The sequence below is a fragment of the Pinus tabuliformis genome, chromosome X (genome assembly GCF_031772625.1).
Source record: "Pinus tabuliformis cultivar Carrire ecotype Pingquan chromosome X, CPIR1, whole genome shotgun sequence".
NCBI classification, from domain to species: Eukaryota; Viridiplantae; Streptophyta; class Pinopsida; order Pinales; family Pinaceae; genus Pinus; species Pinus tabuliformis.
The window spans coordinates 508,037,883-508,109,971 of NC_142308.1; the positions used below are offsets into that span (position 1 = coordinate 508,037,883).

General features: G+C 37.8%; 2 protein-coding genes and 1 long non-coding RNA gene across 3 annotated transcripts; all 3 read left to right on the forward strand.

Moving 5' to 3' along the window:
- The first annotated feature begins 23,850 nt into the window (after positions 1-23,850).
- LOC149140902 (uncharacterized) lies at positions 23,851-26,682 on the forward strand. The gene is made up of 3 exons (XM_089451097.1): positions 23,851-24,365; positions 24,702-25,308; positions 26,383-26,682. The coding sequence occupies exons 1-3, from the start codon at positions 23,851-23,853 to the stop codon at positions 26,680-26,682; spliced, it is 1,422 nt and encodes a 473-aa protein (XP_089307223.1).
- Positions 26,683-31,999: 5,317 nt separating this feature from the next.
- LOC149140903 (uncharacterized) lies at positions 32,000-32,557 on the forward strand. The gene is made up of 2 exons (XR_016265306.1): positions 32,000-32,295; positions 32,450-32,557. It is a non-coding gene; the product is annotated as an uncharacterized LOC149140903 (long non-coding RNA).
- A 7,774-nt stretch (positions 32,558-40,331) lies between these two features.
- On the forward strand, positions 40,332-44,332 carry LOC149140904 (uncharacterized). Its single transcript, XM_089451098.1, has 4 exons — positions 40,332-40,468; positions 40,867-41,180; positions 41,364-43,694; positions 43,866-44,332. Exons 1-3 carry the CDS (start codon positions 40,332-40,334, stop codon positions 43,655-43,657), a joined length of 2,745 nt encoding a protein of 914 aa, XP_089307224.1. The 3' UTR covers positions 43,658-43,694; positions 43,866-44,332.
- The last annotated feature ends 27,757 nt before the right edge of the window (positions 44,333-72,089 follow it).

Below are 72,089 nucleotides of genomic sequence, written 5' to 3' on the forward strand. Positions count from 1 at the left end.
ATTAAAGTGTTTGGAATCTGTATGTTGTTAATGATTGTAGCAACTCTGGGGATACCAGGATCAACATACTTTTCCATCGAGATGGTATTTGTCATAAGGCCAGCTAAATGTCCTATAACATGAATGGTTTGTGGATCAATCCTTTTCCTAGTGGGATTCTTAAGACACATTTATTTAATTGCTTTAGTGTATATGGGAATGTCTTTTATGGCTTGCAGTAGCGGAATTTTTATATAGAAATTCTTGAGCTCATCTAAAACATCAAACTGTGGTATAGACATTGGAAGTTTCATTTGGACCAATCGGTCTGGAAAAGGTGGATGCAATGGTTGCATCTGCTTATCTTTGGTATCATCGTTTGGTTTTCTTTGATTTGTCATTTCATTTTCATTTTTTGTGTTTTCTTCTTGTTTATCTGTTATTGGAGAATCTTTGTGGAGTACCCTACCAGACCTCAAGTTGATATTTTGCAAGGGTAGTGTGGGATATGAGGTTCCCTCTTCTACATTGTAGGCTGGCCTCTCTGCTCTGTTATTTGGATTTGGAACAGTTTGAGCAGGAATTTGAGTAGGTCTGGGAGGTTGTGAGTTAGATGGAAATTGCAGTTATGGTGGATTTATTGGTGGAGGAGCAGGCAGTGCTTGTTGAGTAGGTTGAGGTTGGTAAACAACTTGCTGCTGAGGATACTGCTGATATGGTTGAGGATGTGATGAGTATGGCTGATGATATTGTTGATATGGCTGTGAATATGGTTGGTATGATTGAGGATATGTATGATAGGATTGAGAGTATTGTTGAGATGGTCTCCATTGTTGCTGTGGGTGATTTTGGTGTTGCCATGGCATGGGTACATTCCATGAATTCTGAGCATACATTTGATCATTTACAGGAAATTGCAAATTTTGATTTGGAAACATACCTTGAGGTGCTGGCCTTGGCTGCCATGGTCTCTTTGTGCCCATGTAATACACGTTTTCCATCTCTGCATTAGCTGCCATATTACAGTTCTGCAAAACCTTAAATTTAGGACAATTAAATATATCATGATGTTCAGTACAGAAGGCACAAACTTGGATGTTTTCTAATGGGCAGTCTTTTAAGGCATGTTTCTTCCGGCATTTTGGGCAAAAGATAGCCATTATCTGATCTTCATCTTCTTGTTTCTTCTTAGCTTTTAGAGTGTCAATTTGATTCCCTAAGGTGCTTAACAGATCTGTTTTAAATTCTTCTAACAGATTCCCTATTTTAGCCCTTGTGACACTTGCTGAAGCAGATTTTGTGACTTTGGATGATAGGGTTCTTTTTCCAATTTTAGCTTTGCTCCTTGAATACTTTTCGCATAATTCAGTGATTTCTTCAAAAGGTAAGGTAGAAATGTCACCTTTTCCCATCAAATTAAGATCATCCATGTATTCCTCTCGGATGCCTTTCAAGAATATTGTGCGGATCAAATCAAGAGGCATAGTTCGGTGTTTGGATTTTTGTAAGTTGTAGACAAACCGTTCTAAGTATTCCTCCAAGGTTTCATCCTCTTGTTGGCTCATTCTAAAGATATCGTCTTTGGAATCTTTGGATCTACAATAAGGTTGATATTTCCTTAGAAATATTCTTCTCATGCCATCCCAATCAATTATCGCATGCTCACCAAGCCTCATGAACCATCTTAAGGCTGATGCCTTTAATGTCGCTGGGAAGAGTCTAAGCCTATGGGCATCATCTGTGTAACCATATGTTCGACATACAATGTCAAACTCGAACAAGAATGAGTCTGGGTCTTCTGAAGCCATACCATAAAAGTTTGGTAGCACGGATGGAGGTATGTTTTTCATTTTGATCTCATCATCTTCTTGTGGTTCATGTATAGGAAACTTAAAGGTTGACTCTTCTTCATCTCTTCATCCTTGATTTGGTGCTGATCCATCTCCTTCCTCAGCCATTTTAATAGGTTCCTCTGTGTCAATGTCACTTGTTTTAAAGAGGAGATTAAAGAAAGATTGTTCGGTCACTGTGCTACTTTCTCCTTGTGTGGAGGATCTAGGAAAGTGCTTCTTCTGTGATTTATGTGCTAATAAAGTTTGCCTTTCGATGAGAGTAAGCCTTTGTCCTGACTTTTGTTTATCCTCTAATGCTTGTATGGTGACTTCCTCAGCTGGTGTTGTATTTCCTAAAGAGTCTACTCCTGATGATAGGTTAGTTTTTGGATGGGGGGTTTTTATGAATCTACCTTGATTGTCTCTAAATCTAGGCATAAATGAACATGGTTTCTAAGTCTATGTTTTTGCTCGTTTTTGTTTATTGAATTTTTTCTTTTTAAATCCTTTAAGTACGCCTCCCCAGCAACGGTGCCAAAATGTAGTGTCCTATCTAGGGTGCTAGATTAGGCTATATTTATTATCGACCAGGATTAGTAAACTTCGAGGCATGCGTCTACAATCTATAGACATAAAGGATTCCTAACTAAGTGTTCGTGATGGTAGGTTACATAACTTCTTTACGGAAGGTTGAGGTATGCTCCCTATCACCTGGACACTCAGGTCACTCAATTCATCTACCTATTCTAAAAACACTGTGTATTACTTAAACCAAGATTTCAATCCCCTTACGAGGATGCTGTGCATAAAACCCCTGTTCAGTGAACACTCAACATTCAATGTTTATCATTCATGAAAGATTGAAATATACTAAAATCATAAGCACACTTAAAATTCAAATATATGAGAAACAGGGTTCATGAAGATGCTCTTAAAAATAACGAAAGATCAGATCCCTTACAGGATACAATTCAACGATCTCAGCGATGAATCCTTCAAGCTACCATCATAAACATTACTCATACGAATTTCTAATTAAATCAACGAAAGCATAAACTGAACTCTAATCACTGTGCATACTATTGAATATTCAGAAGTTGCAAATGAAATAAAATGACAGTATACCCGTTCCACGCAGGGCCCGTCCGTGTTTCAAAGGTATACTGGACTGTGCTCAAGCAACTATAGAATCAACGCAACGATGAAATCGTGACTGCAACCGTGTTTTTGGTATTAAGTTCAAAAGCTCTGTTTTCAAAACGATACAATGATAACCACTAACTGACAACACATAACTGTGTTTACATATGTTTTTACAACGTTTACATTTCGAAATGAATGTACATTCGTGATGCGGATGTTGCCGCTTTTGCTATGGCATAGTTTTTAAGTTGTTTCCATTCTGAACCGATTTCAAAAAGGAACAAAACTAAATCGGTTTAGAACCCTATGCTGTTGCTGCTTTTGTCGCCAACATGCTGTGCTTTGACCGTCATTGACTGTGCCTTCAGGAGCGTTGGTTCTGCTGTAGGATAGGTGTTCGTCCATGCTTGTACATTCTATTTTTCATCCCTACCCTTTGCTTTAGCTTAGCTGTCATGCCATATGTCAAACAATAAACCAATTACAGGATGTTGCAACTTCCTGTAGTCTTTTTATCAAAAATCCCTAATTCTTTAACATAAAACTCATAAATCAATTCTAATGTATTTAACAACTATAATACTGTTAACTAATCAATTTCAAGGGGTCTAAGAGATGTATGAAGGAAAAAGGTAGGCAAACGATGTGTTTGAAGAGGAAAAAGGAGGTCAAGGAATGGTACCAACAATAACCCCAAGGGAATGATGGGAAAAGATCCAAACACAATGTCATGTTAACTACTTTGACATTACCAGGTACAATGCTAAGTTCACCAATTCTCAATTACCAGTTTTAGCTGCCTTTACCTTTGCCAAACAAGCCAAACAAGGCAGAAAAAGCCATAAGAGACATAAATCCAGACAAGGAAACTAGTTACTACCTCACCTAGCCACTGTGATTTCCATTCTAAATTATCCAGACCAACCATTGGTTCACCGTGACATCAATGACCATTTTGATTTGATTGAACTTCACTTTCTATTGATGTGTGAATCCAACCCTTATGGGGCATTCATAAACAAGAAGGGAGGCACGAAAACTTCAAGGGTGTCCTTTGGAGACAAAACCATTTATGTTCTCTTGCTTGTATTTGTGTTTCTAAGGCAGTCTTGTTGTTAATGAAGCGCCAGCGTAGCGTACAAAACTTGTCTTGTCTTTCTGGCTATGGCAATTGTGTGTTGCGGAGTGGCACTAGACCATCTCTTTAATATATGCAAATATGCATTCAATGTTATCCAACCAAAGGGAGGTAAATATGTGTGCAAGAAGCCCTTTGATTATAACAGTAATTATGCTGGTGGATAAGCATCTTTGTGAAGGAGCATGCTCATTCATCATTTAGTCATTCTTTATATATGTAATTATGCTTTAGCATTCTCATTCTTTATATATGTAATTACGTTTTAGCATTCTCATTATTTATATATGTAATTATGCTTTAGCATTATTTAGTTCTGTAAGGAAAGTGGCGCAAGTGTTATGGGCATAGGAGGTTGTGGAATGACGTACATGGGCTTTGCCTGTAAGGTGCAGTTTGTAGGTAACATAATAGTTTCATTGATTAACAATTACATCAATCTTACGCATTGAGATGTTGTCTTCCCATTGCAAGCACATAGACTTCAAGAAATTATATCCTTTAAAACATGAAATATGTATTATCTTGAATTTTAGGTGCAACAAAAAGTGGCAAGTGGAACAGTGGAGTGTAAAAAACTTGAAATCCTATGAACACGTGAATAACACCCGCAATCATGCAAGAAACTAAATATAGTGTCGAATAACAGTGTAGGTTGGTTTATTCAATATTGAATTTGAATGTTTAACATTTTATATCAAGGAAGGGAACTTTGTAGTACCCATTACCTCCGGCCACTGTACTCCCAAACCGTTACTGATTCCCATATTTTGTTCTTTATTTTCTATAATATTCGACTAGGCAACATGGAATCCAAATCTGAGGCTAAATTTAAAATCGATGAGAATGGGTGGGTTATTCGAATAAATGATTTCTCGTTGGGAACCATTTCTTGTTGTTGTAGGAACCATTACTGCTCTTCCTATCCAAATCCATAACTTTCTGACATCGAAACCTCTGAAGAGAAGAGCGTCATGTTGTGTGAGTTGATCGTGTTCTAGGATAGCAACGCTGAATATATTTGGCATAGAATAACCCTAGCGCTAACCAAGTTAGCTCACAAGCTTTTCAAAGGATGGGTGAGATCATTCAAGAACGAATGGTAACTGATTAATACTGATGGCAAAAACTATTTATATCGTCTAACATCAAAATTAATAACTCACAACAGTACAAGTGGTACGAGAGGGGAGTTCTTCTTAGAGAAAAACACCTTACGATTTAAACCATGTACATTATAACATTGGTTTTTCATTACAAACCATGAAATCTATACCTCAACATAAATGATGAATATTGGAAAGTATTAAAAAATTAATCAGCTGCATTACAAGCCATGAAATCCAAGCCTCAACATAAATGATGAAGATTCGAAAGTATTAAAAAATTAATCAGTGGCACAAGTAGTGCACATGTCCAATTTTTAGCGAAATCATTGATTTTCGCATTGTGCCAAGTTTTAATGCTTCCCCATTAAAAAAAAATATTTTCCTATTAATTAAAAAAAGAGTACAATAACAAATTATTCACGTTTACAGCAGACAACCAGATTTCATCACGATGATACTAAACACTGTCATTGTAAGATTTTCATCCAGTTTCCTAACTGAATACCAAAAAAAAATAGTAATCATATTTAGAATGTCAAAACTATAATAGGAACATGATTTATCTGTGATTTTATATAATAATAAAAAAACAGAATGTAAGGCTATAATTTATTGTATGCTGATTATTGTTGTGTTCCTTGCATCTCAATGAAGTAAAAAAGCATTAGGGCCCATATAAGCCAACTATGATAGTTGGGCATTCGAAAGGCTGATTTTTCCTTGACAAAGAACACGTTTTCCCAGTCTATATTCCAGATAGATATGCCCCATAGCCACTAAGAGTGCCTTCTTGGAGAGATGATTAATCTATTGGTTCCAACCATTATATATGTGCTGAAAATTGAGAAGTTGGAATCTATGCTTAAGATGGATAATGTGCTCTAACCAGTACTGCAAATTGAGAACCTAAATTCCTTTTCTCCCATTAAGCCACTCAATGACACACATGGATTCACTAAAAACCTGTAGTGACATAATTTTAAACGCAGTAGCAAGATGCAATAGAGCCCAACAAGCGCGAAGTTATGCCTTTGTATTTATTCCTTGTCCAACATTGAGCCATATTCTGAAAGTAACATTCCCCAAAAGTAGGAGAAGTTCCCCCCTCCACAAAGGCCTACCTCTGAGGCTCCATCAAAAAAGGCCACAATGTTAGAGAGAGGGTCCAAAGGAAATCGAAAGGGGTGAGTCTTCTTGAGATGAGAGGACCTTGAGTAGTCCATTAAAAAACCAATGATCTGGGCCAAAATGCTAGAAAGGATGATGGACCGACCCTCAAAAATGGTTTGATTACGAACCTTCCAAATACCCCTTGCAACAAACATAGGGAGGGTTTGGAAGAGGCCCATTTTATTGTCCCACCACTGCAATCACACTTCCAGGGAGGAGAGGGGACCAGACTCCTGGATACTGAACAGTACCAACAAAGCATCCCAAAGAGATCTCGAATAGGAACACTGAAAAACAAGTCACTGTTTTTGCACTATTTTTACATAAACAACAAATATTGGGCCCATAAAAACCCCTTTTAAGTAGGTTGTGTCATATCCCAAAATTATTGTAAATATTTTTTTTATCACAGTAAAAGAACAAGAACATTATCTGTGTATAAACTTATATTTTCTTTTTAATATAAATTTAAATGACAAGTATATCATGTCACATAGTGGCAGAGTCGGTTAAGACTTGGATTAACAAACAAAAAAAACAATTGCAACCCTAACCGCATTTTTTCCTACCTCCGCAACTGTGGAGGGGGGAGGGAAGGAAAAGAGAAGGAGGCGGGAGTTGCGCTGTAGAGGCAGACATCGGGAGATGGATAAGGGTCTTACCAAGTCTGGTGAGGATCAGATGGTAAGGGCGCAGTGCGCTTGCAGCTAACAAAGACGGTAGTCTTTGAGCCAGCTAGGGGGGAGACTGGTCACGAATGACAGTCTCAAGGACGGGTGGTGGACTAGCTGTTGAAAAGCAGTGGTGAATAGGATCCTTAACAGAAAGAAAAAGAGCTCTACGAACAACCACACAGGTACGCTACCCTCATCCAAAACTAAGGAAAGGCTTTATTTATTACCTGTAGTTTTATAGCTAATTTAAACAATAGGAAAGGAATCATCAGTAGGGTGGTTGGACTGACTGCCATTAGGATTGTAATCGGGTGGAGGCAGTTAAATATTTCACTGTTGAATATGACATTTTGGAGATTTCTTAGTTCTTTTATTCTTGATAGGTAGATAAATTCTTTACTTAGAATCTGCCTTTAAATAAAAAGTGGCATGAGTCGGCTTGCTCTAGGACGGAGCCGAGGGAGTATTATAATTCAAGAATTATAACAAAAAAAAAATGTTAACCTAAAGATTGGGTGCTTAGGTTAATTAAACCAAGAAATAAAGAAACCGTGGCTTTGCCAGAGAATGTGTTGAGAATTGAATAATAAAGAACTATGTAGACAAACTCAATTTAGGAAAACAATGAGTTACTGTAATCCGTAATAATATTGTGTAAATGAAAACATAAACCTCTAGGAAAGGGTTTAGGGTTGCTACAGAATCGACATACCTGGAAGGACAATTATGTTATTATGAAGCTACTGCTATCTCCGGTCTAGCTTAACCGGGAAACTTCCCTATAACAGCGTGACGGGAGTAGTGGCCTAGCTGTTGGACTGTTCCTAGTCAGGCCGAGACCTGTGAAACCGCTAACTAAAAAAAAAAAAAGATTCTGTGGATGCATGAATTCAGTTATCAAGCGGAGGAAACTGGGTCATGTAGACACAGACGGCAACACTGGTGGGTAAGGCAGGCTTAGGGTAAGGGTTCGAAACTCGTAAGGAAAAGGGGTGGTGGTTTCAATAGGTGAACCCTACAGCCCATTATCAACCACGCAAGAGGAACAACCCTCCTGGTGTTGAGACCCTGTAGCTGGGGCTATAGTATCAGCACTCAACTGGGGTATGTGTAGAGCCTCTACTTTACACCTTATCATCCATCATTACCTACTGTTTTCATCACTTTCCTCTCTCTTTTGCCTCATTTTCCACCCAGATCATTACATTAGTTGTCATTAAACATGATCAAGTGAGCTTTGCTAATGGGTGATTGTTTTGTTTAGTTTTTGACATATTTGCAGAGATTCCGCAGCTGACTGGCAATTCCGCAGCCATTCAGCGATTCCACAGCCATCTGATGATTCCGCAGCCATTTTGTTGATCTCAAGGTTCCACGTGCTATTTTGCAGAACGAGCCACATGGGCATGTTGGAATATATGTGCTCGAGGTTCCTGTGCCATCAGTTCAGCCAGCCACGTCATCTCTACCTCCAGTCAAAGGGGGTCAAGTTACGGTCAAATAAAGGCAGCTTAACGTTGATGCGTAAGCTGTTTGGTCACGTCGGTGGAAAAGATGACTTGTCCGTGTTTTGTAAGCCGTGGGGAACATGATCTAATGCTGGATTCATTGCCCATAACGACCAGGACCTCCAGCTCGACCATGAAGCATATGACGTGTTCACTGCACCTTTAATACGCATGATATTCAGTTTATTTTCTGTTTTATGCTTTACGCATTAGGCCATCTTGCAGATGCCTATAAATACTTGTGTCTGCGTACGCTTATGTTAACTTTTTAGCTGTTGTAGTTTATGAACTTGTGAGAATTTTAGCGTATTTCTGAACTCTGTTTTTATAGAGCTGTTCCAGCACTTTTGACTATGTATTTCTGCATATGAAGTAATGGAAACAGTGCTGTTTTGAAGTTTTAAAGCATCTGAGTTTTCTGTGGGTTGTATGGATGGAGGCCCCCCGTTCATAACTGCCCTTGTATAAGTATTTCATGTTTATACTCCTGCAATTTCTTTATTTCACATACAGCATTTCCTTTTCTTGAGTTATGTACAGCTTGATTTCTTTTCATTGCTGCAGCCTTTATTTTCACTGATCAGATTTGCTTCTTTGCAGGTTTTAACCCGGGATTGAGTGTGTTGTATTTGCTTTAATATCTAATGGTAGTTGCAGTTGTCTTATTCGTAATGCTGCCCTTTTTACTCTGTTTTCTAGATTAGTTTTTAGCTTAGTTTTACAAGTTGGATGCTAACTAATTTATGCTCTCTTTATCATGAATGGTTTATCTTTCAGAGAACAGAACACTAATTAATTGCAGCTTGTTTTTAAGTAGTCTTGGCTTGTGGCACTAATACTTTTTCCACTTGTTACACATAATCACATATGTAGGAAGCAGTATGATGGAAAAGGCTTAGTAGTGTTATAATTTGTCATTTAGAGTTTTTATCAATTCTTGGATTTGTCTTCAGCTACTTCCTAATCGTGTTTTACACAGTACTATGTGGTAGAAGCAGGGAGTTAGGAAGAGATAACCATTATCATCAGTCCTTGAAGTGATTTTCTTGTTTCTTTTATTTGCAGCAATATGAGTAGAGACTAATGCCATTAGAACGTGGTCATTTGCTTTCAAGTCATTGCAAGTTATTCATTTCTTTCAAATTCTTTTCCTTTACAAATTCAGCAAGTAATTAGAAATCACCAATCACACACTTTCACTCATCTAGAACTCACTTTTCACACACTTGCACTCATCTGTCTATAATCATCATTCCATTTTAGGAAGATAAATCAACCACAAACAACACCCCCAAACGACAAAAACTCTAAGAGGTTGCTTAAGTACATATAGTACACCTTCACTTCATCAGCTTACGAGCCCCGGGTTGACAATTAATGACATCAATTTAGGAACCCTAAATTGACTAAACATTTTGGCGCCGTTGCCGGGGAAGTGAAATTAAGTAGCCATATTCTTAAAAAAAAAAAAACATAAAAATTTCAAGGAAAGAAGTTGATAACCTATCAAAGTATGCTCTCCTCTTGCACTTCAAAGTGATCTGGAGGATCAGAAAAGAGAAAGTTATTGATTTAGTAGTTTCTTGAGTATGCTCTCTTCTTGCACCTAGAGTGACCTGGAAGATCAGAAAAAGAACTATTAACTTGACTTGAAGAAAAATAAAAAAATGACATGCATAGAGCTAGAGATTCTAGGGGAAGGTTTTTAGCTAGAGCTCGAAGTTCAATTTTTACAAGTCCATCTGCTTCAAGGGATAGACAAGAGACACCTCCCTTATCTCCAACCGAAACTCCTAGTCCTAGAATTCCTGGAATTCAAGAGCCAAGAGTTGACTCTCCTACACCTTCTATTGAGTTTGAACCAGGAAGAGACTCTTCTCTTTCTCCCACAGGAAGACCAATTGTAATTGAGGAAGTAGAATCACCTGAAGAAGAAGGAGAAATCTCTTCTCATTCACCCTTTGTAGAGGAACCAGAAGATTTTGAAATCCCTAGGAGAATCATCATGGCAGAGGAAGAAGGAGGTGGTAGAGGTAGAGGTAGAGGAGGAGGAGGAAATAACAATAATAATGGAGGAGGTAGAGGTCCCATTGGAGGAGGAAATAGAGATGGGGATAATTCATTTGGGTTTCCCATTGTTAATGAGGATTCCCGAGCCACCATGAAAAACATATCACCATCTGTCCTCCCTAACTTCCATGGGTTAAGGACTGAGGACCTTGAAACATTCTTATTTGAGTTTGAAGTTGTGTGTCGAACTTATGACTATCTGGATGATACTCAGAAACTCAAATTGTTCCCCTCAACATTAAAAGATCAAGCTTTAAAATGGTTCATGGGGTTACTCACTCAATCCATTAGGACTTGGGATGAAATGAAACAAACCTTTTTGGATAGGTATTTGGACTATTGTATGCCTACTAATCACAAGGACGAGGTATTTAAAATGATGCAAAGAGAAGATGAGAGCTTAGAAGATTTACTTGAAAGATTTCAATATAACTTGAAGAGAGCAAAAATGAGTACTTTGGATGAAGAGACCTTAAAAGCCCTCTTATTAAAAGCCATTAGGGATGAATGGATAGACATCTTAAACATGATGGGGAAAGGGGATATTTCTCAACTTTCTCTCAATGATATAGCAGAACTTTGTATCCATCTCTCAAGGGGCAAATCAAAAACTCAAAAAGGGCCTAGAGATCCTTCTCTCCTTAGGGCAAATAAATCTGCAACAGGATCAGTGAGTAGGGCTGAAATCGACAGTATGCTTGATGAATTTAAAACTGACATCTTAGGGAGTCTTAGTGAACAACTTGATACCCTTAAGATTCACAATAAACAAAAAGCAGAAGCTGAGGCTTTGGCTATCTTTTGCCCGAAGTGTAGAAAGAAACATGCTTTAAGGGAATGTCCCTTAGATGCACACGTTGTAGAAACATGTGTAATTTGCTCAGAAACTCATGAGACCAAGGATTGTCCTTCAATTCCTGGCCTCAAAGCAGTCTTTCAAGAAGATCCAGATACACTTGAATCTCTCTGTTTTATTGCAAGGAGACCTTGGCAGGGACAACAGAATCAAGGGTTTAACAACTCTATGAATTCTCAATCCCAACCAAATTGGAATCCTTGGCAACAACCTTGGCCTCAACCTCAAAATGCTTTTCAAGCATGGATGCAAAGCATGAAAAATCCTTATGCGAGACTTGCTCAATTCTATCAATATCCTCCATCATTTCAGAATCAGCAAGCTCCACAACTTCCAAATCAAGGTCAACAACTATCATTGCCATACCCTCAACAACAACAACCTCCTCCACAAAATCAAAATTCTCAACTCTCCCAGCAGAAATCAAATCAACTTCCCTCTCAGCCACTACCAAATCCGAATAATAGGAACCCTCAAAATGCTTACATGATGGAAGGTCAACCATTCCCTACCTATATGGTTGTTCCTCTCAATGAAGTACAACTCAGATCAGGTAGAATCTTAGATCAACCTTCTACAAGTGCCCAACAACCAAGCATTTCTGAGGAAGAATCTCTCAAAGTCAATAAAGGTTCTGAAGTATCACTTCAAAACCAAAATATCCAAAAAGAAAAAGAATCAATCTCTACAACTCCCATAGTTGAGCAACCTACATCTTTAGCTACACCTCCTTTTCCTGAAAGATTGCAAATTGACAAAGGGGTGGAAAAGCAAATTTGGTTGCCTGACTATAGCTTTCTAGATGAATTGAAGAATGTCTGTATCAAGATCCCCTTGTTACAAGCCATTAAGGAAATTCCCATTCTAGCAAAGACAATAAAGGAGTTGAGTTTGAAGAAAACAGTAAAAAGAACCAGAGATACCAAAATGATACATCTAGTTGGAAAAATTGCAGACATTATGATGGGTAAGATTACCATGCAAAAGTATGTGGATCCCGGTAGTCCTATTGTCAAAACTCATATTAATGGGGTTGAAATCCCAAATACTTTGATTGACTTAGGAGCCGCGATCAACATCATGAGTAGACAGACCATGGATCAGTTAAAGCTTCCTAACCTTCTCTTTACACCTACTTTGCTGCAACTTGCAGATAGATCAATCATTAAACCTGATGGTGTATTGGAAGACATTCCAGTCTCTCTAGATTCTTGGGAATATCCAGTTGATTTTATGATTTTAACTCCCAAGAACAATCTAGGAGGACATCCTCTTATCTTAGGAAGACCTTGGCTAGCAACAGCTGATGCCTTCATCAGTTGTAGGTCTGGAGACATGTATATATCAGATGGTAATTCTACCAAGAAATTCAACTTGTATCCTCCAGCAAAGGCAATAACAGAAATAGGAGAAGATGAATGGGTAGAGGATGAAGATACTATACAACCAGTTCTAACCATCTCTGAGATCAGTGAGGATAGTCAAATTCTAAATACATTAGAAAATTTTGAAGTATCTTTAGAATATGACTCTGAACATTTTCAGATAGATGCAGACATTGAATATCTCTCCTCTAGACAAATGTATCTCTTCTCAATGGAAGAGTTTGGTAGTTCTACAGTTGAAATCCTCCCAGGAAAAACATTAAACATTAACAAAAACTTGGGAAGACCACAACAAGAAGAATTAACTAAACTGTTGCAAAAACATTCCACTGCCTTTGCATGGGAATACACTGACATGAAAGGAATCGATCCTAAGACTTGTATTCATCACATCTACATTGAAGAGAATAGCAGACCTATTAGGCAACCACAAAGAAGGATGAATCCAAACCTTAGGGAAATCGTGAAAGAAGAACTCCAGAAATTGCTCAAGGTAAACTTCATTTACCCCATTTCAGATAGCCAATGGGTTTCTCCTTTGGTTATAGTGCCCAAAAAGAATGGTAAATGGAGAGTTTGCATTGATTATCGAGAATTGAACAAGGCAACCTTAAAGGATCATTTTCCTCTACCTTTTATTGATCAGGTACTAGACACTTTAGCAGGTAAAAAGTATTTCTCATTCTTGGATGGTTTTAGTGGGTACAATCAAATTCAGGTAGCACCTGAAGATCAAGACAAAACCACATTTACTTGTCCTTGGGGAACTTTTGCCTACCAAGTACTCCCTTTTGGATTATGCAATGCACCCGCTACATTTCAAAGGGCTGTACTAGGAATCTTTTCAGATCTGATTCATGATTGTGTAGAGGTATACATGGACGATTTCACAGTTTATGGTAATACATTTGAAGAAGCTTTGGAAAATTTGGAAAAAGTACTGGTAAGATGTAAGGAAACAAATCTTTCTTTAAGTCATGAAAAGTGTTTTATGATGTTTACTGAAGGGATTGTTTTAGGACATCATATTTCAGGAGATGGGATTAAGGTTGATAGATCCAAAGTTGAAGTCATCTCTAAGTTACCTATTCCGAATTGCCAGAAGGATGTTAGAAGTTTTCTTGGGTTTACTGGGTATTACAGAAGATTTATTGAAAACTTCACTAAGATAGCATCCCCTCTTTTCAAATTGCTTACCAAGGACTGTGAGTTCAAGTGGGATCCTGAGTGTCAATCTGCTTTTGAAGCTTTAAAGACTAGAATATCTGAAGCACCCATCTTAAGGGGGCCAAATTGGAAACTCCCTTTCCACATTTCTACTGATGCTTCAGATACAGCTCTAGGAGTTGTTTTGGGACAAAAGGATTTGATCCCTTATGCCATTTATTACACAAGTAAGAATTTGACTCCCACTGAGTTAAATTATACTGTTACAGAAAAAGAGTTCCTAGCTGTGGTACATGCGATTAATAAGTTTAGACACTACATAACCGGCTATGAAACCTTTGTCCATACTGATCACTCTGCCATAAGATATTTAATGAACAAACCTGTCACTAATGGTAGAGTTACAAGATGGCTTTTACTTTTACAAGAATTCAACATTACTGTGTTAGACAGACCTGGAAAGCAAAACACAGTAGCTGATTTCTTGTCTAGAATCCAAAACACTAATGAAGATTCTCCAGTAGAAGATAAGTTTCCAGATGAATACTTGTTTGCAGTGACTACCAAGACTCCTTGGTATGCAGATATGGCTAATTATCTAGTTACAGGGAAGCTACCTCTACACTTATTTCCTAATGAGAAAAGGAAAATCATTCGGGAGAGTTCACATTATTCTTGGATTTCTAATGAATTGTTCAAAACAGGGCCAGATTGTATAATCAGAAGGTGTGTTCGGGAAGATGAAATGCCTGACATCCTTAAGGCATGTCATGATGAACCATGCGGCGGGCACTTTGCGGACAAGAGGACAGCCTATAAAATCCTTTCTCTAGGATATTATTGGCCTTCTCTCTTTAAAGATGCAAAACAGTATGTTAAAAGGTGTGACAGCTGCCAAAGAGTTGGGAAACCAACTCCTTCAAATGAAATGCCTCTACAGCCTCAGGTATGCATCGAACCCTTTGAGAAATGGGCTCTAGATTTCGTTGGACCAATTAATCCACCATCAAAACAAAAGAAGTATATACTGGTTTGTACTGATTATGTTACTAAGTGGGTAGAAGCAAAAGCATTGCCTTCTGCCACTGAAAATTCAGTTGTGCAATTTCTTTTTGAGGATATTTTCACTCGTTTTGGTGTCCCAAGGGAAATTGTGACAGATCAAGGCAGCCAGTTTACATCTAAATTGATGGAGAAGCTGATGGAGGAATATAAGATCAAGCACAGAACATCTACTCCCTACCATCCGCAATCCAATGGTCAAGTGGAATCTACCAATAAAGTTCTTGAAGGCATTATCACCAAGACTGTTCATCTTCATAGAAGAGATTGGGCGGAAAGGCTCCCTGAAGCCTTATGGGCCTATAAAACCACATGGAAGAACACAACAGGACATTCTCCCAATGAACTTGTTTATGGGAAGGAAGTCTTGCTTCCTATTGAGTTCCAAATCAAGACCTTCAAGATGGCAGTCCAATTGGGAATGAGCCTCTCAGAAGCTCAAAGAAACAGAATGGACCAGCTAAATGAGCTAGATGAAATAAGACAAGATGCAATTTTAAGGACCGATCTAGTTCAGCACCAAAGATCTAAGTGGCATGATCATCATATCAAGGAAAGAAAGTTTCAGAAAGGAGATTGGGCTCTATTGTTTGATTCAAAATTCAAAGACTTCAAAGGAAAGTTTCAAACTCATTGGCTTGGGCCATATGAGATTGATGAAGTCTTTAGCAATGGAGCAGTTCGAGTAAAAACTATTGATGAATTTCATACTCCTCTTATTGTGAATGGCCACCGCTTGAAAATCTACCAGAAGCCATTCTCAAAAGAAGAGTTTGTCAAATTGTTCAAAGAAGATTCTGCAATCAGGTTGGTGGAGAAGGATTCTTCTCCTCCATCAGCCTAATCTTTGGTTTTTGAAAAAAAAAGAAGAAAAAAAAAAGAATAAATGTATGAGCCTGAAAACCAATCTCTGATTGGCAGTCTCATACAGAAAACCTGAGGTGAAAATCAGGGTCACCTGACACCTCATGTTTTCCAAAAAAAAAAAATCTCTTTCTCTCCTTATTTCATCTCATTTCATCATCACCACCATTTCATCCACCATTTCATTCATTTTCACTCCACCTCATTTTTTTCATTCATCCATCCACTCACTACATTCCATTCCATCAATAAAGTCATTTTTAGATAGTTAAAGTTGTTTTTGTGCAGTTGGAGGTTACTACTGCAGATTCCGCAGCTGTTTGACGATTCTGCAGCCGTTCAGCCATTCCGCAGCCCTCTGCACCTGCATAAAAAAAAAACACACAGTCTGTTTGAAATTTCTTTACAGCTCAGTAGTCATCAATAATAAATGGAAAATAGTCATGCAACAGCCATAAATCAGTGAAGGGTTAGTGGCAAGTCATCAAAGGCAAATCTAAGCGGGAATCTGAGGTATGGTTTAAATCCTAAACTTACAGTTATTTCATTATGCAAGTTTTCTAGGTTATGTTTCTTGCCACTAAATGTAATGATTACCAGTCATGCGACCATATACCCACGTATCTCCCAAGTCTATCAGTCCTTAATTACCACGATTTTGAATTTCACTTGCGGCTGCTTCTTCCATTAAGATCTCGTACCTAAGTGACGTAGCCTAATGTACTACGTCTCTAATGACATTAACTCACGCAGCCAAGTGTAACTCCGAAACCGAAACCTAAGGACATAGCCGTTTCCATTCATTATTCCATAACCCTTCTACCCTCTTACGCTCATATCATTTCACTTCTGCTGTTTCATTTCCACTCACACTGTTTCATTCCATTTACGCTGTGCTCACTACGCTGCTACCATTCACCATACTCTGTTTTTCCTCTCCGCTAATTCTAAATCACCAGTGGAGGTCTGTTACGGCCGTATCCAGAGCTAAAACCATAATCCACTGTGTTGAGGCCGTAAATTCACTAAGTCAAGGCCATTTTAAAGCCGTGTTCCAAAACAGAGCCGTGAATTTACTGTGTAAGACCCTTGTTGAAGCCGTGTTCTAGAACAAAGCCGTGAATTGACTGTGTAAGGCCGTTTTGAAGCCGTGTTTTAAATAGAACAGAGTCGTAAAAGCCAATGGGGAAGCTCTTAAGGGCAGAACCGGAGGGTTCAAAGTTTCTGGAGGGTTATCCTCAGGTTAAAGAGGCATTACAAAAGGCAAACTGGTTACAATGCATCCAAAAGTTCAGAGGCTACCATAAGGAGGTTACGAAGGCCTTTGCACGGTCCTTCAGAGAAAAAGATAATCACGTGGAGATAGGGGATTTACAATTCACAGTCACTGAGAGCAGCATAGCACAAGCTACCTCACTTCCACAGACTGGAGAAAGGTGGTTCAAGAACCGGTCAGTTCAAGATCAGCAATGGAAACAAATCTTAAAAAACCCAGGTATGGATACCAGCATCTTTACAAAAGGGATTCCTGTTTCTTATGTTAAGGAGGAATGGACAACTTTACTCTTATTAGTGCAAAAATTTTTCACTTGTGAGGGAAGATTTGGGGTCTTATATGTTTACCATGCAAAGGTTATGATGCATTTTCTAGGAGATGATATTAACCTCCCATACTTTCTACTTTCAAGTCTTAAGAAAATGTGTGCAATTGTCCAAAGGAACCCCAGAAATATTGAAGCACATTTATATCATCACGGTCTTGTGAAACTGCTAGTTGAGGAACAATTGAAATCAAAAAGAGACACATGGGAGAGGTTTCTCATAAGAAATCATTTTCAAGAATTAGGAGAAACTTCTGGAGGGTCCCCTCAAGTACCAAAAAGAAGTAGAAGAAAAAGAGGAGAGGGGGTTAACCAAGAAACTATTGCCCAAACAGAAACTATTGTTCCTGATACCACTATTCCTGAAACAACTGCCTAAGAGGAAACTGTTCAAGAACAGTTTGATGAGGAAACTGATATACAACATCCTGAACAGGAAATTGATCCTGGATTTACTGAAGATGATAACCAAGCAGCCCAAGGAATTATCACTGAAACTCTTTCAGAACTTGCTCAAGAAATTGCTCAGAAAAGAAAAGAAGGGAGAAAGAAACAAAAGCAAGATAAAGGTAAATTTGTAGTCCAAGAAACTTACCTCACTCCTGAGAATTCTAGTGAGGAAGACACTCAGCCCTTAGCTCAAAGAATGGCCAAACTTCATAAAACTGCCCTTTCCAAAAAGGAGGAAAAACAAAAGCAAAAAGTACCAAAAGAAAAACAGAGTACCACCTCTGTAAGAAGGAGCAGCAGACTACAAAACAGAAAAGTAGGGGCCATAAAGGGTAAACAGTGATTCTTCATTGACTTAAGCTCACCTCAAAAAGGTGCTACAAGTCCTGACTTGGAGAAAAGTCCTCCACACGCTGAGCATATTGAGACTAGTCCTCCATGTGAGGAAAGTCCTTTTGAACATGAACTTGAGCATGAACACGGATCTGAATTTGATTATGAACAAAGTTCCAAAAAGTCACCTGAGGTTGACCCGGAGCAGCAGAAAGTGTATAATTATCTGGAGACATTGGAGCAAGCAGCTGCTGGCCCAAGCAATGTTCAACCTTTAGAGCAACAAGTCCACTCCTTAAAACAGGAAATTTTTGAGATTGAGGTTCTAAATCGACATATCATGCAAGAAAATGAAAAGTTGAAAGAGCAAGCCAAATTGGATAAGATGATTCATGATAACACCATGTTACATTTGGGCCTGTGGCAAAGAAGTAACAAAAAGTTAAGGAAGAAATGCAAAAGGCTAAATAGAGCCTTGATCAACCTAAAGTTCAGATGCTTAGTAAAGAAGCCAAGGGTCAATGTGTCTACACAGAGAAAGAAGAGGAGATTGGATGTCTTGGTAGAGGCATCACAGCAGGTTGATTAATCAGTGTTTTTGCATGAGGACATGCAATGCCCTCGTAGTGGGGGTATGTAGAGCCTCTACTTTACACCTTATCATCCATCATTACCTATTGTTTTCATCACTTTCCTCTCTCTTTTGCCTCATTTTCCACCCAGATCATTACATTAGTTGTCATTAAACATGATCAAGTGAGCTTTGCTAATGGGTGACTGTTTTGTTTAGTTTTTGACATATTTGCAGAGATTCCGCAGCTGACTGGCAATTCCGCAGCCATTCAGTGATTCCGCAGCCATCTGATGATTCCGCAGCCATTTTGTTGATCTCAAGGTTCCACGTGCTATTTTGCAGAACGAGCCACATGGGCATGTTGGAATATATGTGCTCGAGGTTCCTGTGCCATCAGTTCAGCCAGCCACATCATCTCTACCTCCGGTCAAAGGGGGTCAAGTTACGGTCAAATAAAGGCAGCTTAACGTTGATGCGTAAGCTGTTTGGTCACGTCGGTGGAAAAGATGACTTGTCCCTGTTTTGTAAGCCGTGGGGAACATGATCTAATGCTGGATTCATTGCCCATAACGACCAGGACCTCCAGCTCGACCATGAAGCATATGACGTGTTCACTGCACCTTTAATACGCATGATATTCAATTTATTTTTTGTTTTATGCTTTACGCATTAGGCCATCTTGCAGATGCCTATAAATACTTGCGTCTGCGTACGCTTATGTTAACTTTTTAGCTGCTGTAGTTTATGAACTTGTGAGAATTTTAGCGTATTTCTGAACTCTGTTTTTATAGAGCTGTTCCAGCACTTTTGACTATGTATTTCTGCATATGAAGTAATGGAAACAGTGCTGTTTTGAAGTTTTAAAGCATCTGAGTTTTCTGTGGGTTGTATGGATGGAGGGCCCCCGTTCATAACTGCCCTTGTATAAGTATTTCATGTTTATACTCCTGCAATTTCTTTATTTCACATACAGCATTTCCTTTTCTTGAGTTATGTACAGCTTGATTTCTTTTCATTGCTGCAGCCTTTATTTTCACTGATCAGATTTGCTTCTTTGCAGGTTTTAACCCGGGATTGAGTGTGTTGTATTTGCTTTAATATCTAATGGTAGTTGCAGTTGTCTTATTCGTAATGCTGCCCTTTTTACTCTGTTTTCTAGATTAGTTTTTAGCTTAGTTTTACAAGTTGGATGCTAACTAATTTATGCTCTCTTTATCATGAATGGTTTATCTTTCAGAGAACAGAACACTAATTAATTGCAGCTTGTTTTTAAGTAGTCTTGGCTTGTGGCACTAATACTTTTTCCACTTGTTACACATAATCACATATGTAGGAAGCAGTATGATGGAAAAGGCTTAGTAGTGTTATAATTTGTCATTTAGAGTTTTTATCAATTCTTGGATTTGTCTTCAGCTACTTCCTAATCGTGTTTTACACAGTACTATGTGGTAGAAGCAGGGAGTTAGGAAGAGATAACCATTATCATCAGTCCTTGAAGTGATTTTCTTGTTTCTTTTATTTGCAGCAATATGAGTAGAGACTAATGCCATTAGAACGTGGTCATTTGCTTTCAAGTCATTGCAAGTTATTCATTTCTTTCAAATTCTTTTCCTTTACAAATTAAGCAAGTAATTAGAAATCACCAATCACACACTTTCACTCATCTAGAACTCACTTTTCACACACTTGCACTCATCTGTCTATAATCATCATTCCATTTTAGGAAGATAAATCAACCACAAACAACACCCCCAAACGACAAAAACTCTAAGAGGTTGCTTAAGTACATATAGTACACCTTCACTTCATCAGCTTACGAGCCCCGGGTTGACAATTAATGACATCAATTTAGGAACCCTAAATTGACTAAACAGTATGAAAACTAGAGAATGTTAGATTAATCAATTCAAGATAATAAACTCGCTTTGGTAGAAGGAATAATTGAGGAAATTCAGGAAGCGTGTTGTAGGGCAGAGGCACACAATGGCATATGAATTGTTTACCCTGGGCAGTGACCGAGTAGGTCGAGACATCAAAACTGACACAGAAATTTAAAAAAATCCCATCATACTACCAGCAATCCTATGAGAAAGGTAATCAAGCAGAGCACGCTGTAGAGACAGGCAGCACGAGAAAAAGACTCAGAAAACCCATCACATTATTATTGACTGCGCGAGCTTAAAACTGGTAAATTCATATAATTAATAAAACTTGAAAAAAAACAAATTCAAGCATGCTACTGTAGATGCTGACCGCAAGTTCCATACCAAATAGCGGAACAGATAAATAGTACAACTTATAAAATCCTCATAGACACCGAGGTGAATATCTAGGAAAAGAAACAAATAATCCTGCATGTTTGAGTCGAAAAGGCGGTGCCTATAATACAATAATATTTACATCAAAATCACAAATGTCCATTTGGGTATAACCCAATAAGCGGTTTAGAACTCAACTCTGTAAAAAAAAAGGTGAAATTCGACTGTATTACAGTCATCTCTTGGAAACCGAGAATATACTAAAAAGGGGGCACGCCCACCTTCTAAAGTAAGCCCATACTCGTAACAAGAAAACTGCTGCCGCAGTGGTTGCGCAGGTTTTCCTTTTCCGAGCCGGGCGAACCAGCTCCCCAATCCTACACTCTGTGACACGAAACTTCCACCTGGAAATAAAAAAAAGGGGACTGGTTAGGGCTAGCAGCGTTTGGAACAACCCCAAAACTTAATAAAGCGAGAAGAAAAATAAAAAGAATCGAAACATAGGAAACCCGCTGACAGGAAATTCCATAGAGTATACCTATAAGCCTTCTGGCACACTGTCGAGCCATGAAAAGTGTTGAATAATAGGGTAACGCTGTGGACATGCAAGGGACGCATCAGAGTAAACCCCCACAGAGTAATTGCCATAACCAAATGAAAGGAATTGCTTCGCAACGAAGGTTGACGATAGACCTGAAATGGCTGCCGTCGTTGGATCATGGGGAAGAATTCGGAGCCGTTGATTAGGTGAGGATCCCGAGCAGAACTGGGGGTGGCCGGACGAACCACCAGGTCAAGTATATGGTGACACAGTTGGCAAACAAATAGATAAGCCAACCCTAAGATGAATTAAATACGTAATACAGCTGAGCAGATAAAAAACAAAGCTTTGTCTTGAGTATTTAATGAGCATTTAAATGACCAGTTAGTTTGGTAAAGGAGAATTCCGTGGTGGCGGTAGAATCGAAGCCTTTGGCGCGATAAGTCAGCTGAGTCAGCATCAGAAACATCATTTAACTCGACAGTAGTTAAACACAAAAAAAAAATTACAGCGGAGGCATGACAAGTGGTATCAGAGCCCAGGTTGCAAAACTATGGCCTCTGGGCATTGGTAAAAAAAACTAAATAATACAATTAATTTCACCTCTAATGTGTAAAAGAAATAACCAGCATGTTAACTATTTGTTGTTGTCATTTGTGGTTAGCACAGGAAATTGACAACATGAGGAGAACAGACAGCGCATCACACAGGTTTGTGGCGGGTCAAGGTCCTGCAACGGGACCTGGAAACAAACCCGAATTATGGGTACACCTGGGCGAGGAAGCACGCAATACCAATCAGGAAATTCTGGAAACGATGCAGGAGCTAAAGAATGAAATGGCTCGATTACGAGAAGATAATGCAAGGCCAACAATGGAGCAAGAGAAGATTATCAAAAGCTTGTCTAACAGGCAGAACCAGCAGCCATTGAATCCCAGCTCTGAACAACAAAGGCTGTCAGGAGAACAGAATCACCCCACAGGGCCTGAGGAATCAAAAGGGTGGGAGGAGGAACGCTCGGATAATGCCTCAGAACAGCAAACGTCCAAAAGGTAGCGGATCGAGTTGCAAGGGGAGTTTCGTAAGATCAAACCACCGCACTTCGATGGTGAACAAGAGGAAGCAGCGGAAGCCTGGTTAATTAATATGAACAAATAATTCCAGCTGTATGAATACGATCATAACCTTAAAGCACGGTTAGCCATTTTCCAACTACAGGGGAAGGCCACCTTGTGGTGGGAGGAAGTTAAAATGGTGAAAGGGGTAAGTGAACAGATGGTCACTTGGGAGAAATTCCAGCGGTACTTTAAGGAGAGGTACCTGACTGAGCGCTTCTATGATGAGAAGGCAAGGGAATTTCATGACCTGCGTTTGGGGCAGCAAACGATGGACGAGTTTATTACTCGTTTTACTTCCCTACTCCGCTATGTGCCCTATATTCGGGAAGAGAAGGCTAAAGTGCAAAGGTTTGTTAGTAGCTTACCCACAAGTATGAGAGAAAAAATTGAATTTGACAACCCAAAGATGATGGACGAAGCAATATGGAAAGCCCGAATCTGCTATCAGCAGGGCAAGCAGAAGGGAGAACCTCTGGGTAGGAAATGGAACGATAAGAGAAGTAGCAAGCTGGCTGGAGGCACAAAAGGAAACCGTGGTGAAGGTAACAGAGGATTCACTAAAGGGAAAATCAGTAGAAACTCTCAAAGAAATCCACTCCGATCAAAGCCTCTCAACGAATCCAGGGGGAATGACCAACTCGGTAAAACAGACAATGAAGGAACAACAAGACCCCCGGTGCAATGTTGGGGTTGTGGCGGCCCCCACTATGTAAAAAACTACCCTCAGCGAAAGGGGGCTGAACAGGTCTCCCAGGTTTATGAAGCCTCTACTGTTGGTGATGTGGGACGGAGTCTGCCAAAGATTAATGCCGCTCTGGAGGATCGCTAGGCGGAGTACCAGCCGACTATGGTGGAATTTGAAGGTAAACTCTTAGACCTTGTTGTAACTGTTTTAATTGACCCTGGTGCAACCTTAAGTTATATTAGTCCTAGAATTGTGGAGCTCTGTAAGTTGCAGCCTGTTAAGTTTAGGGACCCCTGGCTAGTTCAGCTGGCAACAGGGGCAAAAAGACGGGTAATGGCTAAGGTCAAAAACTGCCCATTAAAAATAGCAGGACAGACAGTAACAGTTGATTTAAATGTGCTTCCCCTTGGCTCTTACGACATATTGATCGGTATGGACTGGTTAGAAAAACACTGGTCCATAATCAATTGTAAAACCAAGACTATCAACTTTAAAGACGAGCTTGGAATAAAACAAGAGATGCAGGGGATTCAGCGGCCAGTACAGATTCGGCCCATAACTGCCTCACAGCTAGCCAAATGCATCAGAAAAGGATGTCAGATTTACGCCATTCAAGTGGGGTATGCCAATTCAAAGAATAAAACAGCCACATTGGAGAATATTCCAGTGATACAAGAGTATGTTGATGTGTTCCCAGAAGAAATTCCTGGGCTGCCACCTAAAAGAGATATAGATTTTACCATTGAGCTGGTACCAGGAGCAGCCCCAGTCTCGCGAGCACCTTACAGAATGAGTATACCAGAACTGACAGAGCTGAAGATGCAGCTGCAAGAGCTGTTGGACAAAAAGTACATTCGCCCCAGTGTGTCCCCTTGGGGAGCTCCGGTATTATTCATTAAGAAAAAGGATGGAACTCTCCGCATGTGTATGGATTACCGTCAGTTGAACAAACTGACAATTAAAAACAAGTACCCCCTACCCCGCATTGATGAGCTGTTCGACCAGGTAAGAGGAGCAACAGTTTTCTCGAAAATTGATTTACGGTCAGGGTATCACCAAATCCGGATTAGAGAGGAAGACATAGCTAAGACAGCTTTCAGAACACGATATGGCCACTATGAGTTTGTGGTGTTACCCTTTGGGCTGACCAACGCCCCTGCCACCTTTATGTGCCTAATGAACAGTGTGTTCCACCAATATTTGGATAAATTTGTGCTGATCTTTATTGACGATATATTGATTTACTCTCGGACTATGGAAGAGCATCAGGAGCATCTCAGGATAGTATTGCAAACTCTCCGAGAGCATCAGCTATACGCTAAGTTCAGTAAATGCGACTTTTTCAAGGAGCAGATACAGTACTTGGGTCATATCATCACTAAGGATGGAATCGCTGTCGATCCGGAAAAGATAAGAACCATTATGGAATGGCCAGTACCCAAGGATGTGGCGGACATCCGATCATTTATGGGCTTGGCAGGCTATTATAGGCGATTCGTAGAGGGATTCTCAAAAGTGGCCTACCCAATCACATCCTTGCAAAAGAAGGGGAGAACTTTCCGGTGGACTCCTGAATGTCAAAGAAGTTTTGAACAACTCAAATATTTGCTCACCACCGCACCTATTCTAAGCATAGCCGATCCCAGTAAAGAGTACGTAGTGTGTACTGACGCTAGCAAGGAAGGATTGGGAGGTGTGCTAATGCAAGAAGGCAAAGTGATAGCCTACGAATCAAGGAAGTTAAAAGAGCATGAGCAGAAATATTCTGCTTACGATCTAGAGTTGGCAGCTGTGATTCACGCCCTGAAAATGTGGCGACATTATCTTGTGGGAAGAAAATTTTTGTTGTTGACAGACCACCATAGCCTGACCAATTATTTTAGCCAGCCCACACTAAATGCTAGGCAAGCTCGGTGGGTGGATTTCTTAAGTGGCTTTGATTTTGAGATCAAGCATCTGAAGGGGAAGGAGAACCGGGTGGCAGATGCTTTGAGTCGAAAACTGCAGTGTCTGTACGAGATTTCCTGCAGTGAGAGGAAAAGCCCCTTTGGGGAGATGATCAAGGAAGCGACCTAGTAGGATGTTGTATACCAGCAAATAAAACAGCAAATACAGCTATCGAACAGTGCGGAAAAATAACCGAATTACGCTCTGGATGTAGCTGGGCTTTTGTACTATAAAGGAAGACTGTATGTACCAGACCAGAACAACATTAAAAGTTTGATAATGGATGAGTATCATAGGAGTCATTACGCCGGACACCCCGGATACCAAAAGATGATTGCTGCACTCTGAAAAGAATACTACTGGTTGGGCATGAAGAAAGATGTGGCTGGATATTTGGCTCAATGTCTTGAATGTCAGCAAATTAAAGCTGAACACCAGCATCCCGCAGGCTTACTACAGTCGTTACCCATCCCGGAGTGGAAGTGGGAAACCATCACTATGGACTTTATAACAGGTTTGCCTAAGTCAAGGAAGAACAATGATTCCATTATGGTAGTTGTCGACAAGCTGAGCAAGTCAGCGCATTTTATACCCGTACAATCTACATATCGGGCGGTGCAGATCGCTCATGTGTTCATGCAAAACATATTTAAGTTGCATGGGTTACCTAAGACAATAATTTCAGACAGGGATGTAAAATTTACATCGGCCTTTTGGAAGACATTGTTCAAGGAATTGGGTACTCAGCTAAATTTTAGTACTGCCTATCATCCCCAAACTGATGGGCAGACAGAACGGGTGAACCAGGTGGTGGAAGATATGTTAAGAGCGTATGTGATGCAGCAACTGACCAAGTGGGAAGATTATCTTCACTTGGTTGAATTTTCATACAATAATGGCTACCACACCTCATTGCAGATGAGTCCATTTGAGGTACTATATGGGCGAAAGTGCCGCACTCCCTCAAGCTGGAGTGGACCAGAAGATAGATTGATGCTAGGCCCTGAAATGCTCCAGGAGATGGAGGAACTGGTTAAAAAGGTGCGTTCCAATATGAAAGCAGCTCAGGATAGACAGAAGAACTTCGCTGACCGGAAAAGAAGATTCAAAGAATATCAGGTCGGTGATCATGTGTATGTGAGGATTCGAGCACGGAAGAGCACTTTACAGTGGAGTGGGTGCACTAAATTGGCACCTCGGTTTTGTGGACCCTTCTAGATATTAGCAAGGATTGGACCGGTGGCTTACCAATTTGCTCTGCCTAGCCACATATGGGTCCACAATGTTTTCCATGTTTCTGTGCTAAAGAAATATGTTTATGACCCTAAACATGTGATTAATTGGCAGGATATTCAGGTAAAAAAATTCTCCGGTAAATCAATCAAAATGTTTTCTCTTGAAAGAAAATTGACTCAGAGTATTGCTTACTCCAAGTAGAACCGGAAGGAGAAATCTGAGTCGAACCGCTGAGCATTCTAGATCGGAGAGAAGTCACGCTGCGGAAGCGGGATATTACCCAAGTTAAAGTGCAGTGGCAGCACTTTGGGCCTGATGAGGCCACTTGGGAAGATGAGGAACTCATGAAGCAGGCTTATCCAGGGCTGTTTATAATCGGAAGACATTGAGACGATGTCTAACTTTAGGAGGGGGAGATGTCATATCCCCAACTTATTGTAAATATTTTTTTTATCGCAGTCAAAGAACAAGAACATTATCTGTGTTTAAACTTATATTTTCTTTTTAATAGAAATTTAAATGACAAGTATATCATGTCACATAGTGGCAGAGTCGGTTAAGACTTGGATTAACAAACAAAAAAAACAGTTGCAACCCTAACCGCTTTTTTTTCCTGCCTCCCCAACCGTGGAGGGGGGAGGGAAGGAAAAGAGGAGGAGGCGGGAGCTGTGCTGTAGAGACAGACAGTAGGAGATGGACAAGGGTCTTACCAAGTCTGGTGAGGATCAGATGGTAAGGGCGCAGTGCGCTTGCAGCTAACAAAGACGGTAGTCTTTGAGCCAGCTAGGGGGGAGACTGGTCACAAATGACAGTCTCAAGGACGGGTGGTAGACTAGCTGTTGAAAGCAGTGGTGAACAGGATCCTTAATAGAAAGAAAAAGATCTCTATGAACGACCACGCAGGTATGCTACCCTCATCCAAAACTAAGGAAAGGCTTTATTTATTACCTGCAGTTTTATAGCTAATTTAAACAATAGGAAAGGAATCATCAGTAGGGTGGTTGGATTGTCTGCCATTAGGATTGTAATCTGGTGGAGGCAGTTAAATATTTCACTGTTGAATATGACATTCTGGAGACTTCTTAGTTCTTTTATTCCTGATAAGTAGATAAATTCTTTACTTAGAATCTGCCTTTAAATAAAAAGTGGCATGAGTCGGCCTGCTCTAGGACGGAGCCGAGGGAGTATTATAATTCAAGAATTATAACAAAAAAAAGATGTTAACCTAAAGATTGGGTGCTTAGGTTAATTAAACCAAGAAATAAAGAAACCGTGGCTTCGCCAGAGAATGTGTTGAGAATTGAATAATAAAGAACTGTGTAGACAAACTCAATTTAGGAAAACAGTGAGTTACTGTAATCCGTAATAGTATTGTGTAAATGAAAACATAAACCTCTGGGAAAGGGTTGAGGGCTGCTACAGAATCGACATACCTGGAAGGACAGTTATGTTATTATGAAGTTGTTGCACTCTCCGGTCTAGCTTAACCGGGCAACTTCCCTGTAACAGCATGATGGGAGTAGTGGCCTAGCTGTTGGACTGTTCCTAGTCAGGCCGAGACCTGTGAAACCGCTAACTAAAAAAAAAAAAGATTTTGTGGATGCATGAATTCAGTTATCAAGCGGAGGAAACTGGGTCATGTAGACACAGATGGCAACACTGGTGGGTAAGTCAAGCTTAGGGTAAGGGTTCGAAACTCGTAAGGAAAAGGGGTGGTGGTTTCAATAGGTGAACCCTGCAACCCATTATCAACCACGCAAGAGGAACAACCCTCCTGGTGTTGAGACCCTGTAGTTGGGGCTATAGTATCAGCACTCAACAAGGGTATGAAAACTGGAGAATGATAGATTAATCAATTCAAGATAATAAACTCGCTTTGGTAGAAGGAACAATTGAGGAAATTCAGGAAGCGTGCTATAGGGCAGAGGCACACAGCGGCATACGAATTGTTTACCTTGGGCAGTGACCGAGTAGGTCGAGACATCAAAACTGACAGAGAATTTTAAAAAAATCCCTTCATACTACCAGCAATCCTATGAGAAAGGTAATCAAGCAGAGCACGCTGTAGAGACAGGCAACACGAGAAAAAGTCTCAAAAAACCCATCACATTATTATTGACTGCACAAGCTTAAAATTGGTAATGTCATATAATTAATAAAACTTGAAAAAAAAACAAATTCAAGCATGCTATTGTAGATGCTGACTGCAAGTTCCATACCAAATAGCGGAACAAATAAACAGTACAACTTATAAAATCCTCGTAGACACCGAGGTGAATATCTAGGAAAAGAAACAAATAATCCTGCATGTTTCGAGTCGAAAAGGTGGTTCCTATAATACAATAATATTTAGATCAAAATCACAAATGTCTATTTGGGTATAACCCAATAAGCGATTTAGAACTCAACTCTGTAAAAAAAAAAGAAGGTGAAATTCGACTGTATTACAGTCATCTCTTGGAAACCGAGAATATACTAAAAAGGGGGCACGTCCACCTTCTAAAGTAAGCCCATAGCCGTAACAAGAAAACTGCTGCCGCGGTGGTTGAGCAGGTTTTCTTTTTCCGAGCCAGGCGAACCAGCTCCCGAATCCTACACTCTGTGACACGAAACTTCCACCTGGAAATAAAAAAAGGGGACTGGTTAGGGCTAGCAACGTTTGGAACAGCCCCAAAACTTAATAAAGCGAGAAGAAAAAGAAAAAGAATCGAAACATAGGAAACCCGCTGACAGGAAATTCCATAGAGTATACCTGTAAGCCTTCTGGCACACTGTCAAGCCATGAAAAGTGTTGAGTAATAGGGTAACGCTGTGGACATGCAAGGGACGCATCAGAGTAAACCCCCACAGAGTAATTGCTAGAACCAAATGAAAGGAATTGCTTCGCAACGAAGGTTGACGATAGACCTGAAATGGCTGCCGTCGTTGGATCATGGGGAAAAATTCGGAGCCGTTGATCAGGTGAGGATCCCGAGAAGAACTGGGGGTGGCCGGATGAACCACCAGGCCAAGTATACGGTGACACAGGTGGCAAACAAATATATAAGCCAACCCCAAGATGAATTAAATACGTAATACAGCTGAGCAGATCAAAAACAAAGCTTTTGTCCTGAGTATTTAATGAGCATTTAAATGACCAGTTAGTTTGGTAAAGGAGAATTCCGTGGTGGCGGTAGAATCAAAGCCTTCGGCGCGATAAGTCAGCTGAGTCAGCATCGGACACATCATTTAACTCGGCAGTAGTTAAACACAATTTATTTTTTTACAGCGGAGACATGACAGGTTGTCCCAAGTTAAGATACAATTTTACAATGAATGCCAAAAGAAGCAGCGAAGCTTGGGTGGAATGGGCCATTTCCAAAGTAAACAAGTTGACCACTTGACACGAGGCTACAGAAAAGAGGAAGAGATAGAGTGGTAGGCTAACTTCACAATGATTTGGCCAGTGGTAGTGTTCCCAAACCACACTATGGAATGTTGCTCTCTATTGAAAAAATGACCAATTGATATCAAATAATTAATGAAAGAGACCCATTGTGTTGCTAGAGAGCCTTGCAACCCCAAGTTCAAATATCCTTTCCACCCACCGAGAGGAGGGACCTATAAAGGAGACAATGAAACTTGACAAAGTCAAGATATACCTTGAGCATGGAGTTGAGCAATAAGTTAAGGGAATAAGTGACCATGGGACGGTCCACCAATAAACGACTCCTTTCTAAGAGAGACTTCTTGTCAGTTTCCAACTTTCCACACAAGCCCACAAAGCAACCAAGGATGAGCCTCTACCAAACCTCTCCAAATCCACTCTCGGAAGGGTTTATTCTAGAGGTACTTGTTTGTGATGATGTAACTCCAAATACCAAAGCCAGATATAACTCTCCACAAACTTCTAAGTTATTTCATCGAAATGGAATCTGTAAAGTCTTTTATAGAAACTTCAATTTATTAAATATGTATTTATGCTTTGTTAATTTTATTTTTATTAAAAAAATATTGAAAAAAAATATCATATTAAATTATTTTTTTAAGTTAAATTTATTTTCATATTTTATTATTTATTTTAAATCACCTCATAAAACTTCTCTCTTTTTTATCTCTTTTCATTATAATAAATTAGAAATTTAAACCAAATTTCAATTAAGTAGGAAATAAATTAATCATTTACCAAAACACTATTCATACTAGCTTATGTTAAACCAAAAACTTAAAATATCTTTTAATGCAACATTTTATTGGTTAACCTTGTTATGATTGTAGTTGTGAAAAGTATGGTTATGATTTGCAAATATACAACATTTTATTGATTTATGTATTGTAGTTGTGAAAATTATTACTATTATTATTGATTAATAATCTTAAAAATAAAAATTAAAAATTAAAAAAAAATATATATTTTAATCTTATATTTAATTATAGTTAGTAATTAAAACTAATTAAATTTATATATTTCAAAATATTGTAAATTAATAACCAGAAATGTTTTTTCACATTAAACATCTACATGTTATTTGGATTTTACCTTAGTGATCGTGATGTCAACAAGAAGTGGCCACATGATCTTGATGGAAAGAAGACTGTTTTTTTACATTAAACATCTACATGTTATTTGGATTTTATCTTAGTGAGAGTGATGTGTCAACACGTGGCCACATGATCTTAAAGATCTACATGTTATTTGGACTTAATCTGGGTGACAATGATGTGTCAATAACACGTTGCCACATAATTTTGATGGAAAAAATCTTAATGAAAATTAATTGACAAATTATTTGTTATTAAATAATTCAAAATTTATAAATATTTCTCGAAATTATAAAAAATAATTGTAGAACATAAAAATAAATCTATTTTAAAATTCCAACCCTACATGTTTTAAAATTCCAACCCTACATGTGATAATCACGTGACAACATGTTTGAATTTTTAGGCGGCGACAATATGTGAATATGGAAATTCCACGGACGGAAAATAAGGGATTTTCAAATCAAATTGAAATTGATTTGTTGAGGGAGTGGGTATCAAAAATGTGGTCTCCATTGGACAGAGGATGGACAGCTGTCAGGATCCGCTCAATCTATTTAAGTCTCAATCGCATGGTCTTCCGCCCATGTGCGAAATCCCTTTATATCCATAACGGCCTTCCCATTTTATATGATAAATGATTTCTAAGTCAGTAATCAATATTTAGGCCGATAGGCCTTCCTTTGGAACAGACTTTCGTCGTTCCTTTCACTCTCGTGCTGACACGTGGCATCGGATTCTGAATGGCCCCTTCGCTCCTCATAGTGACACGTGGCATCGGATTCTGCAGGAGTTTTTCAGTCTCGTGCAGGTAGAAAACCAGGAGTTTTTCAGCGGGACGGTTCTGCGAGGGAGTGGCGGAACAGTTCTGAGGGAGTGGCGTCGTGGATATTTATGTTCTGCGAGGGAATGGCGGCGTCGTCTAACTGTTCTGGGGTTCCTATGGATGTTAGAGCACAACCTCATTCACGGTTTATTTTCCAGTTTCTTCGACAGCCTGACGCCCTGAAGACAGTCCTCACATTTTGCAAGCGCAAGGAAAAGTTCATCAGCGCATTTTTACCTGTGACAGAGGTGATCGCTATTTCTGTGTTCATTTTCTTTTCATTCATTCTATCCATCGGTCTGTTGAATGCAACTATTGCTGCTGCGTCTTTTTTGGTTATGAAGAGAGGCGGCTTTCTCCACTACAGCTACGGTTTTGACACCTGCTGCCAACTCGCTGCAGGTAGCTTTCATCACGTGGTCAATTTTTACCCTAAATCCCTGACGCCCTGAAGACAGTCCTCCTATTTTTACCTGCAAGTTTAGCCGTGACAGAGGTGATCGCTCCAGGCAAGTTTGTTCATGGTTTCTTTCTTAGTCTTTGGATGTTTATTTATATATGAAATTTTTTTGTTCCACAATAATGCCTTAACCACCTATCTTCTCTGTGGTTATGGACTGTTATCTTATTCCTTCTTTATAATCTCTTATTTATTTATTTATCTTCATCATAGTTAGACCAGTAATCAGCAGAGGTTCTGCTGTAAAACCTTAATTTGACAGTCTGTTCAAATCTCGTTTACAGCAAAATCTCTAACTCGTGTATACGCACATCACGTCAATTCCCTTAGTTTGTGCATTGGACAGAGATAGAAATCCCTAGACTCAAGCAGATGATTCCTTAAAATTCTGGCCTATACTGCCCTCCTTTTTACGATGAACTGTGCACATGCATCTCATATGGCCTCCGTGTTTTGTTGGTAAATGGCTCTTTCTTAAGGAAATGGACTCGACCTTTGGCTTAGATTGCCCAACAACAGAGGCTGTTCTGTTAAATATGTCGAGTATTCCTCACCTGGTCTCATCTGTTGAAATACTCGGTATCTGTTGCTTATCAAGGATGCTAAGACTCCCACTTAATCTCAGATTAGATAGATAATTCTACTGGTCAAATTAACACAGCTATGTCTTAAAGGTTTTTGAACCTGGGTGTGAGCTATTAAAACTGGACACCTATGTCTTCAAGGTTTTTTAACCTGGGTGCGAGCTATTAAAACTGGACACCTTGTAACCTGGTATAGGTAAAATATTGCACCAACATTGGCTTTCAACAATTTTCGTTTTCTTTAAAATGGTCTTACAGATCTTCAAGTCATAGATAGTAAATTTGGTCTTCAATCCTGATAGCTTTACCTTGTTATAGTTCTTTCTTGATATAATTATGATTTTACTCGTCTTTCTGAGTATTCTGAGTTTGCTAAACAAGTCTTATCGAGATGTAAAATTGCAAGTCCAAAATTACCTTGACTATATTGAAATCCCTTAAAAAGTCTTTGATATTTTATTTCGTAGGGAGTGCATGTTGAATTTCAAACTACCAATGTTTTAGAAGCTCGAATTGGACTTGAATAGGTCCTGGATCAAACTAGACTCAGATCGGTATCGGCTGAGGGCTAGGTTTATGAATTGTTTCTGTGAACAGGTTCACAGAAATGGATCCCCTGGAGAAGGAAACAGATGTTGGGCCCAAGAAATGGATCCCAAATATTCCAGGGGTGTTTTTGACCAGTTGATACCCGAGAAATTGATTTTTTAATGAAAAGCTTCATCCGATACTACTTAAGGTTAAATCCTAATCAAGGTTTGATTTATCCTTATGTCAATACCTGTTCTCAATGTCTAATCGATTCTTATGTGCTGCGATGTTGGTCACTTGCACTTTTATTTAGTCATGTCATATCCTTCAAGAAAACCACATTCACCACTATCATGGACATGTAGACGTGGCTTACAAAACTGTTATGAGTCATGACCTGCTTACATGCTTCTGCCGAAATGGTCCTTAACATCATCAATAATCAATGATGGTAATAACTTATCAAATTATCAGTTACAGTACATGGACGGTGAATATTAATATGTATGAGAATTCTCTTTTTCGGTTATGGTTAGAACATGTAATTCTACTCTTGTGATTCGTGAATGGCTTTGAATCTTGACTCTGTTCTTTTATTTTATTAAAAAAACATTTTTATGTCCTTTTTACTTGTCATTTCCATGCCATATTTGGATCCTGGCTTTTCATAAATCTGGTGGATCTCCATCTGGATCTGTATCGATATTCTGGTAACTTAGCTAAAAAAACATAAAATGTTAATTATTTTAATGGAGATTTTAAACAATCAAACTGGCTGGTTGGGCCCTGGTCAAATTGATTAAACCAGCAGATTGAACAGGTTGAACCTGTTCACAACTCAGTTTGAGGTCCCCAAGGAGTGAACTGGACAAATTGCAAATTACTATTTCTCGTAGTCATGTGTCATTGTAGAAAACAATTTTAGTTGCTCATGTTTAGCTCTGATGCTGTGTTCTTGGTGGCTGTCCCAATGATATCACTGTAACAGGGAAGCACATTTGTCTTGATTGAGTTTTCTTGTCTGTTGGTAAAAATGTGGTGATGCCCAAGAAAATATTGGTTTGAATCAAACTACATTCAAAAGCCTAGATTGATGGTGAGGAGATCGAATATTTGGGGCTTTTGATGCTGAGCATTCACTTTGAAAGTCCACTTACCCATTTTGGAGGATACATAGAGATTGTACTTACTGGTTTTTGTGGAGGAAAGGAGTACTTGGGAGGCCTTTAGAGGCTGGATGTGGCATCTTGAAGGGCCTTCTTTGCATCATTTGTGGAGGGAGAAACTGACATACTAACAATTGCACACCTAAGGATAGTTAGGAGGTGAGGGAAACCACGTTCCCTCCAAGTGCCAGTTTTGAAAAAGCTCCATGAGCTCCTATTTCTAAATTGGTCCCTTTTGAATGTATGCAAATTCAAAATTACAGAGAGTCTGTTCTGAAAAATCCACTTGCAGTGTTTGACAATTTTGTTTCTTCATAGAAAATTCATAAGAGTGCAAACTTTGAGGCCGGATTAACAAGCTTTCATGTGCCTTGAAATTGAAACATAAGTGTGAAAGCAATTTGAAAAACTTAAGGGCAGTTTGAATTACTCCTCTTTTGCAGATCGCTGCATTTAGGTGGATTGGTCAGGCTGCAAATAAATAGAATCTGCCCATAATAGTCCGCAATCTGGCCACTGTTATGTGACTGATGGAATCTGATTGTTGGTATGGTCTGGCCGCTGTTTTCAGGCTCCTGCTTCTGATAGTTCTTCTATATGCCTGCACTGAAAGACTGTGTGAACTTTCAGATTCAATAGCTATACATGGTGTTTGAAGAGCATGTTCACTATATGCAATGCCTGCTTTTCAACATCCCTAAAATGTGCAGAAATGCACAAGCACAGTGAGTACACCCGCATATAGCATATTAAAGAAAAAAAAATTGTGCATTGTTCACATGATACTTAATATATCATAAATTATTACAAAGCCATATGGAGTCCAGTCAGCCTTTTAGAAGGGTCTGGAAAGGGTAAATTAAGTGAGTGAAATACATGGCAAATGCCTTGATTGAACAAGATCTCTTAATGTGTAGGATCAGTATTAGGATTGGCTGAGAAATTTTCCTATTTCATTGATGTTTTGCCGGTACTGCAAGAATATAAGCATTTTTGAGCCGCTTAAGGTGCTTCTAAATTCCAACAATATGTAGCTTTTCCCTGAAGAAAATGGGAATTGAATTACTCCTCTTTTGCAGATCGCTGCATTTAGGTGGATTGGTCAGGCTGCAAATAAATAGAAACTGCCCATGATAGTCCGCAATCTGGCCACTGTTATGTGACTGATGGAATCTGATTGTTGGTATGGTCTGGCCGCTCTTTTCAGGGTCCTGTTTCTGATAGTTCTTCTATATGCCTGGACTGAAGGACTGTGTGAACCTTTAGATTCAATAGCTATACATGGTGTTTGAAGAGCGTGTTCACTATATGCAATGCCTCCTTTTCAACAGCCCTAAAATGTGCAGAAATGCACAAGCACAGTGAGTACACCCGAATATATCATATTAAAGGAAAAAAAATTGTGCATTGTTCACATGATACTTAATATATCATAAATTATTACAAAGCCATATGGAGTCCAGTCAGCCTTTTAGAAGGGTCTGGAAAGGGTAAATTAAGTGAGTGAAATACATGGCAAATGCCTTGATTGAACAACATCTCTTAATGTGTACAATCAGTATTAGGATTGGCTGAGAAATGTTCCTATTTCATTGATGTTTTTCCGGTGCTGTAAGACTATAAGCATTTTTGAGCCGCTTAAGGTGCTTCTAAATTCCAACAATATGTAGCTTTTCCCTGAATCAAATAACAAGCATTTTGTTAACGTGGATTACCTTCGGTCGTTAATATGAGAGGTTATTCTCCTCCCCGTGTAGGTTGTGCCCTTATTATTGTTTCACCATCAACAATTAACCTTCTTAGATTAGATTCCCCATTCTTGTCACATCTTCTTTGACTAGAATTCTGTATTGTGCTGAAATTGATGAATTGCAGGTACTCCCCTCACGGGAAAAAGAAACCTCTTGTTCTATTATGGAGACAACCTTGACACCGAATGCCATTCCTCTATTGCTGAATGGTTGCACCGAGATTCAACCACTACTTCAAATAATCGATGTAGGTTTCGTTACCTCATTGAAAACAACATCCTCGCACTTCCACATTAGTCTATCTGATGGAGCACATCAACATAAGACTTTGCTACCATCCGCATATGGCCCACAAGTTGTCTCTGGAGACATCCAAATTGGATCAATAATTTTGCTCAAAAAAGCAGCTTGCACAGTGCTCCAAAACTCCTCGTAAGGCCCACCATTTGAAATCACCCTCTTTTACTTTTTTCCCGCCTAGCCGTTTTTTGCATCAAACGAAGGAAAATGGAATCTTTATTAATTCATTTCTTACTTGTTTACATAAGGTCCATCCGAGTCATTGAGCTTGAAGTTGTGAAGCGCACAGCAGCATTGATGAAGGACACATCGACGCTGCAACATGCACAGCCGGGTTCAGCCCAATTTAGCTCTTCGTCAGCTAAAGATACCTTGCCCTCTTCAGTTACCCCACCAACTACGGCAACAACTACAACAATTCCATTCACGGCACTCAACCCTTACCGAAAGTATTGGTCTATCCAAGGTAGAGCATCTGCAAAGACATCATTGAAGTCATGCAACAATGTGCGAGGCTCAGGAAAATTTTTCGGATTTGACCTTATCAACCGTGATAAGGAAGAGATCCACCTTTCTGCATTTGCTGAACTGGCCGAATCTCTTTACAATCTAATTCAGGTTGGGCAACTATACATTGTATCAAATGGCACAGTGAGAGAAGCAAATCCAAACTACAACCACCTCAAGAACAAATGGGAGATTTACTTGTCTGCTGCTTCCACTATCAATCCATGTCCTACAGATGATCCAACGTTTCCCTACCAGAGCTTTCACTTCAAGAATATTGCTGACGTAAAAAATGCACCTCCAAATACAAATGTATATGTCATTGGTGTTGTTACTTCCATGTCACCTGCATCAACAATTCGATGAAAAGATGGAAGTGAGACATTAAGGAAAACACTCATACTAAAGGACAGGTCGGGTTTTAGCATTGATGTAACATTATGGGGAGAACACTGTGACTATATCGGACAACATCTTTCTGAATTCTACTCTTTCGACAACCCACCAATTCTTGCAATCAAAGGAGGCCGCGTGTCTGAATTTAATGGCACCACAATAGGGACGATACCAACGACCACTCTCACAATAAATCCACAGATTGAAGAAACTCAGCAACTACATGCATGGTTCCGTGAAACCGGCTATAGCTCTTCTTCTCCATCTTTGAGTAGAAACTATGGTGTTGCTTCGAAACGTGCCCTACCACGAAAGACGTTTCATGAGATTGCTGGCATGCAGCCCTCTGATAAAGCAATCTGGGTTTCAGTTCGAGCAACAATTACTGCTCTTCATATGGATGACTTCTACTTTCTAGCATGTCCACTAGATTTCAATGGAAAACAATGCATGAAGAAGGTTGTGGAGCATTCTAACAATCTTTGGCATTGTACAAAATGTAACGGTGACTTCCCAGAATGTGACTACCGTTACAAACTTAAAATTGATCTACATGACCACACCGGGAATCTACAGAACGTCACAGTTTTCAATGATGCAGGGAACGAGCTCATGGGCATCACAGCTAAAGACCTGTTCCTACTTTCTATCGAACCAACTGATCTACAGGAAATTTGTGGCCGGATTTCAGGGCACCGCTTCCAGCTAACACTTTCCATTAAAACATATTACTTCAACGGTGTTCAACGCTTGCAACCAATACTGATCAATTCAGAGGAAATTCAATATGCCTCTGCATGCAAGGAAGCGCTCACTGACATTCAAGCACTGTCCGCTTCAAAACGACCTATTGTTCGCCGCCTGTGAACTTTTTCTTAGGGCGTCATCTACCACGCCTTTTTGTACATAAACAAACATTTCCACACAACTAATTGTCTCATCTTTGTAAATTACACACCCATGTTTTTATGATGAACCCTGTAGTTTTCAATGCAAATACTCTCTTCCATTCATTCCAACATATGTATGTTTGCCATTTACATTTTACGTAATATAAATATCAACAGATGTAAAGAGTCACTACATATCTTTGTCGTTCGTTGTCTACATGCTACACATTGATCCCTTGCTTCCTAAGCTATTCATTTTATCGCTCAAACATGTCAAACAACAATTTTTGTAAGAAAAGGGAACAAATTATTTTTAATCTTGTTTCTCTCCTCTCAATGATAGATACTGAAATAACATATGGTTTCATATCATTCCTAATTGCATGTTTTCCCTTCTACCTAATCTACCTATCTTCACCGATGTTGAACTAAAAAAATTTAAATCTATGTTCAAAATATAATGTTCCAATTTCACAATGGATGTGCACACAATAAAATGAGATACCAAACATGCACTACTTGTTTATGAAAACTAACAACTACTACTTGTACTTGTTTAGATATGCCACCAAACAATCAACTTGCGGACAAAAACAAGCGGCGGCGTATTCTTTATGCACAACAAAAGGATCAAATAAATGCATGACGTCGACTACTTTATGAACAACACAACAACCTTACTACTTCCTCTACATCCCTTCCCACCTCAAATGAATATAACCCTCCCCTCAACGAAGAACACCGTCGCTTTCGAGAAAGGATTGATGGACTTTCTACCTTGCACATTTGCACAACATGCAAGGAAGCATACCCAGGAATGAAAACAAAGCTCTTCCACAATAGACTCACTTGTTTTCGTTGTGCATCATCTAAATCTACCAATCGTTTTTCTGAACTAAACAACATGGACCCTGGAGAACAACCCTTTGTCCTTCACCAATTAACCCAAGTTGAAGAAATGCTCATCGCACGTGTCAACCCCATTCTACAAGTCACTCATTCACGTGGTGGTCAATATAAATATAGTGGCCATACAATTAGTTTCCCTCAAGATATCACCAGTATTTCCAAATACTTACCCCGGATGCTCTCTGACTTAGACATCCTCATTGTGAAAAGGCAAAATCCATCTGAAAAGGCTTACGAATTCTACGTTTGCAAATCACGTGTCCTTGCAGCCCTTGAATACAAAATAAAATATGACCCTTACTACCGTGATGTTCAGTTGAATTCATCTACAATTTCTACGCTGCCAGATCTCCCTACAGACATTTCTTCTCTTCTCCACAATGTAACCACCTCCTCTTTTGAACCCCATCAAACCACTACTGATTCCACTTATAATCCTGATGATGACATGCTACCTCCATTAGAAATCCAACCCTCTTCTTTCGTTCCAGTCCTCCCAAATTCATGTACCGAGCGTGACCACATTTGTAACTATTTGCACTCGACCCATTCAAGTTCAACAAGCTCTATCGATTGGCCTCCGATATCTCCAACCGCTATAAATGAATACAACACCATCGGCCTCCTTGCCATGGCATTCCCCACACTCTTCCCTACAGGCATTGCAATGATCATGCAACCAAGACTTACAAAAGTTGAAATGCATGAATATGCTTTGCACTTGCTTCACTACCATGATAACCGCTTTGGCCAACACCCAAGATTCCGCTACTATCTTTATAACATTCTAATGCGCCACCGCAGCCAAGCAACAGCCAGTGTTTTCGTGAAGAAGTACATTGAGAACAACTTGCCAACAACGGTGTCAGACCTACGCCAGTGTCTTCACGACTCTCCAGATTCAAGATTGCCAGAGCAAATAATGAGGTTTGGGTCAGCTCTACAAGGAACACGGTCTTTCTGGAACAAACGCCGATCTGAGCTGACTGACATGATCACGCAAATAGGAAGCCCAACATTCTTCTTCACTCTCAGTGCAGCTGATACTAAATGGCATGACTTGCACACGATCATGCCCACAAGTGTTCAGTCCACTTCAGTCAACCCCTTCCAATGGAAAATCCAAAACATAATTAAAAACCCACATCTAACAGCCCAATATATGCATTGTAGATTTACAATTTTCCTTGAAGAAATCCTTCAAAAAGGCCTCCATGCAACCGACTACTGGTGCAGGTATTATTTAATATCCATATCCCTCTACATTAATTTTATACATTGCATATACATGTCTTAACTGATTGTACCCTTCATGTTATATTCAGATACGAATGGCAACATAGAGGATCCGCACACATTCATGGCTTCCTTTGGCTACAAAATGCACCAGACATGGACACACTTGATTGGGACAATGCATTAGAAATTGCTAATGCACAGAAATATTTCGACCACTACGTAACTGCTTGGAATCCACGTCAGGCAGAACACCGAACTATTCCGCTTCACCAGTCAACAATTCATAACCCGTGTCTCCTTGACACAGCAGCAATATTCGCATCCAATCAATTTGAAGACTACACAGAGCTTGTCAATTGCGTTCAACATCATACAAAGTGTCATGAATCTTCCTGTCTGCGTAAGAAAGACAATGTGCTTAGCTGTCGATATGGAGTACCATGGGAATTGAAGTCCACTTCTTCACTTTTCATTGATGATAAGGGCCATAAAACCTATGTCCCTGCTCGCAATGATGAAAGATTGAATATTCACAACGCCGATCTACTCTCTATTTGGAGAGCAAATGTTGATTGCCAACCAGTCCTTTCTCGCCATGCTGTATTGAAATATATTTCAAAATATGCAACAAAAGCAGAGACAAGATCTGAGAGCTACCGTCAAATGCTATCGCGACTATCACAAAGTGCCCTTCCAGAAGCACCTACTAGTGGTGTCATCCGGAAACTCCTTACAGAAACCATTGCAGATAGAGACATTGGTGCACAAGAAATATGCCATATGTTACAAAAGCTACCTCTCTCTCTTTGCAGCCGTACATTCCGTTCTTTGAATGTCAACAGGGCTGTTTTCAAACGTGTTTCGCAAGATACTGAAAATCCTGGTTCGACACCCAACTTTATCGTTGCGTATATGAACAGGCCTGCCTCACTAGAAGCACTGCCCCTCCTTGAAGCTGCTCGCTCGTGGTCATATTCTGCCCAGCGGAGAAGAAACCACTGGAAACACATATTCCCCCCAATGATTGTACATGTCTTGCCCCATTACAATGTCATTCCTTCCTCTACTAATCCTTCTTATGCCACCTTCTGTTGGAGTGAATTACTCTTGTATTTCCCCTTCCGAACACTCCCTGATGATATAGGTTCAACTGATGCAGAAATTATTGCACACTGGGAACAAAAAAAGGGTGCATATACACCATGGCATGTCCATCGCGAACCCGAAAACCCGCAAAGCCCACCTACTGAAGATCAACCTACCCCACACACCCCCCCTGATTCCATTCAGATGGATGAATGGCAAATCCTCTCTCAACTACACCCAAGTTACAATATTGCAATTGATGACCTCGACATGATTGGCTACCGCGACTTCGATGTCAACCACAATTGGTCACAAAATACTGTCCCTCCCCCCTTGCAAGAAACTGCCATCAATTTCATTGAATTCAACCGCTCACCCATTCAAAACCAACATCATTCATTTTCCAACCTTCTCCATGAGCATACATTATCCCCTACCCAAAGCATAGCTTTCACCGCTGTTTTTTCACACTTCAAAACCCCTTCGCCAAAATCCCCACGGAAGATCATCGTACAAGGAACAGCTGGCACAGGAAAATCCCATTTGATTAAATGCCTTCACCAAGCATTTGTGGAAAACTCGCCAGCCAACAAAAACCCTTTATTGTTACTTGCACCAACCGGCGTTGCAGCTTTCAACATAAATGCCCTCACAATTCATTCTGCCCTTCATATCCCTATCCAGACAATGCATCCTCTCGAAGGCCAGCCGCTCCTATACCTGCAAGAGCAACTCCGTCATGTAGAATACATCCTCATTGATGAAATGAGCTTCATTGGTCCAAAAATGCTTTCTCACATTGACGATCGTCTAAGAGAGGCATTCCCTCTTCATCGGAATACACCATTTGGTAATCGTTCAATTATCCTTGTCGGAGATTTAGGCCAACTCCCACCTATAAAAGACATTCCTTTATATGCTGGGACATCGCGTGGCACTGCACTTTGGCGTAGCTTCGACATATTCATAACACTTTCAACCGTTTTCCGTCAACAAGGAGCTAGCTCGTCCCAAGTTGCTTTCCGGCAAATACTTGCAAATCTTAGGAATGGAATATCTACACTTGAAGATTGGCAACATCTAATGTCAAGAACAAGTCCCTCTCTTACACATGAAGAGAAATGCACATTCGACGAGTCCATGCACCTATTCGCGACAAACAACGCAGTTGTCTTGCATAATAAGAAAATGCTCAAACAATTGAACATCCCAGTAGCACTTTGCTCTGCGGAACAACAAAGACAGAGAACTCCTACTACAACAGAAGATGAGCACCTACCTGCAAAGGTGCTCTTATGCAGTGAACAAAAAGTTATGCTCACCAGCAACTTATGGGTACATGCAGGCCTTGTCAATGGCGCGCTTGGGAAGGTCGTCTCAATATTGTATTCAACTGATTCAAAGCCCCCAGCATTACCATCCTTTGTGGTTGTTGACTTTCAACAATACAAAGGAACACCATGGGACATTTCACACCCAACATATGTACCCATTCCTCCCATCACAAGGGGTGCACGCCGTCAGATACCACTTCAAATGGCATGGGCTTTAACGATCCACAAGTCACAAGGAATGACATTAGACAAAGCAACAGTGGACATCGGCACCAGAGAACGCCAAGGGCTAACATTCACTGCAATTTCAAGAGTGCGGTCACTAGCGGACATACACATCAATCCAGCATTCCCATTCTCCCGTATTGCACAAATGCACAAGAATCCATATCTTAAGCGTAGACAGCAAGAGGAATTATTCCTTGCATCAAAATCTATCCAGGATAATACACTTTAGCCAATCATACAACCTGCCTTCCAGAATTACCCACATGGTAAACACCACTCACTACATAACGAAGTTTCACATAGATTTCTTGCTATTACATTTAATTTCATATGATTTTATACTCATTTGGAATCGTTTAATTTATTTCGAATTTTCAAACAAAATCGTCAAACATATTCATTGTCAGTTACAGTGTTTCCTTTTTGGATGCCAACAGGTATGAATACATGCTACCTTCGACAGTTGTACGAGTGCTGCGAAGAAATCCAGCAACAAGAACTTACATTACAAGATATGCAGACAAGGATCCTGCCACAACCATCCATGCCACTTTACCGTTTGCGCCCAGCAATTACGTTGTTAAAGAATATAAGGAAACTACTTAAGCTTACAATTCACATCCATGAAAGGGATGCACACAGGCAGATGCGACATCAACTGCAGGAACAGCTCGCACAACATGGCACCACAATAAACACTAACTGGTGTTGCCGATGCCATGGCCCATCATGCATATATGATTAGCGGCTCTTTCTCAATTACATCTCTACATAATGCTTTTATTGTACATATGCATACAAGCCAACAAAACTTTCATTGTATATATCTTTACTTATATCTGGCATGTTTAGTTATATCTTAATAGAACTGTTCTCTGTTGTATGAACAAAGAGTATTCAAGTACATGGCCCACTGCTCCTTGTTTTGGGTTTTATGATTCAACCAACAACTTTTTTTATAAATAAACACGTTTCTCACTTTAGATAGGTCGATGTTTACAACAACCTATTAGGGAAATTTTCATTCAGCTCTTTAATTCTTTCTATTAGTGTTAATAGGGTCAAAATCTGCATATTGTATTTTATCATTTACCCAGTTGATGACTAGCTCTGAAACTCCCAGTATCTGGATTTGAGCAGTACCTTTCTTAATTGTTAAATTTTCCAGTATCGAAAATACACTTAACTCTGCCCAGTAGTTGGTACCTTCTGCCAATGCAACTTTGAAACAGAAACTATGGTTTTCCTTCAGAAATAACACACGTCCAGCACCACAAATCCCTGGAATTTAAGGCAATTTTATGTCTCATGCATTTCAGATTCATGTTTGCAATTAAAATAGTAGATGAGGATAGTTCTTGACAGTAGAGGTTTTCTCTTTATAATGAACTATTTCTTTTATTCTGGGCTCTTCACATGCTTGGTGATGCATGTTAAAGTGCCAAGTATTCTGAGTTGAGTCAAACAACGGAACAATTACAGAAGTCCTAATGTGCTTGCTAGGCTGCAATCAGCCCACTGTACAAGAAAAAGGAACAGCTGTGCTATGGGGCTCTATGATAATCTCATTTGAATGCAGGCGCCATCCTACTCCCTTGTAAATGAAGATCCCCTGCATAATTTTGAGTATTTTAGTCCAGAATGCCAAAATCTTGGAAAAGCCTTAACATAATTTCAAAAAGGTAAAAGAGAAACAGAAAATAACTATTTGGAAAAGAACATAAAAGTAAAAAGGAAAAGTTGAATAAAGATGAGGGTCTCTTGTTGACTTCCATTTCTGTAGAAAAATTCAAAGAATTTTAACATAACAATCCAGCCTCACTGTAAAGCCAGATTCTCAATTTCCAAATAAAAAAACTGAAACCCCAGGTAGAGTCTGCTTGGATCAGGCATATCTTTACCACATCTTAAAAAACGCTACGTAGGAAAATTTGTGGCTAACCATCTATTCAGTCAATACCATGAATACCGTTTTGTTCAAATTAAATGGCAATCTGCTTTTGCACAATACTACACAAAATAGCTCAAATCATTTTCCAATTACTGGTATTTCCCCTCCAATAAGGATTCTTTTATTTTATCTTATAACTAACTGGTGTATTAAATTATCTTGTGATTCGTTTAAATTATGAAGGGGTGACATTGCCATACATCAAGAGAGATGACCCATTACTTATGTTGTAATCAATTGATTAATAGGCACATAACAAAGGCCCTTCAAACACTGTAAAACTCTAGATGGTTAAAATCCTTACCAGAATTACTAGGAGGCTCTCCATAAATGTCTCGCATTGCTTCCTCAAATGAACTATCACTGTGATTCTGATTCACTACAGCAAAATACAGGAAAATGCATCAATCCACAAGCCTAAGTCAAGTCAGTGATATGAAACTGTAAAGAAATATACTTATATCCTCAACAAAACAAAATGAAAATAATGGATGACATACACTCATCAAAGAGAGAGTATCTATAATATTGGCTGCAACCAACAAGCAGTAAATCAACTGCAACTCTATCCCTTGTGGTGAAATATACAGCAGTTGAATCAAGGTTCTGTGTATCAAGAAAAATACCTGCAAGCTGACAGTTGTAATTTCCTCAAAGACTCAACAATGAAAATAAGAAAAATGCAGATGTGTCCGAGACTCAAAAGCTCACAAAGATTAGAACGTTGCGCACAAAATACTGAAGACTCTTTGCCTTGCAAATGTTTCCATAGACATTAAGAACAAAAGATAAAATACATAATGGAGAATAAAGATGAACTGTGTACCAAAATTTTCCTTATATAAGGAAGTCGCAAGAGTTCATATGCATGTTCTTTGTATTCTTCAACGAGGATAGTGCATAGTGAAGCAACCTGATCCAACAATAAAAATTAAAAATTTTAATAAGAAAGCAGTATCCCCTAAAGAATACAGTTATAACGACTTTCTTCCAGTTAAGGAAAGATTAATTATAAACAATTTACCCTTCTTGGATTGAATCAAGAGGCTACATATTTACAAGTAAAAAGGAATTCACCTCATCTTCAAGGCATCTTGTCCAATAACCATAATGCTAAGTTGTCGAGCATGAACAAGACTCTCCAGGTCCACCTGTCACCAAATCAGAGAGACATTTATGATCATCTTAATCAAGCAGTACTTCATTCTCCATTGCACTCTATCCCTTCAGTATGAAACTTTTGCAGAGAGCATCAAAAAGTACAGCATTGTCTTTCAACAGGGACAGCTCTAGAACCAAAATGTTTGTCCAGTACTTTAATACAAATAAATTAAAAATAGCATGCATCTAAAGAGAAACAGGGTAGCAATAACTAATTTAAAACACATTAATAGAGGTCAGTAATACAGAACCTGCCATGACAAAGGCTCTGTGACTGATTCTGTTTAGCACAGTTATTGTTAGGAGGAACAATAACCCCCTGAACTTTCATACTCTACCCCTATTGCTATACTAAGAACCAGAGAAAACACCAAATTTCATCGCGGTAGCCATACATTAGAAAGTAACTTTAAATTGCAATGTTGCACAAAAAAGAAACATAGTCTCAATTAAAATTTATGTCCACCTGTACGGACAATGGGTGTGGATTTACAACATCATCCTGGTAAAATATATATCCTGTCTCTGCCATTATTCTATTTATTTGAATATTATATCTCACTTGTCTTGTATAGTTAAATGCTTCATGCTATTATTCTATTCCTTTGAATATCATTTTTCCTTGTTGTGTATGGTATATGATTCATTGCCTGGTAAGGAATGTCCATAAATATGAGATGCTAGCCCATGGACTGTAAGCTATCATAGCAGGCTGCAGAAGTTCCTGCTAGTGTGGGAAAACAAGAAAAGCAAAAGAAATTCATCAAAGAATGAACAACAAAGTGTAATTTGGTGTCATTCTGGCTACTAAAATTTTAGATAAAGCTCAATAACAAGAACTGAATCCAAAATGGATCCATGAAGTGGATGCTAAATCCATTGAGACTAAGGACTGAAGCGAAGACAAGATCAAGGCCCTTGTTTCCCAGTATTACAGCTCATATTAGTGGCATGAAGCCAATCCTTAATAAAACTATGGTAAAACTGGGACAAGTGCTAATGGCAAGTACCGAGTTGCACCAACAAAGAGAGGTACCGATGGGTCATCTAATCTTCATGTAAGGAAGCATAGAATAGACTGGGGATAAGCTTTATGGAAGAGACTGCCTCAATTAATTTCAATGAATAAGAAATTACTACATACTTCAATCCCATCAAGCCCATTCATCAAGCCCATTCTGATTGCATCACCCCAAATTACTACATACTTCAGCGGACTTGAACCCCAATCAGACCAGACCGTTCCCCTCTGTCATAAAGCCCTGCGTTAGTTTCTATTCTTTTAAAAACCTCATTGACCAAATACAAAAAGATGCTATTTACAGCCCAGAACATCAGCATCAAAACAGTGCACAGCATGAAAAGAATTGTTACACAAATTAGACAAAGGAACCATCAATTCCAATCTTATCAAAACAATCATATATATTTTATTTGTAGAAATTCAGACAAGTAAATAGAACATTTAAAATATTTGCATTGTTTTGCCTCTTAAAATGCTTGAAAATGAAAGTTTGGATTGTATCTTGAACAGAGCATAGATTAATAAGTGCTAAAAGCTTGCTTTGAGGGCCAGAGAAATACATAGTGTTTTGAATGGTGGATTTGCCAAAATGGAATCTAAAACCACTATATTTGAGGACTTAAGTATGTAAAACAAAATACTTTGAAAAATACAATACATGAATTTAAAATCGGTTTCAAAATTTTAATAATGTTAATGTTTTACTTCTACTGTCAACCAGTAATGTAAGTGATTTGTTTTAACATTTGCAAATCACAAATTTCTCCACTTTTCATTTACCATGTACAACAAAGCATGCTGCCAATAATCTATTGAACCTATTGAACTTTAAAAGTATGAACGCGTTCTACACTTACTATATTAATATGAATAGTTTGGTTTTGGTTTTGTTCTTCTAATATCAAATGTACTGGTACAGGATGGTCAACGTGGTTATTAACTTCGTCGCTACATACCTTTATATATGCTTCACTATCTATAAAACTTTCTTCCTTTCACTAATCCTATCGGCCTCTCTTTGTACCTTTTGGGACAATTGCTAGTAAATAATCTTGTGGCTATGGTATTTTATCCATTAATAAATCTTTAATTTAATAAAATAAATAACGTGGACTAGGCGTTCCAGATATTTTTAAGAGACTCCAGTGGCACAATGTCCAACGTGTCACATCACACAACGTTGTGAGTGATCCACAGCCAATATTTTCGAGGACCGTCGCTTGTGAAGAAACCCGTGTGTACACGTGGAGAGTCGACAAATCTTCTCATTTTTAATGAGCAAGTCATCCTAAACCTTTTTTTTTAAGAGACCCACATATTTCATCCATGTAAACTTTCAAGATAGGTGGAGTGTCACTTGAAATGGAGGGTGGAATGTCTATCGAGAACTTGAACACAATCCTCATACCACATTATAAATATCCATAAATAACATTATTATAAAAAAAATTCATAGATATTGTTTTCAATATTCTTAAAAATAACTCTAACTTTTAAATCGCACTAATTCGTTTTACTATTATTTTAAAAAACCACATCATTGGTTATTATTCATTAAAAAAAAATTAAAATATAATTTCTTATTTTTAAAAAAATAAATATTATCACTAAAAAAGTATACCAAAACATGCATACTAAAAAAAGCATGCACAAACGGTCAAGAGACAACAAAGTATACCAAAACCAATAGCAAATCTAATAATTATCTATTTAGTTGATCAAGGAATGCCAAACCAATACATACATGAACATATATATTTTGGGAAGATGAACCAACAATTGTATAATTATTTAAAGAATAAAAGGGAAGCTTAAAACCATAGCCTTGATGTTGAAAGGCTCTCCTTGAGTGGTAATCCAAGTCCAAGCCAAGAAACTCTCCAAACACTCCTTCTCCAAGTCTAATGAATAGCCTCTAAGCACAAGCTCAACATAGGGGTGCAAATGGACATAGATCAACCATTTGGGAATGGTAGAGGGGGAATTTTTAGGTTGGGAGAGGGAGTTAGACCTCCTCCAAAGATAGGATTAGACCCACATCTTAAGGAGGTAATTCATAGGGATGAGACCAAGAGGTCAAATTAGGAGGATTCGACCTCATCTTTGTGAAACCGCCTCTAGCTCGCCGCTCTAGAAGCTTCTAGATCACAAAGCTTCTCATCCTCTTTGGGAAAACTTCCTTTTTAAGACCATCATGAGTATGAGAGAGAACAGAGCGATGCCATCACTGGCTTAACAAGGTGCAACAGGCAATCATCGCGGTTTTGAGTTTCATAAGAGCGATGATTCTCATTTTAGGGTTTCAAGAGCCATTTATTCACGGAAAGCTCCAGGGATTTTCCAAGCAAAGTTAAAGGAGGGATTTGAGCTGTACACATTGATGAGTATACTATATAATGATAATGCTTTTAGCACTTCAGGGTATGTCACAGGGAAGTGCAAGAGACGTGACAAAATACTGTGTAACAAGGACCAAACAAGATTTATAACATTTTACAACATATTTATTCAATTTGCACCGAAATCATAGAAGAGTTATACATTAGCTGTAAAATACTTGCTGGTACTTGAAGGAATAAACACATGATAATTTTTGTTCAAATGTAGAAATGGAAGTAGCAAGTCTTAGGTTTGAAGATAGGTTGGATGGGGCTTCAAACTTCTTGCCCAAGAAGACAAGGATCACATTGACATTGAAAGAAAATGACCTTTATGAAATTGTGGATAAGTTAATTCCTTCATCGACAAACCCAATGTAGTTAGCATCTCATGAAACAGACGTTAGGGCTTAGTGGGTTATTATTGATGTAGTGAAGGATTATTTGATCTCTCACTTGACAGAGGGATCAAATTCCACACGAGGACAAAATATACTAGCTATGTCATTCGTAATTTTGTTGAAATTGAGATGGAGGAGCACCCTATCTACTCTAAAATATGGGGGAAGTTTTACATCCTCTTTGAGTCTCAGAACTGTCTATTTATCTTTTCCCAATACTTGACTGGTGATGCTTAGCCTTGTCTATGAGGGAGGATTTCAGGCTTCATTGTTCTAGTTTGAGACCACCCCTTTGGTTAGGCATCACCATAGTGTCTATTTTTTTTCCTTTTATTCAAGGAAGAGGTCTGCCATATTTTTTCCCACACATGGAAAGATTTCTAGGACACAGAGTTGGGTAACTAGTTTCCTTGGAGAACCATCTTGGAGAACTATCAAATGTACTTAAAGTTTCTTGATAGCAGACTAACAAGCATTCACAAACATTTTTTACATTTTTTTAAATGAATTTGGATACTTAGGAGATCCATTGTACGATCCCCTTACAAGTCATTGAAAAATAAAATCAATCAAACTTGATGGCTTAAAACTTAAAAGATGACAAAGCATTTATAAATATCACTCTTCGTTAAGAACTACAACGCTTGGATGTTTGGTTAAAGATTGGCTCAATCATACTTGTTTTACATCAAATCACTGTTGATTTCCACACATAGGATTTGATCTGAATTGTTGCTATAAACTTCTTCTATGGCAATCAATGGTTAAGAGAATTCATTGAGTACTAGCAAGGAACAAAAGGCTTATTTTTTATATCTAAATTTTCTTAGCAATGAATATAAAGCATTATGTTGTTGTCTCTTGTGGTAGATTTCACATAAATTTGTCTAAAGATGACTTCACCATTGTGTATTTCTACATGAACATTTAACTGTCTGCTAAGATAAGGTTTTGAGATTTTTTGCTAGAGCTATGAAAAAGGAATTTTTTTTTTCAATTTAGTTATCCTATCGGCGTCTCTTTGCGCCTTTTGGGGAAACTGCCCCAAAAGGTGCAAGGATACACCGATAGGTTTAAATTGAAGAAGTTTTACTTTAGTTTCCATAATCAAGAAAATGACAATTGATATATTAAATTTAGGTTTTTTTAGTGTCTTTTTTTTAATGTTTATAAGACTATATTTTTGGTTTCAAAATTTAAATAAATGTTAATCTTGTTCAACTATAATTTATTTATACTAACATTTCTCCTCTCAATATTAGGATATAGCATATTAATCACAACATGCAACATAGCAGTTAAGATTTTATCTTTTACCAATGTTTATTTACAACATCAAGTTGTCAAAACATCTTATAAAGTTACTTGTGGCTTGCACATATAAAAAACAATTCAATAACTACATATATCAATCTCAGCCTACATTCACCATTGTATCCAAATATGGATAAATCCTATTATTTTTTAGGCTCCATCAAAGATAAGACTCATATATACCTTTATTTAAACTCAACCTCATCTATTTAAGAAGTTCAAGGACCTTGTCAACAACCACGCACAAATAAAGAAAATACAATGCAAATGATGAACCTATAAAATAAATGTGTCGGTTGAAATCTTAAGACACACGATAGGTCGTGCATTCATGTCGATCTATAATAATGGATCACAATTTGAATAATAGAATACTAGAAAAACCCTTTGTCTATCTCTTCGACAATAACCCTAGATTCAGAGATTTGGTGTTGGTCTAGAAAGTCCATAACCCTTGATTTCAATATAGTATTCAATTTTATGCAAACATTAACATAAAATTATACATATATTTATGAGTAATTTTGGAAAAAAATCCAACTAGAAATTCTGTGAAACATAATGAGAATAACAACAAATGGAGTTAGCCCACGGGTCTTTGGATTGACGGTGAATGGGTGCATTGTTAAGGCACTCCTTGCGATAGGTCACTGGTTCAAACCCCCCGTGGGTGCTTACCTACCAAAATAAAAAACAACAACAACAAATGGAGTCTACAACTCATAATTTATCATTAAAATATTAAAATCTCCTTTACATAATGTTTTTCCACACTTTTTATTTACTCCTTTTCAACAAATATAAAATCTCCTTGTCCTTCTAGACACATAAACCATAAATAAGAGTTTTATTTATACAACCCAATAGAAAATTGATATCCTAGAGATATGATCGAAGCTTCCAATCATTAGGGAACATCCAAGCTATCCATATTTTATCTAACTATATACTTACAAATAAACCAATTACATATTAATTGGGGAGACAAATCCCTTTCTTCATAATTAATATTGATATCCTTTTAGAAGTTCACAAATTAAACACAATCCTAGTTACAGGAACTCACTCCCTTTGGTAAATTTTAAGACCTTCTGTGAAATCGCTGACATATTTGACGAGATGTTCCTGAATCAATTCTTCTTCTCTCAAATTGTTAATGGTATTGCTTCAATTAGATTTTAGATTTTCTAGTAGGTTGATTAGATGAATTTTACACAATAATCTACACAAGGGAATTTCTCATTGTTTCCACTATGGATGTCCTTATGTTTTGTGTAATCATGTGGTCATTGATAAATATAAGTAGAGGTTGTTTTTAGGATGGTAGAACAATATTGGTTTGTCATTAGGGCCTTGAATCATTCCCCTTTAAGCAATATTTTTTGCAAATTTTCTTTAGATCAAACATCATCCTGTAGGAATTTACAGTGCCCCGGTGGAGTCATGCAGGGATACACACATTGCTCCACTACCAGAAAGCCTGGTCAGTACGCGGGTGGAGTTGCATGCTTCACCTCTCTGCGCAGGAATCTTTTCTCTTCTTTCGCCTTTGTATTTTTCAAGAGGATTGTGCATAGGCACTTATTTATTTTTGGGGCGGAATAGGGATCCTGAATTATTGAGAGAAGAAGAGGTTGTTCCTGTCCCTGTTCCTATACCTTTTTATCAAATTATGATAGCTCTATGATGACTCTTAAGGAATTAGAATTAGAGGGTGACTTCCTTGATCCATGAATTCTCTCATTATATATTATTTTCCCTTCAATTATTTATTTATTTATGAAAATTTCTACAACAACTGATTATTTACTCTGGATTTAAGACTTCTGTGGTTTATATCTTCTAACTTAGTAACCGAAGAACCCACAATAAAAACCATTTTTCGTCAACGTTTCAAATCCCAACAGGGATCCATCATAGGCGAAAGATCAGAGAAGCTCTTGAGATTATCAAACATCCACATAATCTCAACAGGGACAATGGTATTGAGATTAGCGGAAGCTGGCTCCCCTTAATCAGAGAAATTAAGATCCCCAGTGCTTCTCAGGTATAGTGCTCAGTAAGTTGATATCTTCCTCTCCTATTTCTAGCATTTAGTAGTTATTAGTCTTACTTTCATCATTGCTCTCCATAATTATTTTTCAGCAATAAAAATAAAATAAAATAAAATTTCAATACTATTAAGTATGAATTATAACATTTACAATAATAATGATGATATTAGCTATTACTATTATCATTAATTATTATTATAAAATGTTATTATTTATTATTTATTAAGGCCTTTGAATAATTCTAATAATTAATTAAACTATTAATAAAATTTAATTATTTAGTAGTAATTATTAGGATTTGGTATTATTATGAACTATCAACATTAAATATTAATTAGTTATTAATGATTAATATTTACTTTAACTCACTATATTAATAATATTATTATTATTAATCATAATATTATTAATTATAATATTAATATTAATATTAATATTAATATTTTTTAGTATTTAATATTTAATATTATTAATTATAATATTATTATTAATATTAATATATTTTAATATTTAGTATTTTATATTATTAATTATAATATTATTATTAATATTTAATATTTAATATCTAATATTAATATCAATATCACTTTTTAGTGTCATAATAATTTAAATATACATTTTTATATATTCACATACTAATATATATTGAATATTAATACAAATAATTAAAAATGAAAATAAATATTTAATATAATAATTTTGATAATAACTATTACTATTATTTTATGAATTGTTATTATTATTAACTATTATTTAAGAAGAAAAAATTAAAAAATTAAACATTCAATAATAAATATTGATGTTAAAGATTAAATAATCAAAGTATTTATTCATTTTTACATTCATAATTGTATTAAATAATAGTTATTAAAAATTATTTATTATGATTAAAATAAATGAAAAGATTAAAACAGCCGACTTTCTCTTAAATCTTCTCTCCTCAAAACTATTTAAACCCTAATTCAAGCTCTTCTTCTATCTACATTCAAGAAGTCCTGATGATGGATCCCTGTTGGGATTTGAAACGTTGACGAAAAATGGTTTTTACTGTGGGTTCTCCGGTTACTAAGTTAGAAAACTAATTATTTACCTAATTTTTCTCCTCTTAGGCTTTCTCTATATGCACAACAAGTTTTCTTACTATCTTAGAAGGATCAATTAGAATCTCTTCTAATGACCATTTGAATGCATCTCCGCTTCTTTGATGTGGATTTCATGCACATTAAAGTTCCGCGCACGAAGGAAGGCATTGTAAGGACTTTTTCCAGTTGACTTATCGGGTTAAACCTAACAGTTTTCTAGGGAGGAAGTTTACCTCGTGAGTTCAAAATAATATTGATAAGGATCAATTTTTTACCTTACATTTCAAAGGGGGAGCCTTCCCATGACTTATGTAATGAAGAATCATACACAACCACAATTCTTCACACAACTTCCAATTAGTCTAAAATGACTCAAAATTCCACACTTGAAAGACTCCTTGATCGCTCCTTCTTGTGAGCTATTCAAAAACTACTTATATGCCCCCCTACTTAGACACCTCTATACTAGTGCTTCTCCAAAAGTGGAGAGTTGAACTTATTTTCCCCCATTTTTGAGATGGATAAACCTTAACAAATTTATCACTTTCTTTCTTCACTAACTTGGGTGAGAGACTTCTTCTCTAGTCAAAGTGACTCCTTCACTAGGCGATGGCTCACATCCCAAAGGGAGCCAGACATAAGTCCAGGTTATTCAATGTAAATTGACCGGGATAACCCCAAGGGAATGATGGGAAAAGAACCAAACACAATGTCATGTTAACTACTTTGACATTACCAGGTACAATGCTAAGTTCACCAATTCTCAATTACCAGTTTTAGCTGCCTTTACCTTTGCCAATCAAGCCAAACAATGCAGACAAAGCCATAAGAGACATAAAGCCAGACAAGGCAACTAGTTACTACCTCACCTAGCCAGTGTGATTTCCCTTCTAAATTATCCATACCAACCATTGGTTCACCGTGACATCAATGACCATTTTGATTTGATTGAACTTCACTTTCTGTTGATGTGTGAATCCAACCCTTGTGGGGCATTCACAAACAAGAAGGGAGACACGAAAACTTCAAGGGTGTCCTTTGGAGACAAAACCATTTATGTTCTCTTGCTTGTATTTGTGTTTCTTAAGGCAGTCTTGTTGTTAATGAAGCGCTAGCGTAGCATACAAAACTTGTCTTGTCTTTCTGGCTATGGCAATTATGTGTTGCAGAGTGGCACCAGACCATCTCTTTAATATATGCAATTATGCATTCAATGTTATCCGACCAAAGGGAGGTAAATATGTGGGCAAGAAGCCCTTTGATTATAACAATAATTATGCCGGTGGATAAGCATCTTTATGAAGGAGCATGCTCATTCATCATTTAGTCATTCCTTATATATGTAATTATGCTTTAGCATTCTCATTCTTTATATATGTAATTACGTTTTAGCATTCTCATTCTTTATATATGTAATTATGCTTTGGCATTATTTAGTTATGTAAGGAAAGTGGCGCAAGCGTTATGGGCATAGGAGGTTGTGGAATGACGTACATTGGCTTTGCCTGTAAGGTGCAGTTTGTAGGTAACATAATAGTCTCATTGATTAACAATTACATCAATCCTACGGATTGAGATGTTGTCTTCCCATTGCAAGCACATTAGACTTCCAGAAAATATATCCTTTAAAACATGAAATATGTATTATCTTGAATTTTAGGTGCAACAAAAGGGGGCAAGTGGAACAGTGGAGTGTAAAAAACTTGAAATCCTATGAACACGTGAATAACACCCGCAATCATGCAAGAAACTAAATATAGTGTCGAATAACAGTGTAGGGTGGTTTATTCAATATTGAATTTGAATGTTTAACAGTTTCTATCAGGGAAGGGAACTTTGCAGTACCCATTACCTCCGGCCTCTGTACTCCCAAACCGTTACTGATATTTCCCATATTTTCTTCTTTATTTTCTGTAATATTCGACTAGGAAACATGGAATCCAAATCTGAGGCTGAAGTTAAAATCGATGAGAATGGGTGGGTTATTCGAATCAATGATTTCTCGTTGGGAACCATTTCTTGTTGTTGTAGGAACCATTACTGCTCTTCCTATCCAAATCCATAACTTTCTGACAGCGAAACCTCTGAAGAGAAGAGCGTCATGTTGTGTGAGTTGATCGTGTTTTAGGATCGGTGAGCTTAAGTCGAATGCAGATTTCCGAAATATTTCGGGATCCGACGGACATGGGCACAGTCAAAAAATTGACCGCGCCTATGTCTGTCGGATCCTGGAATATTCCAGGAATCTGCAATCCAAGGATGGCCTTCTAGGATAGCAATGCTAAATATAGTTGGTATAGAATAACCCTAGTGCTAATCAAGTTAGCTCACAAGCTTTTCAAAGGATGGGTGAAATCATTCAAGAACTAATAGTAACTGATTAATATCAATCAATCTGATGGCAAAAACTATTTATATCATCTAACATCAAAATCAATAACTCACAATTGTACAAGTGGTATGGGAGGGGAGTTCTTCTCAGAGAAAAACACCTTACAGTTTAATAAATACCATGTAAATTATAACATTGGTTTTTCATTACAAACTATGAAATCTATCCCTCAACATAAATGATGAATATTGGAAAGTATTAAAAAATTAATCAGCTGCATTACAAGCCATGAAATCCAAGCCTCAACATAAATGATGAAGATTTTAATTATTCGAAAGTATTAAAAAATTAATCAGCGGCACAAGTAGTGCACATGTCCAATTTTTAGCAAAATCATTGATTTTCGCATTGTGCCAAGTTTTAATGCTTCCCCATTTAAAAAAACAATAATTCTTATTAGTTAAAAAAAAAGTACAATAACAAATTATTCGCGTTTACAGCAGATAACCAGATGTCATCAAGATGATACTAAACACTGTCATTGTAAGATTTCATCCAGTATCCTAACTGAATACCAAAAAAAAAATAGTAAGCATATTCAAAATGTCAAAACTATCATTACGGATCTGATTTAACTGAATATAAAAAGAACTTAAAACAATGAGAATATTTAGAATGTCAAAACTATAATAGGAACATGATTTATCTGTGATTTTACATAATAATAAAAAAACAGAATGTAAGGCTATAATATATTGTAGGCTGATTATTGTTGTGTTCCTTGCATCATTTCAAGATGCAACAATGAAGTAAAAAAGTATTAGAGCCTAGATAAGCCAACCATGATAGTTGGGCATTCGAAAGGTTGATTTTTCCTTGACAAAGAACACGTTTTCCCAGTCTATACTCCAGATGGATATGCCCCATAGCCACTAAGAGTGCCTTCTTGGAGAGATGATCAACCTATTGGTTCCAACCACTATATATGTACTGAAAATTGAGAAGTTGGAGTCTATGTTTAAGATGGATAATGTGCTCTAACCAGTACTGCAAATGGAGAACCTGAATTCCTTGTCTTCCATTAAGCCACGCAATGACACACATGAAGTCACTGAAAACCTGCAGTGACATAATGTTAAACGCAGTAGCAACATGCAATAGAGCCCAACAAGCATGAAGTTATGCCTTTGTATTTATTCCTTGTCCAACATTGAGCCATATTCTGAAAGTAACATTCCCCAAAAGTAGGAGAAGTTCCCCCCTCCACAAAGCCCTACCTTTAAGGCTCCATCAAAAAAGACCACAATGTTAGAGAGAGGGTCCAAAGGAAATCAAAAGGGGTGAGTCTTCTTGAGATGAGAGGACCTCGAGTAGTCCATAAAAAAACCAATGATCTGGGCCAAAATGCTGGGAAGGATGATGGACCGACCCTCAAAAATGGTTTGATTACGGACCTTCCAGATACCCCTTCAACAAACATAGGGAGGGTTTGGAAGAGGCCCATTTTATTGTCCCACCACTGCAATCACACCTCCAGGGAGGAGAGGGGACCAGACTCCTGGATACTGAACAGTGCCAACAAAGCATCTCAAAGAGATCTCGAATAGGAACACTAAAAAACGAGTCATTGTTTTTGCACTATTTTTACATAAACAACAAATATTGGGCCCATAAAAACCCCTTTTAAGTAGGTTGTCCCAAGTTAAGATACAATTTTACAATGAAAGCCAAAAGAAGCAGCGAAGCTTGGGTGGAATGGGCCATTTCCAAAGTAAAAAAGTTGACCACTTGACCCGAGGCTGCAGAAAAGAGGAAGAGATAGAGTGGTAGGCTAACTTCACAATGATCTGGCCAGTGCTAGTGTTCCAAACCACAGTATGGAATGTTGCTCTCTATTGAAAAAAAGACCAATTGATATCAAATAATTAATGAAAGAGACCCATTGTGTTGCCACAAAGCCTTGCAAGCCCAAGTCCAAATATCCTTTCCACCCACCGAGAGGAGGGGCCTATAAATGAGACAACGAAACTTGACAAAGTCAAGATATACCTTGGGTGAGCAATAAGTTCAGGGAATAAGTGACCATGGGACGGTCCACCAATAAACGACACCTTTCCAAGAGAGACTTGTTGTCAGCTTCCAACTTTCCACACAAGCCCACAATGCAACCAAGGATGAGCCTCTACCAAACCTCTCCAAATATTTGAACTTCCTATATATTTTCTTTGATAAAAGGTATAAATCCACTCTCGGAAGGGTTTGTTCTAGAGATACTTGTTTGTGATGGTGTAACTCCAAATACCAAAGCTAGATATAACCCTCCACAAACTTCAAGTTATTTCATTAAAATGGAATCTGTAAAGTCTTTCATAAAAACTTCAATTTATTAAATATGTATTTATGCTTTGTTAATTTTATTTTTATTAAAAATAATATTGAAAAAATATCATATTAAATTAATTTTTAAAACTAAATTTATTTTCATACTTTCCTATTTATTTTAAATCACTTCATAAAACTTCTCTTTTTTTATCTTTATTCATTATAACAAATTAGAAATTTAAGCCAAATTTCAATTAAGTAGGAAATAAATTAATCATTTCCCAGAACACTATTCATACTAGCTTATGTTAAACCAAAAACTTTTTATCTTTGATACAACATTTTATTGATTTATGTATTGTAGTTATGAAAATTATTATTATTATGGATTATAAAAAATTAATCTTGTATTTAATTATAATTGGCAATTAAAACTAATTAAATTTATATATTTCAAAATATTGTAAATTAATAACCAGAAATGTTTTTTCACATTAAACATCTACATGTTATTTGGATTTTACCTTAGTGATCGTGATGTGTCAACAAGAAGTGGCCACATGTCACTAAGATGTTATTTGGATTTTGTCACTAAGATGTTATTTGGATTTTACCTTAGTGATCGTGATGTGTCAACAAGAAGTGGCCACATTAAACATCTACATGTTATTTGGATTTTATCTTAGTGACAGTGATGTGTCAACACGTGGCCACATGATCTTAAAGATCTACATGTTATTTGGACTTTATCTTGGTGACAATGATGTGTCAATAACATGTTGCCACATAATTTTGATGGAAAGAATCTTAATCAAAATTAATTGATAAATTATTTGTTATTAAGTAAGTTGTTTATTAAACATAGTAAAAAAATTGCAAAAATTTCTCGAAATTATAAAAAATAATTAGAAAACATAAAAATAAATATATTTTAAAATTCCAACCCTACATGTGATAATCACGTGACAACCTCATCAAAACAAAACAAAACATGTTTGAATTTTTAGGCGGCGAGAATATGCGAATATGGAAATTCCACGGACGGAAAATAAGGGATTTTCGAATCAAATTGGAATTAGAATTGAAATTGATTTGTTGAGGGAGTGGGTATCAAAAATGTGGTCTCCATTGGAGAGAGGATGGGCAGCTGTCAGCATACGCTCAATCTGTTTAAGTCTCAATCGCATGGTCTTCCGCCCATGTGCGATAATGACTTTGTCAAAATAATGTTATTATTATATGGTGCAGTCTCTTTTAATATGAAGGGACTTGTGGTTGTAATGATAATACAAGTTATAGATGGATGGGATAATAACCACTAGGTTTTTGGATAATAACCAAGTCGGTAATCAATATTAAATAATCTTGTGGCTATGGTATTTTATCCATTAAATAATCTTAAATTTAATAAATTAAATAACGGGGACTAGGCGTTCCAGATATTTTTCAGAGACTCCAGTGGCACAATGTCCAACGTGTCACATCACACAACGTTGTGGCTGATCCACAGCCGATATTTTCGAGGACCGTCGCTTGTGAAGAAACCCATGTGTACACGTGGAGAGTCGAAAAATCTTCTCATTTTTAATGAGCAAGTCATCATAGACCTTTTTTTAAGAGACCCACATATTTCATCCATGTAAACTTTCAAGATAGGTGGAGCGTCACTTGAAATGGAGGGTGGAATGTCTATTCAGAACTTAGAACACAATCCTCATACCACATTATAAATATCCATAAATAACATTATTATAAAAAAATTCATATATGTTGTTTTCAATATTCTTAAAAATAACTGTAACTTTTAAATCACACTAATTCGTTTGAATTACTATTATTTTGAAAAAACACATCATTGATTATGATTCATTTAAAAAGATAAAATTTTAAAATATAATTTCTTATTTTTAAAAATAAATATTATCACTTAAAAAAATAAATAGAAAGAGAAGATAATATTGGCTGGGGAAAAGTGATAATGACAAGTAGAAAAAATAAAAATGAGGATCCTTTTCCATTTTTGAGGAAGCCATTTAATGGATTTGAGAGTGGATTGCAATTCAATCGACAAGAAAGAGGCTTGCTTCAAGTGATGGTCCAATGGACAAGATCTTTCAACAAGAGAAGTAAGAGGAGGCTGATCTTTACCATTGGGTTATGTTTGTATTTTAATTTCATTTCATTTAATGTTGCATGATATCTTGTCGAGCTCTAGTTGAATGAGCTCCAATAAAGGCTTTAGGAATCACTCCTCATCACATCATTGACCTATTCATGCTTGTGATTCCTCTTATATCGGATCTCCTCCAATAAGTGAAAGTCTGTAAAGGGAAAGGAGGCATAACTAAGGTGACAGTGGGCTATTGCTCCATTGTTGCCACTTGACCTAGTAGTTTCTATATAGGATCCCCTCCTAAGACCCTTGCTAATTTGAATAGGATCTAGGATTTTCTCCACCTCTTTTGTTGCCACCTAGTTGTTCATAAAGAATGCCTATGCATGTGGCCCTCTAGTTTGAATAAAAGTAGATGTCATCCATGAAGATGTGACGCACTTTGTTTTGCTTACATCAGTACAACGACACTAGGGGCTCTTCCAACTTCCAATTACTGTAGGATTACCTCACTCAATTATCCTCTGCATGCTTGGAATTTTTCAATTCCTATTACCAGTAAAATGAAAATATCTTATTGCAACTGAAATAAAAATGTCCATTATCTTCTGCATGCTTGGAATTTGTCTATTCCTATTACCAGTAAAATGACCTATTACCAATAAAATGACCTATTACTAGTAAAATGAAAAACTAGGAAGTAATTTACCAGTTTACCAAGGTTATGAAGTTTAACATGGTATCAAAGCTTGCACTTTAAGAGGGATGCCAATCAAGTTTGCAACAGATCTAGGCAGATTTGAAAGCTAACAGTATGTAGTTGTAAACTTTTTGTGGGTTTTTAAAGGACTGTTGACAAAGTTAATCCTCTCTGTGGATAGAGACGATCCCTCTAGCCCAATGAGTGGGTCTAGCAAATAAAGGGACAATCAACTAGACATCTTCCTAGATTATGATTGAAAACTAGAACAAGAGAGAAGGCCTGCCGCTCTGATGCTAATCCGATTTCCTTTGTTGAGATCCTCGAATCGCTTGTGTCATGGCCTTTTTCCTGCTTCTTTGAGTGCTTATGTGCATTCACAAACGACCAAGAGACAACAAAGCATACCAAAACCAATAGCAAATCCAATAATAATCTATTTAGCTGATCAAGGAATGCCAAACCAATACATACATGAACATATATATTTTGGGAAGATGAACCAACAATTGTATAATTATTTAAAGAATAAAAGGGAAGCTTACAACCATAGCCTTGATGTTGAAAGGCTCTCCTTGAGTGGTAATCCGAGTCCAAGCCAAGAAACTCTCCAAACACTCCTCCAAGTCTAATGAATAGCCTCTAAGCACAAGCTCAGCATAGGGGTTCAAATGGACATAGATCAACCATTTGGGAATGGTAGAGGGGGAATTTTTAGGTTGGGAGAGGGAGTTAGACCTCCTCCAAAGATAGGATTAGACCCACATCTTAAGGAGGTAACTCATAGGGATGAGACCAAGAGGTCAAATTAGGAGGATTCGACCTCATCTTTGCGAAACTGCCTCTAGCTCGCTGCTCTAGAAGCTTCTAGATCACGAAGCTTCTCATCCTCTTTGGGAATACTTCCTTTTTAAGACCATCGTGAGTATGAGAGAGAATAGAGTGATGCCATCACTGGCTTAACAAGGTGCAACAGGCGATCATCGTGGTTTTGAGTTTCATAAGAGTGATGATTCTCATTTTAGGGTTTCAAGAGCCATTTATTCACGGAAAGCTCCAGGGATTTTCCAAGCAAAGTTAAAGGAGGGATTTGAGCTGTATACATTGATGAGTATACTATATAATGATAATGTTTTTGGCACTTCAGGGTATGTCACAGGGAAGTGCAAGAGACGTGACAAAATACTGTGTAACAAGGACCAAACAAGATCCATAACATTTTACAACATATTTATTCAATTTGCACCGAGATCATAGAAGAGTTATACATTAGCTGCAAAATTCTTGTTGGTACTTGAAGGAATAAGCACACGATAATTTTTGTTCAAATGTAGAAATGGAAGTAGCAAGTCTTAGGTTTGAAGACAGGTTAGATGGGGCTTCAAACTTCTTGCCCAAGAAGACAAGGATCACATTGACATTGAAAGAAAATGACCTTTAGGAAATTGTGGATAAGTTAATTCCTTCATCGACAAACCCAATGTAGTTAGCATCTCATGAAACGGACGTTAGGTCTTAGTGGGTTATTATTGATGTAGTGAAGGATTATTTGATCTCTCACTTGACAGAGGGATCAAATTCCGCACGAGGACAAAATATACTAGCTATGTCATTCGTAATTTTGTTGAAATTGAGATGGAGGAGCACCCTATCTACTCTAAAATATGGGGGAAGTTTTACATCCTCTTTGAGTCTCAGAACTATCTATTTATCTTTTCCCAATACTTGATTGGTGATGCTTAGCCTTGTCTATGAGGGAGGATTTCAGGCTTCATTGTTCTAGTTTGAGACCACCCCTTTGGTTAGGCATCACCATAGTGTCTATCTTTTTTCCTTTTATTCAAGGAAGAGGTCTGCCATATTTTTTCCCACACATGGAAAGATTTCTAGGAGACAGAGTTGGGTAACTAGTTGCCTTGGAGAACCATCTTGGAGAACTATCAAATGTACTTAAAGTTTCTTGATAGCAAACAAACAAGCCTTCACAAACATTTTTTACATTTTTTAAAATGAATTTGGATACTTAGAGATCCATTGTACGATCCCCTTACAAGTCATTGAAAAATAAAATCATTCAAACTTGATGGCTTAAAACTTAAAAGATGACAAAGCATTTATAAATATCACTCTTTGTTAAGAACTACAACGCTTGGATGTTTGGTTAAAGATTGGCTCAATCATACTTGTTTTACATCAAATTCCTGTTGATTTCCACACATAGGCTTTGATCTGAATTGTTGCTATAAACTTCTTCTATGGCAATCAGTGATTAAGAGAATTCATTGAGTACTAGCAAGGAATAAAAGGCTTATTTTTTATATCTGAATTTTCTTAGCAATGAATATAAAGCATTATATTGTTGTTTCTTGTGGTAGATTTCACATAAATTTGTCTAAAGATGACTTCACCATTGTGTATTTCTACATGAACATTTAACTGTCTGCTAAGATAAGATTTTGAGATTTTTTGCTAGAGCTATGAAAAAGGAATTTTTTTTTTCAATTTAGCAATCCTATCGGCGTCTCTTTGCACCTTTTGGGGCAACTGCCCCAAAAGGTGCAAGGATACAACGATAGGTTTAAATTGAAGAAGTTTTACTTTAGTTTCCATAATCAAGAAAATGACAATTGATATATTAAATTTAGGTTTTTTTAGTGTCTTTTTTTAATGTTTATAAGATTATATTTTTGGTTTCGAAATTTAAATAAATGTTAATCTTGTTCAACTATAATTTATTTATACTAACATTTCTCCTCTCAATATTAGGATATAGCATATTAATCGCAACATGCAACATAGCAGTTAAGATTTTATCTTTTATCAATGTTTATTTACAACATCAAGTTGTCAAAACATCTTATAAAGTTACTTGTGGCTTGTACATATAAAAAACAATTCAATAACTACATATGTCAATCTCAGCCTACATTCACCACTGTATCCAAATATGGATAAATCCTATTATTTTTTAGGCTCCATCAAAGATAAGACTCATATTTACCTTTATTTAAACTCAACCTCATCTATTTAAGAAGTTCAAGGACCTTGTCAACAACCACGCACAAATAAAGAAAATACAATGAAATGATGAACCTATAAAATAAATGTGTCGGCTGAAATCTTAAGACACACGATAGGTCGTGCATTCATGTCGATCTATAATAATGGATCACAATTTGAATAATAGAATACTAGAAAAACCCTTTGTCTATCTCTTCGACAATAACCCTAGATTCAGAGATTTGGTGTTGCTCTAGAAAGTCCATAACCCTTGATTTCAATATAGTATTCAATTTTATGCAAACATTAACATAAAATTATACATATATTTATGAGTAATTTTGGAAAAAAATCCAACTAGAAATTCAGTGAAACATAATGAGAATAACAACAAATGGAGTTAGCCCACGGGTCTTTGGATTGACGGTGAATGGGTGCATTGTTAAGGCACTCCTTGCGATAGGTCACTGGTTCAAACCCCCCGTCGGTGCTTACCTACCAAAAAAAAAAACAACAACAACAAATGGAGTCTACAACTCATAATTTATCATTAAAATATTAAAATCTCCTTTACATAATGTTTTTCCACACTTTTTGTTTACTCCTTTTCAACAACTATAAAATCTCCTTGTCCTTCTACACACATAAACCATAAATAAGAGTTTTATTTATACAACCCAATAGAAAATTGATATCCTAGAGATATGATCGAAACTTCCAATCATTAGGGAAAATCCAAGCTATCCATATTTTATCTAACTATATACTTACAAATAAACCAATTACATATTAATTGGGGAGACAAATCCCTTTCTTCATAATTAATATTGATATCCTTTTAGAAGTTCACAAATTAAAAACAATCCTAATTACAGGAACTCACTCCCTTTGGTAAATTTTAAGACCTTTGTGAAATCGCCGACATATTTGACGAGATATTCCTGAACCAATTCTTCTTCTCTCAAATTGTTAATGGTATTGCTTCAATTAGATTTTAGATTTTCTTGTAGGTTGATTAGATGAATTTTACACAATAATCTACACAAGGGAATTTCTCATTGTTTCCACTATGGATGTCCTTATGTTTTGTGTAATCATGTGGTCATTGATAAATATAAGTAGAGGTTGTTTTTAGGATGGTAGAACAATATTGGTTTGTCATTAGGGCCTTGAATCATTCCCCTTTAAGCAATATTTTTTCCAAATTTTCTTTAGATCAAACATCATCCAACACCACTAGAGTTGGCTTGGCTTAGCAACAATTATTGTCAATGTATATATGCATCCTCTACATTATAAAATTTAAGGTTCTCCCTTCAAAAACTAGTGTCCCACATAATCTATACATTTACCTTCAATTCTACCATTGTAAAATAATAATGAAAATGATATTGTTTTGAAAATGTAGATTTTTACTATAGATTCAACATCTCATGTGATATACTAAAACATAAGACAAAAATATACTCTACTTTCAACAACTGAGATCAATAATGATGGATGAAAACAATAATCAGCAAGAGGAAGAATATCAATCGCACCAAACACAATATTTCTCTGGGGAAAGCAACTGCTAAAAACCCCAACTATTTATATTGCATTAACTAGAAGATCTGAGAAGAAAATACAATGCTTGTTCGTCCTAAGCAATTCCTGCACTACAATCTAACTCTCTGCTTCCTAGGCTGACTCTGGCCAACACTTAGCCAATTTACTAGCCTTCCAAGCCCCTACTTCCTTGCATTCTTGGTTAAAGAATTTGGATGAATACAATATGCTATGCTCAACCTGCACAAGTATTTTCTATCCTCTGCCTAACTGAATTCCTTTGGCCAATACTTAGCCAAATTCCTATCCTTCCAAGCTCCTACTTCCTTGCATAATCCCTAAGGGAATTAGCCTCTATTTAATATGGAAATTCCCTCTCCATAACTGTGCAATCCAAACATAGGTCCTCAACTGATTGCATGCACCATCTATACAACTCAAAAAATTATACAACCGATAATACATTGTCCCTAAACTCTAATATCAATTAGGTCTTCCTCTCAAATGACATGCATGATTTATTTATGAGTGAATCTTCAGTTAACTGGTGTGGTACTGGTGATGCATTGGTGCACTACTCCACTACTAAACCTTTACTAGTTCCTCCAACAGTTAGAACTAGTTTAACTAACTATAACTCAGTTAGACTGAGTCATCTAAATACAACTCCAAAGAACTCAACCTGGGCCCTTAAAATTTAGGGATCAGTCTACATGACTATATATACTTCCAACTCGAATTTCCTAAGTCAATTAAGTAAATTTAACTTAATTAACTATTACAAGTTGTTATGAGAACATAATTTCAATTTAATTCACAATTTAATTCAAAGACAAATTAAATTGGAAATTCTAGATGCTATTTTTAACATTTCTTGTTGCCATTTTCAAAACTCCCTCTCAACAAGAAAGTAATTCAACTCTATCCTAATCCGGTACCTTTGGAATGTTCTGCATGAAACACTTGTCACTGTTGTTGTTGCTATTACAACATCTGCAACCAAAAAACATCCAAACTGAATCAGTATGATGCCTCTGTCACCAAAGTCTCTGACTGCTACTAGTTTTGCCTCTATCGAATGAAAACATTGCGCTTTTGTTGACTCTGCCTCTGTGCCATCTTCATTGTTGTCAACTCTTCTCTGTGCTCCCCAATATTTGACTGCTGCTAGCCCCTGCCTTTGTCACTCTGATATCTGACTGCGTCAACTTCCAGTGATCCATCTTGTTACTATGTACTATGGGCTCCCGTAGCAAGGAAATTATCCATGAGACAAAACCTCTTAATGGATCCTGCCCAAATTTGTGCACTCTTAAGACTAATACTTCACATTGCCCCACCTCTCACTTGGAGGTATGGCGGCTTGTGCTCCCTCTACCCACTTGGCTCAGAATTTTTGCTTACTAGAGGTCTCTACTTGACTGTACGCCTTCACTCGGTCTCCTCTCTTCTTCTCTATTTGTAGCTTCTCCACAACTTTTTGAGACTGCTTCTGAGGCTTCTTCTTCTCTGTTTGAGTGGATCTCTTCACTCGGTCCCATCTCTGCTTCTTTAATTGTGGTTGCTCCACAACTTTCTGAGACTGCTTCTGGGGCTGCATGTTGAGAGGTAATTCATGCTCTCTCTAAACCACCAAGCCTCTAACCTTTGCCTTGCTCCTCAAAGGTTTTGCATGGATCTTGTACCTCAAGTGCATACAAGTTCTTGACTCGCACATCTGCTGTCACAAAATTTTCTGACAAAAGGGATGATTTTAAATTAGCGATATCTCCCTAATTCAAACTCTAATTTGATCGATTTTTTTTTGAATTTGGGTATTTTTTCGCAAGGAATCCAAATCTATTATTTAGTTTTGAAATATTTCAACAAAAAATTTCAGATCTGCTTTGCAAACCCGCCACCAAAAAAAATATGGTTCCTCAATCTACCAATATCAATTATCACAACTCCTTTTGTGTCATTAAACATTGGCTCATTGATCTGCCCACTAGCAACCTTCTAGCACCATTAAGAAGTCTGCATATAGGGTCTTCTAGATCTTCCCTGAACTAGAGGTCCATAATTCTTCTCTTCTATAATGTCTTCAACTCCGATACCATGTAGAAAATTCTACAAATCAAATTCTGATACCATGTATATTTTTACTTGTAGATTCAACAACTTATGTGATTTTTTAAAACACAAGACAAGAATCTACTCTACTTTTGAGCAGAAACCAAAATTGATCGATGAAAACAATAAGCAGAAAAGGAAGAATATCAATCACACATAACCCAATATTTCTCTGGGGAAGGCAACTGCTAAAAACCCTGACTATCTATATTGCATTAACCAGAAAATAAGAGAAGCAAATACAATGCTTGTTCGTCTTGAACAATTCAAGCACTAGTATAATCTAATTCTCTACTTTCTGGTGGGCTCCAGTATTGCAGCAATAATTCTGCAACTCCTGGGACTCCCGTCTTTACTTTTATCAACCCGGTAGTTCGTAACAAACTTGGAAGCGACGGTGCTGTGTGCACAAGTACTAGCTCTTGTTGCAGCTGTCACTTGGTCAGCTGGCACAAGTCCGCTAGGGGCTTAAACCAACTTCTATGAGCTTTTAGAAGAAGCTTTTTAACTGATGGATGAAAGCTAACTCAAAGGAAGCTAATCTACTTGCAAAAAGAAACTGAAAGCCAAGAAGTAACGCAAACCCTAGCAAACCCTAATTCTACCAACTAACCCTACTGGTGCAAAGGAAAGGATGCAAACTATTGAAAAAGATGCCATTACTTCTACAAAGGTAAAATGCACATGCCTATGCTATCTCTATCTGAAGAATACATCTTTTTGTATTTTTGAATAAGTTTTTGAATTATCATGTGTGTGCTTTTAACTGGATTTTTACTGTGCAGGGGTGGATCGAGGAGGAGAAAGGCTTGGAAAAGGTTGGGAAGGTTCAGAGGGGGTCTAAGGAGTCCCTAACACCCTTCCAGAGAGTTTCACAAAGTTTGGATATCAAGAAACCTCATTTGTGAGCTTCTACAGGAAGTCTGCAGGGGTTCTACAGGATGTTTCAGAATTTCTACAGGATGTTCAAAAATTTCTACCGGATGTTCTACGGATTTTGGATGATGGGTGAGTGAAAGAGGATGCATGAATGGATAGGGAGGTAGGATAGGGGTCTGAAATGACTTAGTGACAGAGGGATGAAGTGATAAGAGGGCGTGGAAAGCTAGCTTGTCTTAAAGAGGGCTGAGGCAACGGAAGGGCAAGAAGGTAGGGTGATGTGGGCAAAAGAGTAGTTGTGAGACGAGGGACCTAACTTGGAGATGGAGCAGTTGGCCTGGACGAAGCTTAGATGGACGAGAGAGTGATGGAGATGCACTGCACAGTGTATACTTAACCAAATCAACCACGTCCTGCACACAATCAAAATATTAACTAATCTATCCTAACTATTAATGAAACCAATGAACAACAGCTTTATTCCTAAAGAGAACCATGTACAACACTTAAGTAAAGAAACATTCCAAAAGATCTGAATGCATGACTAACTCCTACAAATGAAAACATTGCACCAAAGATTGCATGGGTAAGCAACCTAGTGTTTTTGTTGGGCAGCACTGTCGGCAATTCCAGCCCCTAGGAAGAGGTGAAAATGAGAGTGCAGGCAACCCTTTTCTGGAGCTCTTATCAATTCTTATCTCATTACTCTATTCTAGACATCTGAAGCAACTCTATTTTTCAACAATGACCTACTTAACCACACAACGAAATCTAACTCAACAAACTGTGTTTCAAATGCATACAAGGAAAATCATAATGCTGAAAGGAAAGATATCAATACAAAGAAGGAGGCCCTAGGCTCTCAGGTTGGGCCCAACCCCGAGAGCTATGGCTCCTCTAGAAACTCAGAGCTGAGATCAAATCTGACTGCTTCCCATTAAAAAATAATAATCATAAGTCAAGAGTCATGCCAATAATGGCTACAAAAGAACAAAACAAAGCTGGCAGCTTGTAGTGCAGAATGTGCAAAAGTTTTTCAAAAGTCCTCTTCGAAGGCTGAAGCCTTATCATTTATACACCACGAGGCCCAAGCTGGCCTCCTAAATCTATGGGACTTGGCTGACCAAACTGGGAGTGAACAACTGCTTCCACAAAATCTGTTTGGCTGCCTTCTAGATCCGGTTTTGGTAGCCTTTGGAGCTCGGAGTTGGGGGTGAAGATCCCGAGGAAGGCTATTTAATGCCATAGACAACCCCCTACGATTCCTCAACCCCAGCTTGGCTGTCTCCTAGCCCTTGTCTGCTCGGTTTTGCTCCAACATGTGTCAAAAAATCCTGAAATGAGCACGTGTTAGCCACCTAGGAATAGTGACTACCTTGATTCGTACAAATGACACAAACATACTAAAAAATGATGCATAAGTTATGAAAATGAAGGATTGAGCAAGGGTAGTTAGGCCAAATGAGCCCAAAATGTTACCAAATTTGGGGCTCATCATCACCCCCTGCTAAAATGATTGCTCATCCCTGAGCAACTAATCCAGCTCCTCGTCCTTCATTGCTTTCACCGCCACTCTCACATCCCAGGCTTCTGAAGTAGTATCCTCCTCACTGACATGGAACCCAGCCTTCCTTTCCACCTCTTCCCACTGCTTATGCTCTTCTTTCTCTGTGCTGCCTTCCATCAATCCCAAAAGCAAAGGTGGGCTTAGCTTGAGGCCAATCCAGCTGGCTTGGAGGTTTTGTATGGACTTCTTGTAGAGGGGCACCCGTACTAGAGCTTCCCTCATTCGAGTTGGAGTGTGATATTCCCTGATTTTGAGGCTGTGGGACAAGGTGTTCCACCGGCGAGTGCAAGCATGAACACAATTGTCCCCTAATAATCGCTCCATATCCTCGAAATGTGTTATGGCCTGAACCTGCTGATCCATGTATTTCAATAAAGCTTGAGAGTCGGTTGCTAAGTGTTGGTGGGTTGATATCAATGCAGTGGGGTCCCCTGGCTCTACTCTAATCAGCAGTGGTTCATGTAACTCTCGGTTCATGACCTCTTTGATCTCTGCTGCTCTCTTTTCTTCATGGTTCAACCATGAGGCAAATGCCATCAACTGCATATCTCCCATGACTGTGTTGGGATCCCATGAAGTCACATTAGGAAGGCCCAAATTATGGAGATAGAACTCCGATAGCTTGGCCTTGTCCTCTGTTGAACTGTTATTGCATAAATCTGTGAACTACTGGGGGTCTTGGATTTGGGAGATACCCCTCTGTGCCAATGCATTAATTTGGAA

Excerpts from the sequence above, each read along its gene's own strand:
- LOC149140902 (XM_089451097.1), top strand. The coding sequence starts at position 23,851 with ATGGCTAAGGTCAAAAACTGCCCATTAAAAATAGCAGGACAGACAGTA. Across the intron at positions 24,366-24,701 it reads CAAGAGCTGTTGGACAAAAA|TGTGTTCCACCAATATTTGG; the intron begins GTACATTCGCCC and ends CCTAATGAACAG. Across the intron at positions 25,309-26,382 it reads ACGATCTAGAGTTGGCAGCT|ATGAGTCCATTTGAGGTACT; the intron begins GTGATTCACGCC and ends ACCTCATTGCAG.
- LOC149140904 (XM_089451098.1), top strand. The coding sequence starts at position 40,332 with ATGCGCCACCGCAGCCAAGCAACAGCCAGTGTTTTCGTGAAGAAGTAC. Across the intron at positions 40,469-40,866 it reads TTGCCAGAGCAAATAATGAG|ATACGAATGGCAACATAGAG; the intron begins GTTTGGGTCAGC and ends TGTTATATTCAG. Across the intron at positions 41,181-41,363 it reads TCATGAATCTTCCTGTCTGC|TCCTTTCTCGCCATGCTGTA; the intron begins GTAAGAAAGACA and ends ATTGCCAACCAG.